Source organism: Miscanthus floridulus, chromosome 1 (genome assembly GCF_019320115.1).
Source record: "Miscanthus floridulus cultivar M001 chromosome 1, ASM1932011v1, whole genome shotgun sequence".
NCBI lineage: Eukaryota > Viridiplantae > Streptophyta > Magnoliopsida > Poales > Poaceae > Miscanthus > Miscanthus floridulus.
Genome location: NC_089580.1, coordinates 34,079,627 through 34,151,715, shown reverse-complemented (window position 1 = coordinate 34,151,715; position 72,089 = coordinate 34,079,627). Strand labels below are relative to the sequence as shown.

The window sequence follows — 72,089 nt, the reverse complement described above, 5'->3', positions numbered from 1 at the left end:
GGCCTGCTCTTAGTAATCTTTCAGGACAGTCAAACAAGGGATACAATGCACACGCACTGTTTTCATGACATGGAAGGTACATTTTTGAAAAAGTGTTGAAAGGTCGTGTACTTGGGCCATCATCGATTTCTTTCATTAAATCACGCCCTAAGAAAGAGATGCAAGCATTTTAAAGGTAAGGCAGAGCGCCAAACAAAGCCTAACAACCATAGTGGTGAGGATGTATTCACTGACTCGCTACATTTGCTTATGCATGACTAGTGTATGGTTTTCATTTATATATAGTTGTGGTACTTAAGATGGACAAGCTGCAAGATGACTATGACTAGAATGAGGTCATGATGAACATTATCAATGCCAGCACTCAATATCGCCCCAACCAGAACGAGGCCGACCCAGAGTTCGATGACGACTCTCAATACTTACTGAATTTTGAAGATGAGCAAGAACTTCTTGTGCAAGAAAATCTTGTGCAAGAAAATGATGGTGAGGTATATTTGTTAATAATCTTGCATCTCTTATATATATATGAAATTAAATATAGTTCCAATAATTCATGTATATATATATATATGTATTATTGAATCTTTGTGTTTCTATGTATGTAGCCCTCTGGATCGACAACGTCGATGAAAAGTAGTAAAAGTGTACGAGGCCCAACAAAACCGTTGGAGGGCCACTACATAATCATAGAAGTCGATACTTATACCGGCGAACCGCTCCAGCCAAAAAACAATGCAAAGAAGTTTGTAAACCACTGTGGGGTTCTTGTTAGGGATGGGGTCCCGATCAGTGTCCGTGAATGGAAATAGAAGAAGGATGATCCACTGATCAGTTTTGTCTCTATGTGAGAGAAGGACCTTGACAATAAAAGATGCTCGGCAGTCCACTAAAGGGTATCCCACGATGGTAGATTTGTCGTCGAGGTGAGCGAGATCAGGAGCAAGATGGTAATACAAGCACCAAGACACAAGATTTAGACAGGTTCGGCCGTTAGTATGACGTAATATCTACATCCTATGTTCTGATGTATTGCATTGAGATGTATGGATCATTATAGATGTATGTATCTTGTCTGCTAGGGGACCCCTGTCTCTCCTTATATACTCTGGAGGGGCAAGGTTACAAGGAAAGTAGCCTATTTGGTACTATATAATATCTTGCGGTGCACGCCGAGCAGCGCCGTGCATATCTTGATCTTGTGGGCTGGGCCACCCCTAATGGTACGGCCCATGTCTTGTCTTGTGGATACCGGGGCCATACCCCCATAGCTAGTCCCCGAGCCTGACAGTAGGTGACATAGTCACGTGGTGCCAGGGTCAGAAAGTAGAAGACTAGCTGAGCAAGCAGCCAGTCCCTGGGCATAGCCTCGAGATGAGAACAAGCACATTCACTGTAAGGTGAAGTGTGCCCACTTAGTCCCCGAGCCCGGCGTCGCTGGTGATGTTCGAGCACTAAGGAGCGAGGAGTCCCTGGTGTCACTGGCGATGTCCGAGCACCGAGGAGCGAGGAGTCTCCAGTATTGCTGGCGATGACCGAGCACCGAGGAGGAGTCCCCGGCGTCGCTGGCGATGACCGAGCACCGAGGAGCGAGGAGTCCCCGGTGTTGCTGGCGATTTCCGAGCATCGAGGAGCGAGGAGTCCCCGGTGTCGCTGGCGATGTCCGAGCACCGAGGAGTCTCCGACGTCACTGGCGATGACCGAGCACCGATGAGTGAGGAGTCCCCGGCGTCGCTGGCGATGTTTGAGCACCGATGAGCAAGGACTCCCCGGCATCACTGGCGATGATAGAGCACCGAGGAGCGAGGAGTTCCTAACGTCGTGGGCGATGACTAAGCATCGAGGAGCGAGGAGTCCCCGGTGTTGCTGGCGAGGTCCGAGCACCAAGGAGTCTTCGGCGTAGTGTCCAAGCAGCGAGGAGTTCCTGGCGTAGCTGGCGACGTCTGACCACCGACAAAAGATGGTCAGCAGTCCACCGAGGGGTATCCCACGATGGTAGATTTGGCATAGAGGTGAGCGAGATCAGGAGCGAGATGATAATACAAGCACCAAGACATAAGATTTAGACAGGTTCGGCCGTCAGTATGACGTAATATCTACATCATGTGTTCTGATGTATTGCATTAAGATGTATGGATCGTTATATATGTATGTATCTTGTCCACTAGGGGACCCCTGCCTCTCCTTATATACTCTAGAGGGGCAGGGTTACAAGGAAAGTAGCCTATTTGGTACTATACAATATCTTGCGGTGCACGCCGAGCAGCGTTGTGCATGTCTTGATCTTATGGGCTAGGCCACCTCTGATGGTGCGGCCCATGTCTTATCTTGTGGATACCAGGGGCCATACCCCCATAGACCTTCTTTGGGATTCAGTCACTACACATTTCAATCTACCAGCAGGTGAAGATTTAAGAAAACTAGTTAAAAGTTGGGCTCTTAAGAAGATGACCACACAATTCTAGAACTAGAAGAAGAAGTTGTACAATGAATTTGTCAAGAAGAATCTAACTTTAGATTTTAGTCAAAATAGCCCGTACAAAAAGTTGAGGGACGACTAGCCTAAATTTGTGAGGTACAAGACATCGGAAGAGGGTGAGGAACATGTGAGAAGGAACCAATAGAATGCATGGCAGAAGGTATACCATCATAAAATAGGATCATGTGGCTACAGGAGTGCCATTCTAAAGTCACAAAGAATAGAAGAAGACCTGCTTGTCAAAGGTATCCATCCATTTTCACTCGAATGGCCCAAACGCTCTAAGAATTGGTTTTTCGTGCATGGGGGATCACTGGACCCACAGACCGAAGAGCCGGTTATTGGTAGGGAAATCAGAATAGCAACACAAAGACTTATCAATATTGTAGATGCTTCTGCCAGTGGTGCCTTTATGCCCAACTGAGAGAAGGATGAGCTGATGTACGCCCTCCAAACTCCTAAACACCCTAGGAAAATGCGAGGTAAAGGGTTGATTTCATGGTGGCATGGCTTCCCTAAGGACATCGCTACCTACAGAAGTAGCCAGCAAAGGAAGAATGTGGAGGCAGAGTGAATCCGTAGGTTAGGCGGTGCTTCAATCGTGGGAGCGAGAACTAAACATGGATGTGAGAATGCAAAAAGAAATCAAATGGCAAGTGGCACTACAGTTGAGTAGCCAGAGGCAGTCATCAACATCAGAGCATGCAGTCAACATTAGCCCCCTCAGCTAAGAAGCAGCTGCGCTTCCACTGAGCTCCCAAATCAAGATGTCGCATTGCAGCACTTCCCCGTGGATGACATCACCGTGCCTTTCACACCATGTGAGCTGCACATTCCCTTGGGAAATACCAGTGCCACAGCCTTGATGGCACATGGTATTATTTCTCATGTGGTCCCTGAGAAGACACCAATAAGCCATGGGAATCCAATTCCACCTGGCTATTATAGCGTCTGGGTGGATAGAGTTATCAAAGACTATAGGGAAGTGCCTCTTGACTTTCCTAGAGGTGATGGAGAGAAGACCCTAGGACAAGCAGAGCATTCATTCATTTTATGGTGCAAGCGCTACATCATTATTCCTAGTACGACAGCTAGGGTACCGTCGCCTCCTCCTCAACTACCTCATGATAGGTGCGGATGAAAGTGAACAAAACAGTTTTTCAATAATCATTCTCTATTATTGGCTTCTCGCGTAATAATCATTTTTGTATTCACATGTCTCCCAACCCGAGTCTAGTTCTTCCATCCCATGATGATCATCAGAGTGCTATGGATGATGATGATGCGTTCCATGGTATGGCTGCATCTTCATCTCCTCCAAGGCAGCCTCCCCCTCCTCTGCCTCTTGTGTCGTAGAGCCAGAAGAGGCCCCCACCCCCGGTGAAGAAGAAAACCAGCCATCGTAAAACAAAGCTCCCTATGGAGAAGCTGCCTTACGAGAAGTCTGAAGAGAAATCAAAAGCGGTGACACAAAAAGATTTGGATAACTGGAAGCAAAGTTTAGCAAAATCAAGAGCAAGGAGGTTGGAACTTTAGAAAAAACCCGCCAAAGCCGCACTACATAGCTCAATAAGAACTAAGGAAAAAAATCAATGAGCATGAGAAAAAGCAGTGTGATGCATGTAAGCCCTCACCATTATCGGACTATGAACGCTCTCTTGACAAGTCATATAAGGTGTCGCTGAAAGCGAAGAGAGCAGGGAAAGATGTTGCACAGCTCGGGCAGCAATCTAAGCAATCTATCGACCTGCTAGCTGTTGAGGATGATTAATTGTACAAACACACAAGGCGGTTCAATCGATAGGGAGGCACTCCAAGACTTCATGGCCACAACTCACACCTCAACAACTCATTAGGGGAGGATCCATACCAACAACCAACTATGATATTTATCGGACCTATCAGTATGGTAGGAGTCTTGTCAACCCTAAGTCCTTGTCATCACCAGGTACGCAAATGTTTTTGTTAAACAAGTGGTACTTAAGAGCGTGTGACAATGAAGAGGCATGGCTTGTCAGAATTAGACCAGATCATTACTCCATTGGCTATGACGTTTTACATATTGAGTTCAATGAATTACACCAACTATTAAACCGGGACACTCTCGACAAATCTCTCCTCAGCTGCTGGTGTATGTAAGTGATTCTTTCTACAATTAAAGTAACTTGCATGTTAGTTTGTTGTCTATATATAGTTATCCTCACACTATATATATTCTTAAAATGTCCTAATATGGCTAGAGGGGGTGAATAGCCTATTTAAAAATCTATAAACCAACTAGAGCAATTTGATTAGTATGACAAATGGCAAACTGCAAACTTGTTCTAGCTCTACAAGGGTTGCAAGCCACCTATCCAATAATTCTAGTTGTTATGATCACTAGGCACACAAACAGCTATGTCGCTACTCACTAAGAGCTCTCAAACTTACTACACTAAAGAGCTCCACAAGATGAACTTAAGCTAAAATGCAAGCTCTTAAATCTAGCTACACTAAAGAGCTTGCTACAAGTAGTTTGCGGGAAAGTAAATGAGTGAGCAAGGCGATTATACCGCCATGTAGAGGAGTGAACCAATCACAAGATGAATACCAATTCAATCACTAGGAGAATACCAAAGGGCAAGAGACAAACAATTTTTCTCCCGAGGTTCATATGCTTGTCGGCACGCTAGTCCCCGTTGTGTCGACCAACACTTGGTGGTTCGATGGCTAAGAGGTGTTGCACGAACCTCATCCACACAATTGGATACCGTAAGAATCTACCCACAAGTGAGGTAACTCAATGACACGAGCAATCCACTAGAGTTACCTTTTGGCTCTCCGTTGGGGAAGGTATAAGACCCCTCACAATCACCAACACGTGCCGAAGCTCCTCCACTGCTCCAAGCCATCTAGGTGGCGGCAACCACCAAGAGAAACAAGAAATCCGTAGCCACAATGATCCCCAAGTGCCACTAGATGCAATCACTCAAGCAAGTGCACTTGGAATCACTCCCAATCTCACTATGATGATGAATCAATAATGGAGATGAGTGGAAGGTGTTTGCTTAGGCTCACAAGGATGTTAAGAATGTCAAAGTGCCAAAAGAGTGAGCCCGAAACCGGCCAAGACACTTAAATAGGGAGCCAACCACGAAAGAGCCGTTGGCCCCCTGCTCTCTATTTTCATGGCCAGATTGAACGAGCAGGTGGTTCATGATCGGACGCATGCACCAGCGTTCGGTCAACCACAACCGTCCACGTGTCAGCTCCCTTCAAACCTTAGCTATAGATCTTCAACAGTCAAGTCACGGTGCTCGCTCAATTAAGTGACGACTAGACTTGCTGCTCGAACGACCTGACGCCACGCGACTAGAGTCCGATTGGTTCCAGTAAGCTCCTAGAGCAATGAAAAAGTGACCAGACACATCAGGTCAACACCAACCTGACGCGCCCCAGCGTCCGATCAATACTTCGCTACTTCGCACGCCACAACCAAGCTAACATCACCATACGTCAGCGCGACCTGACTCAGACCCTCCATGTCCGATCACGCTCGATCACCAGCTCTACAAAAGATGGCTGGACACACAGGTGCCTGAAGCCCTACATCCGATCACTCTCTGCCCCTCTCGGCCAGCTTTGCGCTAAAGTTTAAAATTGACTGGACTCGTCGGGCAGCGTCCGGATAGGACAATTGTTGATGGTAGTTATCATACATATTTAACCATCATAAAAAGTTTGTGTTTGTGTTTGTGTAATAAAGTGCCTTATATATTAATAAAGTCTTCTTAATATATGCTCGCTATTTCTTTTGGATATGTGTTTGTCTCCACATGTTGTGCATAAAGGTATATAGGAAAACAAGTGTGGGGGAGACACTCTGCGACAACAAGACGAGATTCAGTCATGAAAGTCACAAAAATCAGAAAGCAATGGACCAAGAACCACGCTTGCCAAAGTTGGACCGAGATGGGCCGCCCGGCCTCCTATATGTGCCGCCTGGCCCACCACAATGCCACCTCGCCTTACGCTTCGTCCACGGTCAGGTATGAGCCCAATACACTCTATTTTTATATGTTTTGTTTTGAACCGAATTAAAAATCCATTAATAAACAACTTTAAAACATGAGGGAAGATTATTTCAGTCATGACATAAGGATAGACTCACATAATACTTTTTCTAGAAGGCATGCTACTATTGGGAACTTATTATTAGGAACCCCATGTTACTTAAGTTGTTGTGGAATGAGATATAGTAGAATAATGAGAACTTGATTCTTGATGTCTCGTTATTGGAGAATTTTATTTTAAAAAGTAAAAAAGAATAGCTACACCTCTCCTTTGGGGTAAGCAATATCCCACCAGAGCCATATATAGACTAGAGAAATCTTCTACATATACTACTTGTCATTGTGCTGAGTTTGGTCAAACCTTGTGACCCCTGTTGAGAAACTTATCATGCTCCCAAGATCAAGATCACATACACTCCACATATATCTGCAGCTCCTACACTGGGAGTACGCAAAAACATGTTTTCCATCCTCCCAAAAATATTCTACTCCTACACTGGGAATAGACACAAAATTAAGTTTGATAGGATAAATGCTCCAAGTTCTTGTAAATGTCTCTTTTGAACAGTTTCAATTATAGAAAAAGGGGCATGGGCTATGCAAAAGTTATTCATGAAAAGAGAAAGAATTGGAAAAAATGGATAAGTGTTTGAGATATTGAAAACAATGGGTACTTAGATGCCCGCCTGAGAAAAAAGAGATGAATAAGATAGCCCATGTTTTCTTGTAAAGGTATTTTCAAGTTTCAAATAAGAGAGATATGTTTCAAGGAGCATAGTAGAATTAGGTTAGCCACCATATATATATATACACACACATGCACATCTTGATCTAAGGGTATGACATCTTTCTCCTTGGATCCTCATTTTGACTTTATAATATATGCAATGCAAGTATGTTTTCACATTTATCCCTGCCTGAGCTCCACATAAGCTTTTAGAAGTAGGTAAAAAGAAGGCAAAGACATCTATGCCTTGGTGAGGATCCAAAAATGCCATATATACAGAGTGATTTGAGAGTACCACAAAAAGGAGAAGGTAGGCTATGTTTTGTTTCAAAAATCTTAAATGTTTCTCCAATTGACTTGACTGAAGGAAGATGGTGATCTATTTCAAGCTGCTCCATCCTTCAAACACCAAAAGTTTCATGGTAGACACTTTGAATCCCACAGTACATGTATGACTGGGAATGGTTTTATGTTGATGCCATGTCCTAAGGTTATATCTTGAGTAATCCACCCTTTTATCGAGGACGAGTAAAAGCCTAAGTGTGGGTGAGTTGTTGATGGTAGTTATCATACATATTTAACTATCAATTAAACATGTATAGGGCATAAATAAATCACCAATGTAGACTTTGGGGTTTAAACTGACAAATTCCATGAGTTTTAGTGAATCTATGTTTCTAGCAGGATTTAATCAGAACACTGCCAAGGAGGACCTAATCGTCAAAGGAAAACATAGAATCCCACCGCGGTACCTACGTGGGAAGACTCTAGGAGGATCTAGGAGCCACATCACCAAAGCAGAGGACTAGAGAATGACATGTGGGGCCACCTGGCTCCATTGTCAGGCCGCCCGCCCCCCTGTGGGCTCACCTGTCAGCCTTATCGCTATGTTGGTTTCCCACCGCCTCCTAGGATGCATCTCTGATGTTGCTAAAGTCAGTTTGATCCAAGGGCTCATGTTGGATCCTTAGGGCTATATAATCTAGCCCCTGCCTCTCTCCCTAGGCATAAAGCCTCATTTGATCCTGAGAGCTGAGAAGCTAGAAACCCTATTTCATATGTCCATCAGGATCAGGGCTAGCAATCAAGAGAAGATTAGTCCTCAATAGGATCTAGTCTTGTTCTAGAGATATAGAGACAGAGTGTGAGGGAAGAGTTTGGAGGAGTCCTGGTTTATTGGTGCTCTCTCTACGGCTTGTACCCTGGTAGAATCAAGTTCTTCTTGAGCTTGCTTCTGAGATTTCTCTAGTAATCGACTTCTAATTCAAGTAAGCATCTTGTTTATATTATTCTTTAGTTTTATGACTCTCTTTTGAGTACTTTAATCCTTGCAGCTTCTAGGTTAAAGTAGTATTCATAGTGTAGCTCGCAAGGGTGACTCTTATAGCCTCATTGAATCCTTTGTATTCCACCTCCCATTAGTAGGCCTAGCAGAACTTTGTTACTATAAGAAACATACTCTGCCTATGTTTTCTCTAGTAATATCCCTAGAATTGAACAACTGAAGACAAAGCTTACCAAAGTTAGAACTAGAAGACCTTAGCAGTCTCCTCTACGCTCCTATTATCTAGCCTTGATTGTGAAGTTGGGTTAAGTTAGAATTGGTTATTCTCACCTCCGTTCCTTTGGGTTCTAAATAAAACTGGGTTACTCTCGGTGAAGTGCTACGACAGTATAATATCTGTGCGCTTACGAATTATTTTATATGCATTAATTTATACCAATAAGCATTTCTGGTGCCATTGTCGGGGAACGGTTGTTGAGTTAACTTTGAGTCTAGCTTAACCTTATACTATACTTTTATCCTTTTATCTTTTCTTTCCTTTTTACCATGGATCTAGAATCCACCCCTATCTACACCCACGAGCACAAGCCTACAACCACAAGAATCTTCAAAGCCTATCCTAACACCTGGCTATGAGCTGTGCTCGTGGTTAATTAACATGGTTCAGGATCAACCCTTTTTAGGCGAAGGTGATGAAACCCCTATTCTCACTGAAATGAGTTTGAGCAAACCTATGCATGCTTACGTATTGAGGGCATGTTAGATGAAACCTTACGATGGAAGCTCTTTCCCTTCTCTTTGATGGGAAAAGCTAAACATTGGTACAATCTCACCATTGAGAGTAGACAAGGAGATTAGGAAGCCCTGTGCTCTAGTTTTTTCTTGCAATTCTTTCCCATCTCCAGAGTAGTCAGACTTCGTTTAGAGGTTCTATCTTTTAGACAAAAGAAAAAAAATCTCTAGGCATGGTATGGGAACGTTTTAATACTCTCATTAAAACTGGCCCTAACCTTGCCATTCAAGACCCTATTCTTCTTCAACACTTTTATATGGGTCTTAATAGGAAAACCTCAAAGCATCTTAATACAGCCTCAGGAGGCTCGTTCTTGCATGTCTCCGCCAATACGGGGAGAAGCATTCTTACCAAAATTTTAGAGGATGCCCCTAAAGAAATAAAAGAGAAGCCATTAGAGGAGGAATCCCAAATAGCTGAATCTGAATCCATAGAAAACCCTTCATCAACTTCAGCTATCTTAGCTCCTGAACCACCGAAAAAGGAGGAAACTCCAATTTTGGATTTTATGCTTGAATTCGAGGATGAACTTTTTGATGAATATAGAAATACGTTGAATTATCATACCATGAGGAGACCCTAGAAGTCTAGGAAATCATCTAATGAAGAACCTTTAGATCCTTTTGAGGAAGCTTTTCTTAAAAAGACTACGAAAGAGCTAGTGTTTATTATAAGTAATGAATGGTTGGAAGAATCAGAGCTTTCCTCTTATGTGATTTGCTTATATTCACCTTCAATATCCATTCATTGCCGAATAAATAAAGCTCCTTTCGATGCTCTTTACAATTCAGTTGTGGGTGTTAACATCATGTCTGCATCTTTTGCTCTTGATTTATTGGAACACATGCCATTAACCCATACAACAAAGTTATTAAAAGGTCTTTCAGGACACATTCTCCTAAGTTTGGGAATACTTTATGTCCTTCCTATCTAGGTAAAACAAACTAAGGTTTATCTGAGCTTCTATATCTTTGATATAATGGAGTTCGACCTGTTGATAGGACAACCAATTGAAAGACTTATCCAAGAAGGACAAATGGGGAAGTTGTATATAAGACTTGGGAAAAACTTTAAGCTTTCTATACCTATTACTCATTCTCTAAATGTTGAGACAGAGCCAATTCCCAAGGAAGACCCAATGGAAGATCGAACCTAACCTTAAAGATGATGCCTAGTTCTTCATCGAAGAAGATGAAAATCCTATAGACCCTGAACCTCTAGATGAATTGCTGGAACCACCTAAGCCTTTCATTGAGCTTAAACCCTTGCCTTCTGGTCTTAGATATGCTTTTCTCAATAATGATTAGGATTCTCCTGTGATCATAAGTGACAAACTCTCTCAGGAAGAATCCCTACGCTTGCTAACTGTCTTAGAAAAGCATCGTTCTGCCTTTGGCTACTCGCTCCAAGACCTTAAGGGTATCAGCCTTGCTCTTTGCACCCATCGCATCCCTACATATCCTAATTCTATACCTTCTAGGAAACCCCAACGTAGGCTTAATAATGCGATGAGAGAGGTTGTTAAGAAAGATGTTTTAAAACTCTTACATGTCGGGATTATCTATCCTGTGCCACATAGTGAGTGGGTAAGCCCTGTTCAAGTTGTTCCTAAAAAGGAAGGCATGACTGTAGTTAAAAATTAAAAGAATGAATTAATCCCCTAAAGAACCATCACTAGATGGCAGATGTGCACAGATTACCGAAAACTTAACAAGGCAACAAAGAAGGATCACTTTCCGTTTCCCTTCATTGATGAAATGTTAGAGCGACTAGCGAACCACTCTTTTTTCTATTTCCTTGATGGGCATTTAGGTTATCACCAGATTCTAATTCATCCAGATGACCAAAGCAAAACTAGCTTTACATGTCCATATGGAACTTATGCTTACCGTAGAATATCTTTTGGACTATGTAATTCTCCAACTTCTTTTCAAAGATGCATGATGTTTATATTTTCTGATATGATTGAAGAAATCATGGAAGTTTTCATGGATGACTTATCTGTTTACAAAAAAAATGTTTGATAATTGTCTTGAAAATTTAGACAAGGTTTTGCAAAGATGTGAAGAAAAACACTATCCTTAATTGGAAAAAATGTCATTTCAAGGTTAGAGAAGGCATAGTCCTTGGACACTTGGTGTTCGAACGAGGGATTGAGGTAGACAGAGCTAAAATTGAAGTAACTGAACTATGGCAGAATCTCCTAAATTATAGGGCCCATATACACCTGTCACTGTCCAATGACCTCTGACGACTATACATATGTTTCCGGTAACTTAAGAAGACTGTCAGGTGTCCTTAAAGAACCCCAAATCATCCACGATTTTCCGAGCAGGATCCCATTATAGAGTCATTGCAGTATTACAACATTTATTCAAATATCTACATCAGAGTAAAATAGCAGAAGTCTTACAATAACTTAGTTTACAAACCAGTTGCTTCAAACCTTACAAACTAAGTTCGATAAATATTACAAACCATAGTAGTGGAGTGGTATTAGTAACATAATACAAACACACAATATAAGTACCCTGCCCAAGGGTCACACAGTTACTTATCATCATCGATTTGAACAACAGTCATGCAACACGGTCTAAGACAGAACTGCTCATGAGGCTCACCTGCAACAAGGGTCAACGAACCCTGAGTATAAAAGTACTTAACAAGACTTAACCGAAATAAAACTAATAAGACTTAGGAATGCAGGTTCAGGGATTCAAGGTAAGGCTTTAGCAATAAACAAGGTTCTTTTGCGTAAAAAGCTTTCTAACCAGATTCTTTCTTTCAACAATTGTATCTCCATATCAATCATATATAAAACTAACATGATCTGTACTGAGATCATGAAACCTCATATTAAACTCTTTCTCAAAATTGTATATGAATCTGCCATGATCCGTAATGAGATCATGAACTTCATATCAAACTCTTTCTCAATTCCAGCTCAAGTTTCATTTGTTAACTACGATGATGAATAGTGAGTTGAGTCTCCATAACCGAGGAGCAACGATGATTCAAACCGATTATAACCCAGCTGGGGATTCCCAACCACACGACATATGCAGGTCCCCGACCTACATATACCAACCTACCCTCAGATCCTCTAAAACAAGAACGGGTCCATGCCACCTGAGAATACAGTACTCCACCAATACAGCCCATTGCCACATGGGTACACGCTACTCTCGCCATCTCTCCACTCCCAGTGCGTGAGTAGCCATTCTCGTAATAGAATAGCTAAGTTAAGGCTTACCGGAGTATGTGATCAGTACTACAAAGTCTCACCTCATGCAATTCAACAACGGTCATGTCTTAATCGACATAGGCGGAAAGAACCCGCTCACAAGACCTCCATGTCTTGTGGCTCCCATACACCGAGTCCGCCCGGTCTAGATTTATTACTCCACATGCTCATATCTCATGATCACATAAATAACCAATCATATCTAAGAAACCATTTATGTCTCACGAGTGACCGGTAATCACCCGACTTTTATCGTTCTAAGCATGGCTAAGCATAAATAAGCATTCTCGGATTGAAATGGGTAACAAGGTTGATATTGAAAAACAAGGTTGGTAATGCACCAATTAGGTTTTCACTCAACTCCTAATCACTTAATGATGTATAGAAAAGCAAAAGTGATATAAATTTGTAAAACACAAGGTAGGTTTAAATGCATCCGGGGCTTGCCTTGGTTGACGGAAAAGTCAGGTTCCGGAGACGTTCCACAATTATCAAACTCGACCTCAACAGACGGATTAACTTCCTCCTCAACTTGATTCACTACCATGTTCTCGCTTCCATTCACTACACATAGTAACAATGCCATGTTTAATATGATGCACGATATAAAACATGATGCTTGACGATGGATGCAAAAATTATTAACTTAAATACAACTTTCCTTCGCGGTACAGTTACAAGCCAACAACTACTTAAACCCTTTTTGTAAATTCAAACACTTACTTTAAGTACCAAGGATCACTTTATACTAATGACCCAAGATCATCACTTAATCAAAAATTCAAACAAAAACCTAAATCATTAAGGTTTACTATTTGCTTTTATGAATTAATTATTTAATTAAAAGCTATGAAATAAATCAACTTTCTCCAAATGAGCTCAAAATTTTTATGAGGACTTATCACACGATAACTAAGTGGTAAAACAATTTTCATAATTTTTGGATAATTAATAAAGCCTAGAAAAATCATGGAAGCTCATTTATTAATTAATTAGAGCAATTTTTATCACATTCAAAATGTACCAAAAATCAACATTTAATATTTTTCCTAAATATTTTACATCACAGAGAGCTCACAAAAAAATTTCATAATTTTTGGAGCTCTAAATAATTCTATAAAAAAATAACAAATCACAGCACTATTCATTCAATTTTACAAAATAGAAAAAAAAATCTATTTTCAAATAACGGTCACTGACAGGGTGACCCCACTTGTCAGCATCGTCCTCCCGCGCTCAACAGCGACGACCGTGCTTTGACCGATGATTTCTCCCCGCCGGTGAGATCAACGGCGACGGCGAGGGTACCAACATGATCACCACTACGAGGCGCACCTATTAGTGGCACTAATTGCACCAATTACAGCTCAAGCCGAGCTCGACGTCGGCCATGGCGGACATGGCTGTGCGGCTGCGCGATGCCGGCGAAGGGAGGCCGATAGCGGTTACATAAAAGGCTCAAGAAGCACCAGGAGCTCACCCCAAACATGCTCGAGCAGAAGGATGGACTGGAGGAGAAACGGAGAAGCTCGTCGTCGGTCACAGCAAACACGGCGGCGAAGCAGACATCGACGGCGGTGTTCCGGTGACTGCGGTGGACGAAATGATTAAGCAACAAGGCATAAAGCATCACGGCAACATGGAGAAGATGGAGCAACGCTTCACAAGGACAGAGGCTAACCGTAGAGCTCTGGCCACGGTGAAGCAGGATCACCGGTGACGCTGCCGGCCGCGAGGAAGAAAAGCGACGGATGGCGTACCTCATCGAAATCAAGAGCCTAGGACTATACGGTTGGTTTCGCAAGGAGTAGGTGGAGCTGTGGTATGCTTTGCCAAGACAAGGAAGGCGCTACGGCGATGTCATAGCTCAACGGAGCAGCGGCGGCGGCGACGGGAAAAACAGGGGAAGGAAAACGGAGATGAACGACGACGGTGTAGGCCTTAAAATGCAGCCAGGAAGGACGAAGAAGCCACGCAGCAACCTTCTCCTCTCCAGCGCGAAGCCGAAGATGGCCACGAGCGCGCCTGGAACGCCGAAGAAGGTCGTCGACGGTGAGGTGTCGCCCGCGGGTACTGTTCACAATATTTATAGAATTGCCACTCGCCTAATTTCCCAAATTACTCCCAAATTTATATGGTAACTCAAAAATCTCTAAAAATAAAAGTTGTTCCAAATTCAAAGTTCTACAACTTTGCTTTAATAACCATACTCTAATTCGGTCAACATTTTGAAATGCAAGTTTAAAATCAAAAGGGGACACTTTAAGTACATTTCGCCTTTTTCAAATTACTTCAAATTTTATATAACAACTTTGAAAACTCCAAGAACCAACTTTGTACACCTTGACAAGCTCTACACTTTTGCTTTTAGGCTCATCCCCAAAATATGCTTAGATTTTGAATTAGGTTTTCAGGGTAAAATTAAATGCTGAAATTAGGGTTTTCGGAAATCCAATCCAATACAAAAGTTTTTAACTTGATTCAATCCACACAAGTCAACACATATAACATAAAAAGTAAACTTGTTTTAGTGGATACATATCAAAATTTCCATTAACACCAAAATGATGTGCAATGCATATGATGACATGGCAGGTTTTAGTATTTAAAACATCCGGGGTGTTACATGAACAGTTACCTCCTCCCATAAATATCAAAGGGATCCATAGTTTTCTTGGTCATGCTGGTTTTTACCGCCGCTTTATAAAAGATTTTTCATATATTTCTAGACCACTTACTAATCTTTTGACCAAGGATGTTCCCTTTGAATTTGATGATGCATGTTTGAAATCTTTTAACATTCTTAAGAAAGCACTCATCTCTGCACCAATCATTCAACCCTCTGATTGATCGTTACCTTTTGAAATCATGTGTGATGCTAGTGATTATGCTGTGGGGGCAGTTTTGGGACAAACTAAAGATAAGAAGCATCATGCAATTGCTTATGCTAGCAAAACTCTGACATGACCTCAACTTAATTATGCAACAACTAGAAAAGGGCTCCTGACTGTTGTTTTTGCTATAGATAAGTTTAGATCTTACTTAGTAGGAGCTAAGGTGATTGTTTATACTGATCATGCTGCTTTAAAATACTTGCTCACTAAGAAAGATGCTAAACCCAGATTAATAAGATGCATTTTGCTACCCTAAGAATTTGACTTAGAAATAAAAGATAAAAAGGGAGTAGAAAATTCTGTTGCCGGTCACTTGTCTAGAATGCGGTTTGAGAATTCACAGGGACTGCCCATCAATGATTCGATGCGAGACGACATGCTCTTCAAGGTCATAAAATCTGACCCCTAGTATGCAAATATTGTTAATTTTATGGTTGCAGGTTATGTACCACCAGGGGAGAACAAAAGAAAGCTTATCTACGAAAGTCGTCTCCACATATGGGATGAGCCGTACCTCTTTAGAGTATGTTAAGATGTGTAACGGCAGAGGAAGGCATCAAGATTATCGAACGATGCCACTCATCACCATATGGAGGACATTATGGGGTATTCCGCACTCATTCGAAGATTTAGCAAAGTGGATTCTTTTGGCCAACCATGTATGAAGACACGAAGGACTTCATCAGGAGATGTTGAGCATGTCAGAGGCATGGGAATATCAATTCAAGAGATGACATGTCACTCACTAACAACCTCCAGATCGAGCTCTTCAATGTCTAGGGAATTGACTACATGTGACCGTTTCCAAAGTCTAAAAGCTATGAGTATATCTTAGTGGCAGTTGACTATGTCTCCAAATGGGTTGAAGCTATGCCATGTAGAGCTACTGATGCAAAGAACTCCAAGAAGACTTTTGAAGAAATAATATTTCCAAGATTCAAAGTTCCAAGGATGGTAGTCACAATGGCATGTACAATTTTTCACTTTGCTTGTCGTACGTTTTTTTTTTTGTGTGCGCGCGCGCGGGGCTCAGTTTCCTTTATAAACTTCGCTGATTTTCCAGAACCTTTTCCGCCGACCTTTCTTTTTGAAAAAGGAAAACTACTCTAACTGCGCCGAGGTCAAGACTTTGGGAGCGTGGAGATCCCATTGGCCGCGGACGTGCAGCGTCATCATTTCGCTCTCGCTCTCGCAGGCACCGTACCTGCCGGCGGCGTCAGCGCGTGCATCACCGGCGGCGCCTCTCGGAAACTCTCAGTCCCGTGCTAATGTAAGGCATACACTGCCACGACCCACGAGAGCAGAGGCAGAGCACAGCAGCTCCGTCGTGCACTAGGACTGGGTGCAGTGGAGGACGTGGCCGCGGAGATGGGGAAGGCGGCGGCGACGGTGGTGCTGGCCGTGAACGGGCAGCGGTACGAGGCGGCCGGCGTGGACCCGTCGACGACGCTGCTGGAGTTCCAAGCTCGGCTGCGGCGAAGGTACGAGTACGGTGTACGAGCGGGCAAATGACCACCAGGTTGATACATTTACATAGATATGAAAAACCTGAGACGACGTATAATCTAGAGCGGAGTAGCATCTTTTTTTTTTTTACTTTCTATTCTTTTGAAGCATGTCAAAGTCTGAAGCAAGGTAATGATAACGTAGTTGATTGGCATCGAGTTAGCGAATCGTGGATCCAAAGATCATGTTTGGCAGGGCATCTTTTGGCTATGGCTCCTCCGGATACACTAGTAGAGAACAGACCTTTGATCCTCGGCCAAAATGGGCTCTAGTCCCGGAATTTTTTGCCCCCGGGACTAGAAATACCTTTAGTCCCGGTTGGTGGCTCCAACCGGGACTAAAGGTCCCTGCCCAACGGCTACTGCGCCAGACAGAGGTGGCAGGGACCTTTAGTCCCGGTTGGAGCCACCAACCGGGACTAAAGGTATACTTTTACTCCCGGTTTGTGGCTCCAACCGGGAGTAAAGGTCTACTCCCGGGTCGTGGCTACGCCCGGGGTTGGAAAGTTACCTTTAGTCCCGATTGGATCTATCAACCGGGACTAAATGTTCTCCCTTTATAAATCGGCCGTCTCCTCCTTCCTCCCCGAGCCCGAGCTCAGCACATTTTGAAGCTCACTGCAGTAGTGTTCTTGCTTCCTCCCTCCCTCCATTGTTCCTCCATCCATTCTTCGATTCCTCCGTCGATTCTTCAGTTGTAAAGGTTACCAATCTCATACTCTCATTTTTTACCATTTTCTTATGCCATTTTATTCACTATATATATTTATGGTTCTTTATTGTGGTTTTTTTTTCATTTGTAAGCAATTTGAGCTCAAAATCACTTTAAGCTTGCATATTTACATGAAAGAAGGTTAAAGTATATATAAATATAAAGTTAAAAAATAGTTAGAAAATTATAGCAAATCCTTACTAGTTGAACTTGCGGACCATGTTCAGGTCGGCGAGGATGTTCTCTGCCGAGCGGTAACGGACGTCAAGGAGGAGCTTTGATTCTACGAGGGAGAGCGATAACGGTCGTGGAAGACCGTGTTCCCTTCCTCGTAGAATCGGAGCTCTTCCTTGACCAAGTACGGTGCCGTCCGGTGGAGAAATCCTCGCCGAGCTGATCACGTAAGCAAGGTCAACTAGTACGGATGGTTATTTATTCACATGTCCCGATATCGTCGTAGTAGTCTGTCAATCACCGTACCTAAACGTAGTATATATAAATAAAAACTTAGAAAATAGTTAGAAAATTATAGAAAATCCGTACTAGTTGAACTTGCGGACCGTGTTCAGCTCGGCAAGCATGTTCTCTGTCGAGCGGTAACGGACATCAAGGAGGAGCTTTGATTCTACGAGGGAGAGCGACAACGGTCGTGGGAGACCGTGTTCCCTTCCTCATAGAATCAGAGCTCTTCCTTGACCAAGTACGGTGCTGTCCGGTGGAGAAATGCTCGCCGAGATGATCACGTAAGCAAGGTCAACTAGTACGGATGGTTATTTATTCACACGTCCCGATATCGTCGTAGTAGTCTGTTATGTGTGTACATTCCCATTCTTCTGTTAATTTGCGGAAATATCATATGAATTACTTACCTGCCGCAGTAAAAGACGAGAACACAATGACCATTAAAAATATCATTGTTTAGAGATCTAGATAATTTTATAGTTTGTTAATTTTATTTGTTTATAAAAGAAGAAATTTATAGTGTATTAAAAAATGAGTATAGAGAGTAGATGTCAACTGCTTCCGGGTCCTCGGCCTCTCATGGGTTTCCAAACGACTTAGGCCGGGCCTTCCTCTCATTCCATGCGGCAAGTGTCGTGATGAGATGAAGATTGTGATGGAGTACCGAGTGAAGAAGGAGGGTCCCAACAAGGATCGTATCTTCTACAAGTGTCCGGATCGCAATGTGAGTTATTTTATCGTATTTAATGATTATGGTTAGTTTATACCTATTTTCATGATGGTTGTGATTAAAGTTCTAGTTTTTTGTTTTAATTTCAGTGGGATGGCAGTGGACGATGTTCAGGCTTCTACTGGGAGGAAGAGTATGTTGAACTCGTGCAAAAATATCTTGCACAACAGGCAGATACGGCGGCTAATGAGGCAGTGATCCAGCCGAAGAAGCCCAAAGATGTTGCACAATCGGGGGATCTGTCTGATTTAGTTGAGATTGGTCGCGAAATCCTTGTGCTCCTGAAATGTATTTTAGCTTTAGTTCTTTTAGTGGTAGTTGGGATTGTCTACATTGTAGCGATGCTTTCATAAATTTGTATCTTTTGTGGTGGCACGCATGTTGTATAAATAATTAATTATGATCTAGGTTTTAATATGATATTTATGTCATGTAATGCAGATGAGCCGTCATTGGATGTATAATGCTGATCGCCGCTCACAAGAGTTCATTGACGGCGTGCATTCTTTATTACGTGCGGCCGAGACAAACAAACGCGACGGTTTCATGTGCTGCCCATGTGCCATATGTAAGAATACGGTGGAATATCCTTGCTCAAGGACTCTTCATTCACACTTGTTCAAGTCGGGTTTCATGCCAAACTATATTTGTTGGACAAAGCACGGAGAAACCGGTGTTGTAATGGAAGAAGATGAAGAAGAACAATGGGACGACAATGATATTATTCCTGATGGTGCGTGCTTCAATGATACTGCAATGGGAGAAGCTGAAGAAGAGGTAGCCGCAGAAGATGAGCCGGCTGATGATCTTTGTCAGGTCATTTGTGATGCACAAAGAGAATATGAAAGTGAAAAGGAGAAGATCAAGTTCGAGCGGATGCTAGAAGATCACAAGAAATTGTTGTACCCAACTTGTGATGCAGGGCAGAAAAAGTTGGGAACCACACTAGAATTGCTGCAATGGAAGGCAAAGAATGGTGTATCTGACAAGGGATTTGGAGAGTTACTAAAAATCCAAAAGAAGATGCTTCCGAAGTACAATGAATTGCCCGCCACTACCTACGAAGCAAAACAAGTTGTCTGTCCTATGGGGCTAGAAATAGAGAAGATACATGCATGTCCTAATGACTGCATCCTATACCGTGGCAAAGAGTACGAGAAATTGGATGCATGCCCGGTATGCCATGCGTCGCGGTATAAGATCAGGCGAGATGACCCTGGTGATGTTGAGGGCGAACGTCCACGTAAGAAAATCCCTGCCAAGGTTATGTGGTATGCTCCTATAATACCACGCTTGAAACGTCTGTTCAGAAACAAAGAATATGCAAAATTGTTACGATGGCACAAAGAAGACCGTAAGGTAGACAATATGTTGAGACACCCTGCTGATGGGTCCCAGTGGAGAGCAATCGATAGAGAATTCCTGGAGTTTGCAAATGACGCAAGAAACTTAAGGTTTGCTTTAAGTACAGATGGTATCAATCCTTTTGGAGAGCAGAACAGTAGTCATAGCACTTGGCCTGTTACTCTAAGTATCTACAACATTCCTCCTTGGTTATGCATGAAGCGGAAGTTCATTATGATGCCTGTGCTCATCCAAGGCCCGAAGCAACCTGGCAATGACATCGATGTGTACCTGAGACCACTTATTGATGAACTTCTCATTTTGTGGAATAAAGAAGGTGTACGTGTGTGGGATGAGTACAAACAGGAACACTTTGATCTGCGAGCATTGTTGTTCGTAACAATCAATGATTGGCCTGCTCTAAGTAATCTTTCAGGACAGTCAAACAAGGGATATAATGCATGCACACACTGCTTCGGTGATATTAGAGGTGTATTCTTGAAAAAATGTCGAAAGGTCGTGTACCTTGGCCATCGTCGATTTCTTCCTGCAAATCACCCCGTAAGAAAGAAAGGTAAGCATTTTAAAGGGAAAGCAGACCACCTGACCAAGCCTCGCAACCGAACCGGTGAGGATGTACTCGATATGGTCAATGATGTGAAAGTCGTCTTTGGAAAAGGACATGGAAGCCAACCTATTCCGAAAGACGCTAACGGTCACGCACCCATGTGGAAGAAAAAGTCCATATTTTGGGACCTACCCTATTGGCAAGTCCTGGAGGTCCGTAGCTCGATCGACGTGATGCACCTGACGAAGAATCTTTGTGTGAACCTGCTAGGCTTTATGGGTGTGTATGGAAAGCCTAAGGACACATTTGAAGCACGACAGGACCTGCGTTGTTTGAGAGAAAGAGACAACCTGCATCCAGAGAAGACAGATGATGGACGCCATTACTTACGTCCTGCTAGCTACACTCTAAGCAGAGAGGAGAAGGAAATCATGTTTGAATGCTTAAACAACATCAAGGTACCATCTGGATTCTCCTCGAATATAAAGGGTATTATAAATGTGACAGAGAAGAAATTCTGTAACTTAAAGTCCCATGACTGTCACGTTCTCATGACGCAATTACTTCCAGTTGCATTAAGAGGAATTCTACCTCCAAATGTACGTCTAGCCACCGTAAAGCTATGTGCATTCCTCAATGCAATTTCTCAGAAGGCAATTGATCCAACTGATCTAGCTAAACTACAGAATGATGTGGTTCAATGTCTCGTCAGCTTTGAGTTAGTGTTCCCTCCTTCCTTCTTTGATATTATGACACACCTCCTAGTTCACCTAGTCAAGGAGATTTTCACTCTCGGTCCTGTGTTCCTACACAACATGTTCCCCTTAGAGAGATTCATGGGAGTCCTAAAGAAATATGTTCACAACCGTGCTCGCCCAGAAGGAAGCATCGCCAAGGGCTATGGAACAGAAGAGGTCATTGAGTTCTATGTTGACTTTATTCCCGACCTTGACTCGATTGGTGTTCCTGAATCGAGACATGAGGGGAGACTAAGCGGAAAGGGGACACTAGGGAGGAAAACATATATTGGTACGGATGATGATTATTTCAATAAAGCGCACTACACAGTTCTACAGAACTCCTCTTTGGTAGATCCGTATATTGAGACACACAAGGATCTCTTACGATCCGAGTTTCCAGGGAAGACTGAAGCTTGGATTACGCATAAGCACATGGAAACTTTCGGCGGTTGGTTGCGAAAAAAATGTCAAGGTGATGAGAGCATCCATGAGCAACTGTATTTATTGGCTATGCAACCATCATGGCATATCGTCACATACAAAGGGTACGAGATAAATGGGAACATATTCTACACAGTAGCCCAAGATAAAAGGAGTACCAACCAAAACAGTGGTGTCCGCATAGATGCCACAGACCCGAATGGGAATAAGCAGACATATTATGGACGCATAGATGAAATATGGGAACTAGAATATGCACCTACTTTGAAGATCCCATTGTTCAAGTGCCAATGGGTCAAGGTGACCGGAGGCGGAGTAACAGTAGACAACGAGTATGGAATGACAACAGTAGACCTTAGTAATATTGGGTACAAAGACGAACCATTCGTCCTTGCCAAGGATGTGAATCAGGTGTTCTATGTCAATGATATGTCTACCAAACCAAAAAGAGGGAAAAACGATAATGACTCAACCAAAGAGCCAAAGCGCCACATAGTTCTTTCAGGGAAAAGAGTCATCGTGGGAATTGAGGACAAGTCGGACATGTCAGAAGAATATGAAAAGGATGACCGAATTCCGCCCTTCAAAGTGAACAAAGACCCTAGCATCTTGGTAAATGATGAGGACACTCCATGGTTACGAAGCGATCATAACCAAGGGACATACGTAAAGAAGAAGTTCACTGCTGTGCCCACTTGATGATATAGTGATTTAATATAGTGTGTGTTTGAGATATTATGTAATAATTGTGAATTCAGATGTTTATTATGTCATATTTCAAATTAAATCAATGTTTGATTTGGTGGGATTTCTCTCTCAAAAAGGTAAATTAGGATACTGAGTGATGAAAAATTAAAATATTAACGTTAAAATGATGTGAAAACAAATTTCCTGTCCAAAACCAATAATTTTAATAATTTTAATTAAACACTACATTTTTGCATTAACGAAATAATAAATATTAGTTACATTATGTTTTATAATTCTAACAAAAAATAAAAAAAGTTAGGTTATCGATTTTTCCTATGTGCAATAAACAAAAATAAAATTCATATTTTTAACAAAATAATTTTATGCCTTTTATTTAATTTACTATGTATTTAATAAAAACTATTGCGTTTCTATTGTATTTAACAAGACTATTGCTTAAAACAGGCGGGAAACGAAACTGCAGGCCACCTTTACTCCCGGGTGGGAAGCCCACCCGGGAGTAAAGGTGGGCTGCAGTTTCGTGGCCCGCCAAAAAAAGCCTTTACTCCCGATGCGTGTTACCAACCGGGAGTAAAGGTATACCTTTACTCCCGGTTGGTAACACGCACCGGGAGTAAAGGCACCTTTACTCCCGGTTGGTAATACGCACCGGGAGTAAAGGGTTTTTACTCCCGGTTGGTGGCTGGCACCGGGAGTAATTCTCCTCTGCTATATAACCTCCAGCGCCTGGCAGATCGATCTGCTCGTCTTCTTCCTCGTCGAACACCGCCGCCCTCTTCTTCGACCTCGCGCCGCGTCCGTTCGCCTTCCGTGACACCAGCGCCGCCGTCTTCTTCCTCGTGCGGCCTCCACCGCGCGCGCCCGTGCCCCTCCTCCGCGCTTGCCCGTGGCCCTCCACCGCGCCCTCCTCCGCGCCCGAGGCCCTCCACCGCGCGTTGCCCCACCGCGCCGGCCCGAGGCCCTCCAGTACGTACACTGCCGAGCTTCGAGGTGATATATTCGTCGATCTCTTTGTACATTCGTCCGAGCCCTCCACTGCCGAGTTATAGATCACGTCGAAAACTACAACTTTGGTGTAAGCCATGTGTCAACGGTCGAGGTCGATTGAAAATTCCAAATTTTGAATCACAAAATCTATAGAAACTAAAAATGAATATTTGGAACTCTAAATGATTTTAAATAAAAACATATCTTAAGGCAAGTTTTGAATATTTGGAACTCTAAATGACAAGTATAATTAAGGATCACCAATGAAATTACTTTAGAAATTAATTAGATCGATGTAAATCCATGGCTTGTATAATAAACACGCTATATATTATTTGGAAACAACGCTACGAACCATCCGCTAATGATCCAGCCCATCAACCGCCATATATTCATCACTATATGATATGCCATTATTTCAAGATGCAGTTTCAATAGAAGAATTTTTTCTATCTTCATAGATCAATGTTTGTTAACGAAATTTTATCATAGCATCAGAGATCGCCTGTAGAAGAAGAAAATAAATTCTTATCATTTCGGAAATAGTAATGGTTATATGAGCAATAAGACACATATACTTACATTTCATAATGGCTTATACTTATATTATTAACATAGAATTTTCTCATATGATGAATGACTACATGGTTGATCACATGGTACATAGGATCACAACATCACGCACCGACACCGCCCCGGCCCGCCTCACGTCGTCGTCGTCGTCAGCACGCCGGCCCGCCTCACGTCATCGTCGTCAGCACACCGGCCACCGCGCCGACACGTATATATACGTCATTTGTATTCATATGCATTTCGTCCATGCGTTTCTATGTATACGGCGGAGCACCGCCGCCCTCGTTCACCCATGTGTACAGACATATATACGGCGGAGTGGAGCACCGCCACTCTTGTCACACCGCCCTTTCTCGTGCCCTAATTCGCCCTAGTAATAAGCAAAGATTTGACGTACTATATATTGGTTTTGTTTTTTGAAGCTAGATGGCCGACCCGAGAAATATGGATGAGGAGGAGTTGATGATGAATTTGATCAACACTGGCACTCAAGTTGCCGGCGATGATGGTGCTAAAAATAACGTGCAAGAGGATGTAGATGACGGGAGTCAGTACTTAGCTCTTGAACAAAATGAGCAACAACATATTGGCCAAGTATATATTTTTTATTATTAGCTATATATATATATTATCATATGTCTTATGTGTGCTCATGACATTAAAAATAATGTTTATGTTTTGTAGCCCTCTGGATCGACATCAACAACTACAACGAAGAGTAAAAATGTTCGAGGTCCCAAAAAGCTATTGGAGGGTCGCTTCATCATCTCGGAGTTCAATGTGGATACAGGAGAACCGGGGGGGCCGAATAAAATGAAATTTGTGCACCACTGTGGTTACCTTGTACGGGACCGGCTCCCGATTAGTACCCGTGAATGGAAGAAGAAGACCAATGCTCCTCATATCAGTTTTGTCTCCGATCGTGACAAGGCGTTAATTTGGAATGATGTCTTGGTACATTTCACGCTCCAAACAGATGATTATGATGATATAATAGATGGTGATGAATTGAAGGAGCGAGTTAGGGATTGGGCAATGAAGAAGATGGCCACCCAGTTTCAGACTTGGAAGAAACACCTATACACGACGTATGTCAAGAAGAACATAGCACCAGATTTTACTGTCCCAGGCCCGATCTCAAAGCAGAGGCCCTATTGGGATGAGTTTGTACAGTACAAGACTTCAGAAGAGGGTGTGAGTCGGGTGATAAAGAACCAACGTAATGCCCAACAGAAGACATACCACCATACCTTGGGATCAGGTGGCTACCCGACTGCCATTAAGAAGTGGAACAAAATGGAAGCAGACCTTCTTGCCAAGGGTATCAGACCAGAATCACTCGAGTGGGGAGAACGTGCAAAGAATTGGTTTTTCGCTCATGGGGGAACACTAGACCAGGAGATAGGGAAGTGCGTTTATGGCGCAAGACTGCAAGAAGCAGCAGAAAGATTGTTTTATGCTCAGAGAGCTGCTGCTAGTGGTGCGTTCAGGCCCAACAGAGAGAAGGATGAGCTGACATACGCCATCGGGACTATTGAACATGGTGGCCGAACTAGAGGCAAAGGAAGTGTCTCATGGGAGCATGGATTCCCTCAGGACAGACCTTCCTACAGAAGTCGCCAGAGAAAGAAGGAAGAAGAGGCACACCGGCTCCAGAGGTTGGAGGAAGCGGTGCGTGAAGCACAGGAGCGGGAAAAAAAACCTTGAAGCGAGAATGCAGGAGGAAATCAAAAGGCAAGTGCAAATAGCAGTGAGTGCAAGCAAGCAGGCATCAGAGCCAGGAATCAACATTAGCCAATCTGTTCAGTTGAAAAGCAGCTGCGCTTCCACGGAGATACCAAATCAAGGGGACACAGGACTGCGCTTCCCTGTGGATGACGTCACTGAACCTTGTACAACGTGTGAGCTACACATTCCGAAGGAGAATTCCACAATCAAGGTGGCTATCGGTCTTGTTAATCCTATCGACCGAACCAAGACACCAAGGATTCATGGGAATATAATCCAAGAAGGATATGCCACCATCTTCGGTAGATAAAGCTGAAAAAGGTTTTAGTGATTTGCCTCTTGACATTCCTGGAGGTGATGGCGAGAAGACTCTAGGAGAAGCGGAGAAGACATTCATTCTATGGCGCAAGCGCTACATCATCATTCCAGGGATGTCGGCTCCACCTCCTTCTGAACTACCTCACCATAGGTACGTGCGGATGAAAACACTACATCATTAATTTGTATTGGCTTAAATAATTAACAATCTGCTCATAATAATATGTCATTCCTTTTTTTGTAGCAGATCCTCCCCCAACCTAAATCCAATTGTTCAATCGCCAGATCATCATAGTGCTCTGTACGATGACATTGTGTTGGAAGACGAGGCTGCATCCACACCCTCTCCAAGGAGGTCTCCAACGCCACAGCCGCCACCTCCAAGGAGGTCTCCAACGCCGCTGCCAACACCTCCAAGGAGGTCTCCAACGCCTCCCCCGCCCCCGCCTACCAAGAAGCCTAGCAAGAGGCCAGCCCCTCAAACGAAGAATCAGTCCCCGCCTGCAAAGAAAGCCACCGTGAAACCAAGGGCTATTCCCAAAATAATATCTGAAGAGAAGGAAGAAGGAACTGATGCATATAAAAAAGACATGTCTAGATTCTATGACAAACTTAAAATGAATCAAGAAGCAAGGAGAAACCCAGAGAAACCGTACTTCTTCGTAGCTCCGGATATTTTAAGAAAAAAGGTGACTTCTTACCAGCATCAACAGCGGGAATCTCGTAAGCCGTCCAAATCAACGTTATCAGACTATGACCGCACTCTCACCAAGTCAATTGAGGCGGCACAGAAAAAGAAGCGGGCAGGGAAAGGAGTTGCCCAACTCGGACAACAAGCGCACCAATCAATCCCCCCGCTAGTTGTTGGTAATAAATATGGTTCGAATTTAGGATTAATGCATCAGGCAAACATACCTCCGGATGTCGATTTGGATCACCTTGGTGAATTTCTTGATGAGACTGGTCTCGACCTTTACCAGATGTTTGGTGATGGAAACATTGAGAGTGCGGCGGAGGTTGATATTTGGAAGAAAAAATTTGTACTAGGCCAGAGTCTATACAACCCTCAAGCCTTATCTGATCTGGGGACGCAAATGTACCTGCTAAACAAGTGGTACATGCAGGCGTCTACCAGTGGAGACATCTGCGTTGGTGTCAGAATTAGAGACGAACATTGGTTCCGTGGCGATGATGTTATGTATGTTGACTTTGCAGAATTTCATCAACTATGCCACCTTACCTCTCTGGACAAAGTTATCATTAGCTGCTATTGCCTGTAAGTAATAATTCTTTCGATCTATTATTAAACTCATCATATGTGTGTATATGCATATAAATTATCCTAACAAGTACTATATATATGCAGATTTACAATGACAGAGCTCAGAAAGGAAGGCTGCAATGAAATTGGTTTTGTTGATCCCCATATAGTATTCAAAGACCCAATTACTCCAATGACTAATTGGAAGTCTGAGTCAGAGAGTAACCTCATAAACTTCTTAGTGAACCAACGCCACAAGAAGGATATACTCTTTCCCTATAACTTCAAGTGAGTGTTAATCATGTCGATCATAGCCTTAATGGCTCATATGTTGATTCTAGTTAATTAATGAGTGTTATGCGTTATATCCTATAAACACATGCAGCAATCACTGGATATTGATGGACATCGATCTGGTGAAAAGTCACTTGATAATCTATGACTCGATGAGAAAACCACAACAAGACTACCAAGATATGATAGATATTATCCAGAGGTAATTTCGGGATCTCTAGCAACTATATATACACACAAACATGATGATTAACTATATCTGATGACGTGGCAAATTTTTTATTGGGCAGTGTTTGGAAAACCTTTATTGAGAAGCAACACATGGAAAAATGCAAAGCGCCACTGAATGTAATCCCATTGAAAGTAAGTCCCCTGAATCGCATCATCTTTATTAATTAAACATATAGCTTTCACCGGATCACCAGATTGGATGACAAATCTTTTTCTCGTAAAGTGGTGTCTGAGGCAGGAACAGGGGAACAACTACTGTGGTTACTATGTTTGCAAGTTTATCAAGGTGCTCTCCCAAAGAACTCCTACAGAGAGACTCAAAGTACGTTAAAAATACACTATATATTCATTTAATTATTATTATTGATTGTGTTACTATGTCTTTATATATATATATGTACATATATTAATTTATTTTCCTTTAATTCAAACCTGTAGACTCGATGGTTGGAGGAAAAGGTCATACGGCAAGACCAAATCAAAGCAATTCAAGAGTCTATAGCCGGATTTTTTAATGAGCAGGTCATCGATTTCAAGGGCGAGTTCTACTTCGACCCAACACTGCCATTGAAGCCAAGCTAGAGGATGAGAAGAAACTTGTTATGTCACAACAACTATAATGCAATCTTTTGTAATATATGCACATGAAATAATATAATGTAAAATACACATATGCATGCATGCATGTAAATATATATATGATGCATGCATATATATATATATATATATATATATATATATATATATATTTCTATGCTTGAATTGTGTGATTTAATACGTTCATTGTGCTTGAACCGAAACATACTATACGCGCGTATAAATATATAATTAGCAGCGTACAATACGACTTCGAAAACCTATTTTGAAAAGAAAACAAAAAAATGAAAAGAAAAGAAAAAAGAAAAAAACCTTTAGTCCCGGTTCGTATTACCAACCGGGACTAAAGGTGCCGGCCATCGTGGCATGTCAGGAGGCACCTTTAGTCCCGGTTGGTGTTACCCACCGGGACTAAAGGTCCTCCTTTAGTCCCGGTTCCTGACCCGGGACTAAAGGACCCCCCCTTTAGTCCCGGATGCTTGCTCCCGGGTGGGGAACCGGGACTAGAGGGGGTTCCCCACCGGGAGTAAAGCTCGGTTCTCTACCAGTGATAAGTCCAAACCAGAACCATAGTTTTAGAGCTAAAGCTAAATATACCAACTTCACCCGCTCCTAGTTCATCTCTTAAAGAGAGAGAAAATGACTCCTTAGTTATAGTGCTGAATATTCCCTAGAACCTAGAGCCGTTTTGCGAGGAGAAGCCTTCCCAATGCAAATGAGGTTCTAAGTTCCAATGTATCTAATAATCACACATAAATTTATGTCTATATATCATAAATAATGAATATATAAATAGGCTTTTAATTGTACTTAAAGAACTGATGTCTCACATACTTTAATTAAGAAAAGAAATATGGCGTTTCACACGCAAATTACATATAATTAGAGAGGCATAAAATAGTTATAGAACCATGATTCGTTATCATTAGTAGAAGCAGTAACCTCATCAGTCTCATGGTAGTTAAAATAGGTTAGCTATCCTTGAAATTAAATGCATTCTAATAATTACAATTTAGGCATAGATTAATTAAGCTAATATAGTTATATATGAAATATATTTGTATATTTATTGTTAGACATACAAGGGACATACTTATATATTACATTTCTATTGTAGGGAAGTGAGTTGAAGAGTGTGTCATAAGTTGAAAAATAGGATTATAGCATAGTGATCTATAGAATCCATTTCCATCTCCCACCCTATGAATTTGGTATAGGCTTATTTGTGAGCTTGAAAATGTTATGGAATATCAAATTCCAAGCCAAATAGCCTAATCCATTATATAGATTTCAATTTCTCCAAAATGAAGGGATCCAAATAGCCCCTTAGGGTTAATTGATGCATACCGTAGCACGCTGTTATGACTGCTACGAAGATTTGTGGACCGTTATTTGATGCATACCATAGCACGTTCTAACATGCTAAATCTAGTCCACTGGACCGTGGATGTGGATTTTATGTCATTTTTATTTTTCTGGAAGGCGGTAAAGGTTTTGCCACAAATTAAATATATATTGAAAAAAGAAAAAAAATAAGTGTTTATTTTGTTTTTTAGGAACTGGACCTAAAACCTAAAAGCCTACATCTTGGGGGTGAACATATCACCCCAAGCAACTTCAGTAAACAAGGCTAGCAACGCCCCTGGCCCCCTGTCACGGACCATGCATGTAGATTAGTGTAACCTAAATCATCATCAGCACGCTCCGTTTTGCCCCCTTCCTTCATTGTAAGGGATGGCGCTGTCTCGTTCGTTTCAATCAAGTTTCCATGGGTTTCATCAGTTACAGCTCCGGTGTCCAGTTTCCTTGCTCCTCTCACCATTTTGGCACGTCACCCATCTCGCCGACATGTCAACAACCTAACGGAAGCAGTATACTATATAGGGACTGAAAGGCGAAAGAGATATTTAATTTCGACGGGAAAAAATGGCACAAGTGCTACCTTTTTTTGATCAAGCGTGCTAGATGTTTTTTCCTTGCACAAAACGCTTTCCTGGTTTATTCGACGAACAAAGGACTTGTTCAAGGTCTGGTGTGTACAAGTCAGCCACCGCCCGGCGGCTCACATTCAGCCACGTCATTAGGCCATTTGTAAAGCTTATGAAAAGGGCGTATCCTACACTCGCCTATGCAATGCGAGGAGACCGCGACTCAAACCCGGGACCTTTCAATCACAGACGGTAAGACTCTATCGCTTGCACCAGACCCGCCCTTCATTTGTAAAACTTATAAAATGAAAACAAAATAGTACGAAAAACAGCTGCAGACTAAACGAGGCAATCAACCTACATGGTATATTGACTTTTTTTGGCGAGGAAAAGAGAGGTATTTTTATTACTCAGTAACTCTTCTTGTGTGGAACACCTTCCACTCAGTTAGCATACTACTTGCCTGGATTGCTTCATCATCGACAATAAAGTGTAGCTTAGATCGTTCTCCCCCTTGGCGTTGAAGCATCTGGCATGCAGCCACCTTCGATCACCACTGGCAGCCCCTCACCCCAAATTCAGCAGCAAGGCGAACACCTTCTCTAGCCGCCATAGCTTCCACTTCTTCGGCGTCCCTACCATTCCTCACAAAGCACCGAGAAGTAAGCAAGGCCTTTCCGGCAGCATCCCGGATCACAACACCAAGGCCCCTTTCATTCGTTTTGTCGTTAAAGGCTCATCAACATTCACCTTGATCCATCCCTCGTCTGGGTTTCTCTAGTGGCATGGCATCCGCACCTTTCGTTTCTTGGCCCCTGCAAACAAAGAATCAGTTACCGGTTGTTTACCATGGAGTTCTGCCACATCTCTGTTATGTCTGATCGTACGCAGCTCCTTCCAGTAGCGTGAGAGGAAGTGTATCGATCCTTCAAACGAGAGTTTCTCTGAGTCATGTGTGACATGATATACTGACTGGGACGCCCGTATCCACAAACCCGTCTACTTGCTATAGCTGCACTTGGAAAAAAATCGTCAGCTAGTCTCTTTTCAAAACAAAAAATAAGTAGGAAACATTATCTGTTGACACCTACCATAAATTCACGACACATACGAAAATATCCAAGGTAAAGGGCAAGAGACTCTGTCAATTCATCCAATGAGTAAGCAGGACAGTGAAGTTAGAAATCCGTTAAGTCTCTCTTGAATTTAAGTAAACTCCGGCCCTCAAAAGTAAACAAGTTTTCAAGGGTAGGGGTAGCGTTTACTAGCCAGCAAGTAAGATAACAAAGCTCTTTTTTTCAATATAAGAAAAAGGTAGTAGTTTTCCACGGCGGTGGGGTCTCACTGGAGGAGAACTTTCCTGTTCATCCTACGCTACAGCATAGGCAATATCCAAGGTATAAAAGCAGTTGGAAAGAAAAGCTACAGCATATGACTAGGACACGTGAACATATATCACTAATCCACGATAGGTGCTCACGACTGCCCCCACAGGTGTTTAGATCTCATTTTATAGTAATTATTACCTTTGCATAGTAAAAATCTCCTAACAGTAGGTTTTGGTTAGATGGCCTCATTTTAATTCTTCTACCTTATTCTGATTTTTCTTAGAAGATTCAAACAGACCATGCTCACACCGTCCATTTATAGTAAGTCCTAGGAGTTATTGAAACGGGCCAACCTTTACTAGCTTCATTTTCATCTAACCTGTGTGCCTCGATGCCCCACCAATAAGGAGCCAGCATCAGAATTCAGAAAAGAATGAAGAAACCTCTCCAAATAGATAAAATATAAGAAAGCAAATTGTGCTTCATGTTGAAAAATTAACAGGCGCATGAAGCAAAGATTTTCATACACAGATAGATTAGTCTTGGAAACTCTTCTTATTTTTCTTTTCTTTTGAAAGAAGCAACGGTGTGCAATTTGCACGGCACGATTGTGCTAACCTCTTGCACTTTTTTAATGGAAAATAGCATCATTATTTTGCATTTTTATCTAAAATGAAATGATAAGATAGTCCTTCTGTAGTCCTACATATGTGTTCAGTGAAAAATAAAGAGCCTCCATCCCAAAATAATTGCACACCTCATTTTTCAAAGAGTCAAACTTTTGACTAAATATATAAAAACAATTATTAATATTTATGATGTGCAATAAGTATAATTAGATTAAGCACCACAAAATTCCTCATAATAAAACATATTTTTATAGTAAACATATAAGAGATACAAATGTTGATAACAGATGTGCAGTTATTTATGAGACAGAGAGTAACCTGTACCTGTTGTGTGTTCACAATTTCCTAATGCGGCAGGTGGCTGCGGTGCGTGCGTGGTCCTCGTCTCCCAGTACAACCCGGTCACTGACGAGGTGACCGAGTTCTCAGCGAGCTCCTGCCTGACACTGCTCCGTAGCATTGACCGCTGCTCGGTGACCACGAGCGAGGGCATTGGCAACACCAAGGATGGTTACCACGCAGTGCAGCAGCGTCTCTCGGGCTTCCACGCCTCCCAGTGCGGCTCTGCACGCCGGTCTATCTTCTCCGCGCTGGTCAAGGCCGACAAGGTGGCCAGCCGTCCTACCCCACCCACGGGCTTCTCAAAGCTCACCGCCTCGGAGGCTGAAAAGGCCGTGTCCGGCAACCTGTGCCGGTGCACCGGATACAGGCCCGTCGTCGACGCCTGCAAGAGCTTCGCGGCAGACATGGACCTTGAGGATCTGGGTCTCAACTGCTTCTGGAGGAAGGGTAATGAACCTGCTACTGTCAGCAAACTACCTGGCTACAATAGTGGCGCAGTCTGCACCTTCCCGGAGTTCCTCAAGTCTGAGATCAAGTCCTCCAGGGAGAATGCAAATGGTGCTGCCGTGGCAGTCTCCAGTGACGACTGGTACCACCCTGAAAGCATTGAAGAGCTCCACAGGTTGTTTGATTCCAACTGGTTTGATGAAAATTCTGTGAAGATTGTGGCTTCAAACACTGGGTCTGGAGTGTACAAGGATCAGGACCTCTATGACAAGTACATTGGCATTAAAGGAATCCCAGAGCTATCAGTCATCAGCAGCAGCAGCAAGGGAATTGAACTTGGATCAGTTGTGTCCATCTCTAAAGCCATTGAGGTGTTGTCAGATGGAAATCTGGTCTTCAGAAAAATTGCCGATCACCTAAGCAAAGTGGCTTCACCATTTGTTCGGAACACAGCAACCATAGGTGGCAACATAATCATGGCACAGGTTGTCATTTGAGTCAGACATAGCAACTGTACTACTAGCTGCAGGTACAACAGTCATAATCCAGGCGGCTTCCAAAAGGTTGTGCCTTACTTTGGAGGAGTTCTTGCAGCAGTCTCCATGTGATTCTAGGACCCTGCTGATGAGCATATTCATCCCAAATTGGGATTCAGATGGCGTCACCTTTGAGACATTCCGAGCAGCGCCTCGGCCATTTGGCAATGCCGTCTCATATGTCAATTCTGCTTTCTTGGCAAGGACTTCAGCCGATGCAGCTTCAGGGGAGAATCTCATGGAGGATATATGCTTGGCGTTTGGCGCTTATGGAATTGATCATGCCATCAGAGCTAGAAAGGTAGAGGATTTTCTGAAGGGTAAACCGGTGAGCTCTTCTGTTATACTTAAAGCAGTTCAGTTGCTTAAAGAGACTGTTTCATCATCAGAAGGCACAACACATCCTGAGTATAGGATCAGTTTGGCTGTCAGTTTCTTGTTCACCTTCTTATCTTCCTCAACCAAAAGCATGAATGAACCAGCAAAGGTTAACATTATCAACGGATCATATACTAATGGAACTAGAGATAGTACCAGTGGGTACTCACTGAAGGAGCATCTTAAGGTTGATAGAAATTATTTGCCAATACACTCAAGACAAGAAATGGTTTTCGGTGATGAATACAAGCCAGTCGGCAAGCCGATCAAGAAAGTCGGGGCAGAGCTCCAAGCTTCTGGTATATATTTTTTCTCCAATGTACAACGTTGCCATAAATTTGATTTCGATAGCTTGAGCTTCAGTTTAACTTTCAGCATATTCCGCAAAATATAGTGATCCTTCTTTCATTTTAGTCCAATAGTTTTGTCAGTATTGAACCATCTGATAAGCTACAACCATATACATATTTCTCTCACATTATTGGTTACTGTATGCACTGAACTATATTTATGTTTCTTACACAGGGGAGGCTGTGTACGTCGATGATATCCCTGTTCCCAAGGGTTGCTTGTATGGAGCATTTATCTACAGCACACGCCCTCATGCTCATGTGAAGGGCATCAACTTCAAATCATCTTTGGCTTCACAAAAGGTCATCACAGTCATCACTGCAAAGGATATTCCCAGAGGCGGACAAAATATTGGATCCAGTTACCCGATGTTGGGAGAAGAATCACTTTTTGCAGATCAAGTTGTCGAATTTGCTGGTCAAAATATTGGCGTCGTGGTAAAGGTCATCACAGTCATCACTGCAAAGGATATTCCCAGAGGCGGACAAAATATTGGATCCAGTTACCCGATGTTGGGAGAAGAATCACTTTTTGCAGATCAAGTTGTCGAATTTGCTGGTCAAAATATTGGCGCCGTGGTAAGGTTTCTTAAACTGACCTTTATAAGATTAAATGAACCAGTAATAAGTTAGTGTATACCCAGAATCTTCAAAATTCTAGCAAGCTTACTACGCCATGTTGCTTTTCAATCACTCAGATTGCTGAAACACAGAGGTATGCTTAGATGGCTGCAAAGCAAGCTGTTATTGAGTACAACAACAACAACATAGCCTTTCAGTCCCAAGCAAGCTGTTATTGAGTATAGCACAGAAAATTTCAAGCCACCAATTCTGACTATAGAAGATGCCATCCAACAGAGCAGCTACTTCCAGATTCCCACATTTTTATCTCCTAAGCCAGTTGGTGATTACAACCAAGGGGTTTCTGAGGCTGATCACACTTTGTCAGCAGAGGTACATAGTACTTCCTTTTATTCCAAAGGCCAAAAGGGGGCATACTCTGAGACCTAAAAGTGTCCAGCAAGGGCAACACTCACACCAAGTACTTTTTGTTTCCACAGGTAAAGCTTGAATCCCAGTACCATTTTTACATGGAGACACAAGTGGCACTATCTATTCCTGATGAAGACAACTGCATAACCATCTATTCCTCGGCGCAATTTGTTGAGATCACACAAGATTTAGTTGCAAGGTGCCTTGGCATTCCATTTCACAATGTCTGTGTGATCACCAGAAGAGTTGGCGGAGGCTTTGGTGGAAAGGCAATGAAAGCAATACACGTAAGTCCTGATTAACTAGAGCTTTGCTTTGCTAAACATCGTCTATGTACAATTAATAATGTATTATCTACTGAAGTGCATGATCTGAACAGAAGACCGTTTGAGATGCAAATGTGTTAAAAGATAACCAAGAGTTTCCTCCTTGTCAGATTGCATGTGCATGTGCCGTTGCCGCATTCAAGCTACAGCGTCCTGTTAAGATGTACCTTGATCGCAAGACGGACATGATAATAGTAGGTGGGCGACACCCTATGAAAGCAAAGTACTCTGTTGGGTTCAAATCAGATGGCAAGATCACAGCCCTACACCTAGACCTCGGTCTCAATGCTGGAATAGCACCGGATCTTAGTGCAATATTGCCAACTAATATCATAGGCAGTTTCAAAAAGTACAACTGGGGGGCTCTTGCATTTGACATCAAGCTCTGCAAGACGAATGTCTCATCAAAGACAACAATGCGAGCTCCTGGAGATGTGCAGGGATCATTTATTGCATAAGTCATCATTGAGCATGTTGCATCAGTGCTCTCAGTTGATACTAACACCATTAGGAGGAAGAACCTTCATGACTTCAAGAGCCTTGCAGTGTTCTACGGAGAAAGTGCGGGTGAAGCTTCCACATACACCCTGGCCACCATGTTTGATAAGCTGGCCTCGTCTCCAGACTATCAGCACAGAGCTACAATGGTTGAGCACTTCAATAACAGCAACAAGTGGAAGAAACGAGGCATTTCTTGTGTACCTATCACATTTGAGGTGCGGCTTCGGGCCGCTCCAGGCAAGGTGTCTATCATGAATGACGGTTCAATTGCTGTTGAGGTTGGAGGGGTTGAGATAGGCCAGGGCTTGTGGACGAAAGTGAAGCAGATGACAGCATTCGGGCTGGGACAGCTGTGTGCTGATGGCGGGGAATGCCTCCTTGGCAAGGTGCGGGTTATCCAGGTCGACACAGTGAGCATGATCCAGGGAGGGTTCACCGGTGGGAGCACCACTTCTGCAAATAGTTGCGAAGCAGTTCGGCAATCGTGCCTTATACTTGTTGAAAGGCTGAAGCCTGTAAAGGAGAGTTTGGAGGCTAAGGGTGGCACAGTGGAATGGAGTGCCTTGATTGCTGAGGTGAAAATACCCTTATGTTATGACTTTATCTATTGTCGCATACCAATTAACCTGATTGAAACAGATACCAAGAATCACATGTAGTTATTCCAATATTTTGCCTCCCTCATTTCCATCATCAATGTACTGCAATCAGTAGCGGTAGCAAATAAGTGTGAGGAACTCATGATTTGACAGTTCCTATTGTTCGTGCCATTTGTTTATCATTTGTCATTTGTTCCTATGCGAAACGGAGTGTAGCGTGGGGGCGCGGGTGCTAGCATTTTCGTATAGCAAATACTATAAATCTAGAAATACCAAAACGACTTCTAATTTAAGACAGAGGAAGTACATAGTATACAGCTAAGTGTGCATTCACTTAGTACGTGTTCTCATGTGCTTATTAAACATAGGAGAAATTACGAGGCATTTTATATTAAGAAAAAAATTGGCATCTAAATCTGCTTCGGCGGGAACTTAAATCTAGATGGTCTGCCAGATCTGGGATATACATCCACATTCTCGATCGGCTGAGCTAGCACAGCTCCCTAACACGGATTATTTAATATTTTTTTAAACCCAGTTACAGAGATAGACGCTGTGCTTAACTTGTGTTATGAAATGTGGGTGACGAGGAAAGCTGTAAATAAATACGTTCAAAGCCTTTTCACTACCGAAAGATGGTAATTAAAGTGCATCCAAAATTACACAACGGCACACAGTGCCACCGAGATAAAACACCAGTAATAATTTCTTTCTTGTTATTACTTGTATGAGGCTAAAATCAAGTGATTTTTTTTTGGCCAAGCACTAAATCACTTTCTTTCTAGATGGATATCGGATTATTTCAGGGGCACTTTTTGAACAGAGGAATAGGAAGAAAACATAGAAATGAGAAATGAATAGAGGTGTAAAACAAAGGATTGGAAAACACTGGAATTTTGTAGAAACGGGTGTTCGGAACACAGGAATACTAATAGCATCAAAGTCTGTTGGTTTGTGCTAAACACAGTTGTTTAGATTAAATAGGAACTAAATACTCCTTTACAAAGCGACATATAATAGTTATAAAAATTTTGACATGTCTTGGACGAGCCCGCATTGCTGTGCATGCATGTAGGGACTAGGGAGTAGCACATGCTGTGCATGCATGTAGGGAGGGAGCATGCAGATTAGTGCGTGCATGCGCATGAGCCATAGGAAATATTTCTATGAGGTTAGACCTTTTTTCCCTCCAAAACTACAGGTTCCATTACCTTTCCTCTAAAAGGGTTTGGGTCTCTTCCTTTATTCCAAACTCTAAACCTGCTACAGTGAAAATTCCCATAGGAACTTGATTATTTTTACTCGAAAAAAAAAAGAACTTGCCTACGTTTTTCCCGTGAACCAAACATGGCCTCAGTGGTGAAATTAGCCAGCAGACGGAGTCGTGTCACCATCAAAGCAAGCGAGTTAAAGCATCCCAGCGATAATCATCGATGAGCAGGGCATCCAATCCTTGGAACGGCTCCCGCGCATCGTCGTCGTCGTCTTGCTGCTGCAGAGGGGCCGCCGGCGCGTGCTCTGCCTCCGACAGCGCGTCCACCGCCGACGCCGGGTGCGGCGCGCGAGCTGCCGCGGCGTGCACGGCGATCTGGGCCTGCGTCCTGGTCAGCTCGCACTGCGCCGCTCTGATCTCTCCCTGGAGGCGGCCCACGATCCCGGCGCAGCCGTACACCGGGTCCTGCACCCGCCGGCGCGCCTCCATCGCCATCGTGTCCGCTGCTCTGGCTCGTTCGTGGACAGGGAGGTTCTACACACACGTACGACAGAAAAGAAATAGCACAGCAATTATTTACTTCCATGTACTACTAGCTTTTATATCTTTATTTATGACGTCACCATGCTCGATACCAATGGAAGATGATTCACAGTGAGTTTAGCTAAAAGAAGAACAATTGTGTTATTATGCTTAAATATGTACTTACTACGTACTAATGCTGGACGCTAAAGTATCCTGGTTAGCCATTGGCAAGGAATTAAAAAAAAGGAAGAAAAAAAAAGTCTACGCATGGCATGCATTACGGTGTAAGTACGTAAGATGAAGTGATGGTGCATGATGATCCATTTATCTACCTGGAGCATTCTTGCGACATTGCTGGCGCCGAAGACCCTCTGCACGCAGGCGTATCTCTGGGGATCCGTTGCCGGGAAGTAGGGAGCGAGGACGCAGTCTTGGCCGCACTTCCTGCGCTGGTTCTTGCACGCGGCGCACCGCTTGCTGCCCGGGCTTCTGGCGGCGGCGGCTTCCGTGTTTGTTGCGCTCGTCGACATGATCTAGCGCAGCAAGATTTTGCAGAGAGGGAGAGAAGATTTTTGCAAGATTTTGCAGAGAGAGGGAAAGAAGATTAGCTGGGAGATTTCGAGGATCTTGCAAAGATATGCTGGCTGAGAGTATGTATAGCATGGGGTGAGTGGTATATGAAAGTCTTCAACGGCTAAATTCCATGCCGGGAAAGAGAACAAATATGGGAAGTGGCAACGGCTCTCCATCTACCATGCATGGAAAGCAAGAAAGGAGAATTGCTGCTGCGGAAAAAAATTCGGTGCGTGGAGTCCGTCCGCACACCGCATCCGCCGTTCCGGCGCCAGCCGTCGGCCCCAGCATGATGCATCCTCCGCCGACATCACCACGGCGCAGCCCCTCTCTCCCTCATCCGAATCGGCCTCGATGCGACCTCCAGATCCGCTACCACCGCTGGCGCTGTCCCCTCTGCCACCGCCGCTGGCGCCAGTTCTTCAGTATGCAACCCTACTGGTGCGAAGCCCTCTTTGCCTATTTGGATTGCATGCAACTGACTGTGATCGATTCTGAAATTTCCTGGTCAGTTACGTATGGATTTGAACGCCTGGAACAAATAACCCTGAATGTATACATGGATACAAGTGACTTAATTTCTAGGTTCGCATTATGCATTGAATCACTTGAGTCCGCAAATTTATCACTGTTATTCTGACTTGTACATTTTCCAATCATGCAGTTTCTACTCCTAGCCAGTGTGCTAGCTTTCAGAAGTTGTTCCCAACTAGTAGGGATGAAAATATTCAAATGCACATCCATGGTCTTCCTGATGGTGCAAAGGCTTCTGAGGTATGTGCCAAGTTTTTGCTTTGTCATGATTGTCACTCTCAACTACTTCGATCTGATTGCTGCATGCCGTACTGCAGGGTATCTAGAAATGAATGAGACTGTCGACATGGGCAATGTGATGTACAAGAATGATGTCTTCCTGAGCCCAAACATATTCCAGAGCTCGAAATACTATTGTTGATTTTGGTACACAAATCCTCTACTAATGACCCATGGTGATGCTAGCTACACAAGGCAACAATTTGCTAAAGTCTGGACAAATGCTATTGTTCTGAAATTGCTTTATAAGAGTTGGTCGTACAGATGCTATAAGATGTAAAATGCACATTGTAAATTTTTATCTAGAGTACATATGGAATATTTGTTGTGTTTAGAACTTGTATACAAGGTTGTTTTTGCTCAAAATGATTACACCATTACGTGATTGTTTCTCTGATTGCTTTTACGAAGATCTGGATTGTAAAGAGAGTAAGCAGAAATTGACATCCAGAAACTGAAGACTGAAATAAACACAGAAACTCAAAACTGAAATTGACAATCAAAAACTGAAAACTGAAATAGACACAGTGAAAACTGAAATTGTCCAAAGAATGCTGCAGAAAATAGAGATGAAAGTGTTGATCCAAAGCAATTGTGGTTTCTCCTAATACCGTTGGAAAGAAATTAATAATCACCTGAGAAGGCCTGGAAAATAATCCAACAACCGTTGCGGAGCTCATTGGCCAAATTCTCCGCAGATGAAAGGCCACTCTGAAAGCTCTTCAGTTTTGTGTCTGACTTTCAAGCTCTAAATGCTTGGTACATATTAAATTCAGAGTTTCAGACAGCTTCAAAGTTAAATATGTGATGATTTGGGGATCAAATCAGACACCAGGTGAGCACCAATGTAAAAGATTGTTTCAGAGTTTGGGGTGCTCGGTTGCTGAGAAATGAAAATCTCTCTCTCACTCTCTGACATGCTGTGCTCAAACTGAAAGACACTTCAATGAGTATGTTGAGTTGATATGACTCCCTTGTGCGAGACATTACAGGTGGAAACTCATTACAGGTGTATCACTTTCCAATTCTTCCAAACATGCTCTTAGCTGTTTTGCCAATTTCACGGGGATTGCTCGAGAACCAGAACATTGGTGGATTTGGGAGGTCCAGGCGGAGGTGACGGCGAAGGCAGAGCCGGACGAGGGAGAGAGAGGCTGCGTCGTGGTGGTGTCGGCGGCGGCGGATGCGTTAGGTCGCTCGGGTGGATGGGGCGCTGGAACGCGTGACCGCTTGGAGCCCCTCTCACGGCCTCACGGGTCATGGCCTCACCCACAAGCGAGCCGAGATGAGGATGAGAAGCCATGGCACACGAAGATTGGACACGCGTCATACGTAGACGGCAGGTGCCCACGCTGCGGCGTGCGGACTCCCCGCACCCAATTTTTTTTCCAACAGATACTAAATACCTACTTATTTATTATTTATTTATTTACACAAACTAATCTCATGGAGCCACCAAAGAGCTAAATTTCGTCGGTTTTTGCTCACTGAATTCACCTCTAAGAACACTCGCGGCCCTTTGAATTGCCCGGCAGACTTTCCACACTTCATGCTGCATTGCCCCCTCTCGTTCCTTGTCACTCAGATTGGCCGACCGCGAGATGGCATCCGCGATCCCAGGGAAGAACGAAAACTTGCTTTCGTAATCCTCCGGAGGCGAGTACAACTAGGGAAAGAAACGCAAGTTTTAGTTTCGAAAGAAAAATAATGTACAAGTACGCTGAAATGCGTTTCTCACCAGATGCTTAAACCACCCTCTTCCTTGGAGCCCTTCAGGTTGCAGGAAGCTTCTTTCGGCGAGTAGGAGGCGATCGTTCAACAATCGCCTCCTCATCCTAGCGTGCTCATCGTATAAATCCAGCTGTTGTAGCTTCTGGATTTTGATGAATGCGAACCAACAAAGGAGCACATCATCAGCCAGTTTCAAACACCAGTTCCAAATTGGAAAAGAAACTATTCCATTGATGATCAGATTGTGAAAATATTGAACGACACTACCCAAATACATGAAAACAGAAGCACAGTATAAATCGATACCTTCATCTCCTTCAGAACTTCCATAGCTGCTGCAGAAAGATCATTGATGAATCCATTCATCAAATTTACTGCTTGGCTATTACTCGTCAGGGCAGAAAATGCTTTTATATGCTCCTGTGACATTATAAATTTCAATCATATATTGAATATATATTGTAAGATACACTATAATAATGATTGAAAGCAAATTGGTGGTGGTTATGCAATATGTGTGAGTTCCCGTAGAGATTTACTGAATGGATATCTCCATGTTAAAAAAAAAAATCACTGTGAAGTTACAGATTCAACCAATGGCACTCACATCACACGTATTAGGCGGTATTCTCCAATCCATACACCTTTGCAATGTAGAAATCAAGTGTGCGTATGAAAGTCAACGTACCTGTAACTGTGAACTGTAACCTTGATAATCAAAAGGTAACACGGGATCATTGGCCAATCGAAGAGCTAATAGTCCCCAAATTTCTGTGACTGATGAAGCAGGAAAACTACATAAGCACTCCTAGGATTACCACAAGAAATGCTAGCAATATATTATATTGCCGCACCAAAATTTCGAAAATTGTTGAGGATGTAGTAGCTAGCTTTAAAGGCAACAATTCATTCTTCTTGTTGACCCTTTCGTATCAGTGCATTCAGTTAATCATAATTTTGATCAATATCACAAGCGCTGCAACCTACTGCTTTTCAAAACAAGTTACTTCGCAAACTATGTTTTTACTTACTAGCCAAATGACGAAGAAACAATGGATCGCCATGCTTTTCCATCCAATTATAAGTGTCAAGAGCAGTATGGTAACCAGGAAATTCTGCATTAGCACTGCATTGGTTAGTAATGATGATCACAAACCATGTTAGAAGAATTTGTGATACATTATAGAACAAAATAGAGTTAGAGGAGAAATTGTAGGTGTTAACTTCGAGGTGATTCGATGAAAAATATTAAGAAATAACTATAGGCGCACATAGCCTCAAAATTGCACGTACAACTCAGACAAAAGACTTCAAAATGGTTAAGTTGTAATGATCCTCAAGTGAAGCTCCAGCAGAATAAATAGACATTAGAATACATTATTCTCTTAAGGAAAGAACCTATTCTGTTTTGACATACCTTCTCCATAGTACAAGTCTACAGAGGGAATTCCAGCATGATGTAGAAATGGAGCAAAATCGGAATCAGTTCTGGCAAGCCTTTCTATCTGCAGATTTGACATTCTTTAGAAATAGGACAAACAAATATAAGGCAAGCAATGATCAGTCATTCAAAATGATCTAGCTCTTTCTGTGAAGACATTAAGCCAAGCAGTAAGGAAGTGGCGAGAAAACTAGGAGAAAGTAAAAGGGAGTTATAGGCCAAGTCAGATTTAGAGAGCGTGCAGAACCAAATTGTTTTGCCCTATTTAGTCTAAAGCAGGTCATGAATTTGGGTAGTCACATGCAGGAACCAAGTATGTTCTTTCTTCTTTTTTGGTGGTGGTGGTGGGGTGGGAGCGGGACATGGCAAGATCAAAAGGAATGATGGGAGCATATGCCCTCCTCCAAGTGGGATTTACATGAGGCACCTCACATAAAACAGTACATTCCTGTTCTACTACCATCACAATACACAAGGTTGGACAAAGCAGTACAAAAACTGTAATTAACAAACTATGCTCGATGTGGCCCAGCTGCGGTGTAACTGAATAACCATTTCACAACTAGAACTACGTGAAAATGCTACATAATCGAGTGAACAATCTCTTCATATGCAGAACAAATTTTCAAACTTCTTAATTCTTACTTTGATGCCACCACTCATTTCATTCCATGTATCATGAATCATCTTTCCCGTGACATCAGGATCCTTCACCTGGGAAACAAAAGTTTCAATTATAATCCATGCCATGTATTCATTCTGGTAGTCTGGCTTAGCCATACAGCACTACAGCAGACAATGGTATTAACATTAAGCAAGAGGTTTGATGATGTTAAATTTGTCTAGTAATAAGCCCAAATAATTATGCTTCAACATGATTTCAATACTTAGCTAGCTTCTAGATAAAAAACAGAAAAATACAACCGCGCAAATAAAAAATGCTTTTACCTGTCTTGTAACATCAACCAAGAGTTTGTCCAACTGGGGAGTAGAGCCAGCAAAAAATCCCACACCTTGCACGGCACAATCAACATTCAAGTAAGCTACAGCTTTGGAATGCAGATCTTCGAGGTTCTCTTCAACCCATTCAGTTGATCCTATCTGGGGGGAAAAAGAGCCTTCAAATTATAGACAAAATAAAAGTAACAAGAAGTAAATGTGCTGACAATTTGACAGCACATACAAACTTGACCTGATCTAACAGCAAAAAAGGGCATTTCATAGTATAGAGGAACTGAATGCAGAAAATTATCCAAAAAACACCTTATGCTGACATATTGAATTGCAAGGACAATTAAACTGCGACACTGCTATTCAGCATCACCTGTGTATTGTCATGAGTCAAAAGTCGACCTATCCCAAAAATTTTTTGGTAGTTGTGTTATTTGTGATTTAAACAATAAAATGACAAAAATGTTATGAGCATCTCTTGGTCCGTTTGCAGTTATACCTCATGTTTATACAGTAGCATCTTATCATCTTTCTTCCATGTCTACTTACCATCCCAAATTCTTCAGCGTCCCAACTACAAAGAATGATGGACCTCTGTGGTTTCCATCCTGATTGCAGCATCATTCCAAGACGCCGGGCAATGTCTAGAAGTGCAGCTGTCCCACTGTTAGGATCAACTGCTCCATAGGTCCATGCATCTCTGTGGTTACCGAGTATCACGTAACGATCAGGTTCTTCATTCCCTTTTATGATACCAAAAATGTCTCGTATCTTACGAAACTTCCTGTCCTCCTTAAACAAAGAGATAATAGCAATCATGGTGTATCCATCTAGAAAGTACAGGTACAGAAGTATTTACACAGAACTTGCAGCAATATGAAAGTCTAAAGCACATATTCATGCACATGCCATACCATAAGTAATCATGATGAAAACTAGCATTCTACAGCCTGTTCGCTTGCTCGTATACGATCGTGGACTATAATCTGGAACAGTATTTTTCTCTCACACCAAACCAGCCAGCAGTAAATAATCCACGATCGTTTACGACGAAACGAACAGCTGCTAATTTCTAAAATACGGTTGGGATGAACAAATTATACTTCACAAGAGCAAAAACCGTACAAGACATGGACTTATGGTTATGGAGAGTCATGCATTTAAAAGGTCACCTGGTTCAAGCACATGGTGGACAAGGCATAGTACAGAGTAAGCACAACACAAATGCATAAATGTAGACAACAACATAACAAAGATATAAAAAACATACTACTTGCAAACCTATGTCACTTAAACGCTTGTTCATAGCTCTAAATTTGGTTAAGTAAAGGGCTTCATCCTAGTAAGCGGTTGGTCCAGTATTGGTAAATCCAACTCATTTAATAGCATGCACTATTCCTCATCTGCTACTAGCATTGTAATCATGTAGATCGGCATGCTGATTCAATAATTCATGCATTTTACAAACATGCCCCCCCCCCCCCCCCCCCCAAACACACACACACAAAAAAAAAAAAATCCAACACGCACTCACAAAGGTCCGCCACTGCCATGACAGCAAGCAAGCACCAGCATTCCTTTATGGCTTTATTGGCCTTTCATTGCTGCCTCGACTGTAAATAGTTTAATTGTTATGGTATCCTAATGATTTGCTAATTATATCAAACCAAGCTCACCACTCACTACGTACTTCACACCTTTTCTGTTTAGTTCGTGGAATGGAATTGGTTGATCCATCGCCACCTCATCCCCACAAGCTAATAATCCTTAGACCAAACACCCTTTTAAGTTCCATATACAAATGAAATGTTTTAAGTTGATAAGGAAATCAGTTAATGAATTTCACTTTAAGCAACAGGCATCCGTGGACATTCTATAGATGGAAGCACACAAATATAGACAGACAATCCAGCAAGATATAACAGAAGAAGCAAGCAATACCATATAAAGCTAGCGTCAATTCACTGCCTACATCCCATTCCCAATGGAGACACCACAAATAGTATGCCATATGACTTCACAACAGCAAAGCAAATCCACATAGGCTTTTGGATCTAGCTGTCCATCCAGTTTGTCCGTATAGATGTCGCGTTGTTGTCTCTTAATAATAATCATATATAGAAACAAGACAGCAAGGTATACCTGATAGGTGAAGTTGACCAGCGTGGGGCCAGGTCCAACGCCACCGACATCCACCCCGAGGCCGTTCTTCCATTCAGCCGGCATGGCCGGACCGCCCAGGCTTCGAATGATCGCTGCTGCCGTCTTGGCCGACACCGGCATGGAGGGGATAGTCGGAAACCGCCGCTTGACTGCCTTATCGTCGAACCCCAAACGCTCCGCACCACTGGTGGCGGCCCACCCGGGGGTGAGCGGATCGCCGGGGCCACCGAGAAGAACGACTCCTCTCTCGACGCCGCCGTCCGCGTTGCCGGCGATGAGCACGGCGACGGCTCCCTTCTCCGCTGCGCGCGCCACCACCCCGCCGCGGTACCCGCCCCCGCGGCGCGCCACCGCGACGCGGCCGCGCACGCCCACCCCAAGCCTCTCGAGCGCGACATAGTCCTCCTCCCGGCCGAGGTTGACGAACACCGCCTCCGCGACGGCCCCGCCGGACGGCGCGTACGCGTGGTACGGCGGAACGACGCGGTGCCCCTCGTCCGCGGGCTCCTCGAGCGACAGGCGCTTGAGCAGGGACCCGTCGGGCCGGAGCAGCGCGAGGGAGGCGTGCCCGGGGTACGAGAGCAGCGGCTCGTACTCGCGCGTTAGGGTTTGGAGCCCCGCGGCGCGGAGGCGGGCGAGCACGTGCGCGGCGGCCCCCGCCGACGCGGGCGTCCCCGCGAGGTGCGGCCCCGCGGTGAGCGCGCGGAGGTCGGCCGCGATGCTCGCGTTGGCCCCCGGGGATAGCGACAGGAACAGGGCGGAGGTATCGGGGAGGCCGCCGCCGGTGGCGGCGGCCGCCACATGGGGCCTCCCGGGGCGGTGGTGGAGGACGAGCAGCGAGACGAGGAGCAGCAGCCCGAAGACGACGACGAGCCGGATGGAGCCGTGGGGCAGGCGGGCGAGGACGGAGTGCGGCATTCCTCAGGCCTTACGCAGTACAGGAACTAGCTGCCCACACGCGCCAGTTCCGGCCGGCTTTGCGGCGGCGAGCGAACGAACGTGTGGAATGGTGAGGTGTGGGGTTGGTGGCGCCGCCAAATGCTTCCCTGCGTGCTTCGGTGCGTGCCACCGTGCCGCCGTACGCAGCTTTACGCCCGGACCCCGGTCACGGAGCTTTTCCGTTGCCACTGCACTTCATCAGTTGACTTGAAGTCTTGAAGCGACTGCGGTCCGGGTCCCGGTACTCCGGTCCGTTCAGGTGCCCGCACGGGGTTGGCTGGGTCCGGCCGGCAGCGGCAAGTGGCGTGGCGGCGCGGTGGAGGGCGTCAAGGTCGAGCGGTGCAGCACCGGCCAGGCGGCTACCGAGCTGAGAATGCGGGATTTTGTGGAGAGCATCGCGGACCTTTCCGTCGTCTCTGGCCCAGCTGGAGATGGACGTCGAGTGATGTGTGGTGCGGCGCCACGGTGCTGAATTATCAGCGTCTTTTACACCACCAGATGTGGGACTTGGGCTGGATCGGGCTGGCCCTCCATGCCTCGTGGCATCATTCGGCCTTTTCGCTCATAAACGATGGTAAATTTTCAGTTAAAATAGTATTTTTTTCTCACATTAAACCAGCTAGCAGTAATAATCTACGATCATATATGATCGTTTCAGCCTCAGCCGAACAAGCTGATTTACACTACTTTTGTCGTGCTGTACCATCCAGATAAAACTCCAGTTTGGTACCGGTGGTATTGTCATTTCATGACAGCCCAAGGGCAGACTGCCTCAGTGCGTCCTAATTCCTCCAAGAGATGGGTTTATCTTGTTTGCAAACAAAATAACTCACAATTTGTTGACAACCAAAATAACTCCAAAACGAGGGTTTGTCTTGTTTGCTACTGTTTGGGTGTTGTAATTTGGCCTCATCTCGGTGTTGTACCAGGTGCTTCTTTAGGTATTCGCTATATTCAGGAAAAATTAAGCCAAAATATCCAAAGACGATAAATATGACATGTAAAACTCCTTAGCATACTAAAGTTTTCACATAACCAGCATTAATATTGAGCCTACCATTTTTAAAACAAATTCTTAGTATCAAGGTGTTTTTTTTGGTTTAGCTGTGGGTACAGAAACGTAATGCAATCAATTGTCGATGCTAGCTATTATAGGGGAACTAAAAACACTTTGGTTGGTTCGCAGTGTGAGTGCTACATGTTCTTCTTCTTTGTCCTTGGAGGAAGAGGGTGGCTTCTCCTTCTTGTTAGCATAAGGGCGGGGACTTGGCTGGACTCAGTCCCTAGTGCCAGCACCATGGCAGACATCTCTAGCACAAACGCTGGGGCGCAGCCACTTGTGCCTCAACGGTGGGAACCATCGACGGGTCCTTGGCCTTATGCTTGGTCGGCACCGCTGCGGGAGCCGAGGTGGCAAGGGTGGTTGGCACGATGGTTGGTCTGGAGGAGATTACAGGCGTGACTAGGGATGGCAACGGGGGCGGATTCGGACCAGGTGGAGCCTTCGTGGACTCGAACCCGAAACCTGAACTCAAAACCCGAAACCACCCCGAACACCGGTTCGGGTGACAATCCAAACCCGAGACCAAACCCGGTGGATCCCCGAAACCCGATTGGTTAACCAAAACCCGAAGCACACCACTGTATGACAGTACAAAAAAATAATAAGAAATTTTTAGCAACATATGCATGATATATATTACATATTCACATATATAAACAAGAGGCAATAAACAACACACCATTTCGTCACTCCACTTAGAACAAATTTTATAGCTTACATAAACAATTTATTAATAAAGACACATGAGTTTTTTATTCAAAATGTTCTATTTTGGACCTCCATTGGACATCCACCGGTGAAAACCAAAACCCGAAACCGAACCTGATAAGTTTTGGGTCCCCGAACCCAAAAACCGTGGGGAAAACATCGAACCTGAACCCGCTGGACACAAAATCCGTGGATATCCGCCCCGAACCCGACCCACTGTCATCCTTGGGCGTGGGCGCGAGAAAGGCAGGGTGGAGCACACGGGCCCGCGTGAGGATAGGGGCGACGTTGATTTTCCCATCCCTACAAGTGGATCCCTTTGGAAGGGGAGGGATAGCAGAGTTATACTAGCTAGGGTGCATTTGTTCACAATGCAATCTATTACCACTGGGCCATCCAACCACAAAGCAATTTAACTCATTCATGTTGTCAATCGATGACGGACTGAAAACATGATACCGAACAACCTCTAAGTAATGGGTTTGTTTCTTCTTTTGCTTTCTAACAACTACTCCAGTATATGTTTTTTAGATTGAAGAATAAAATATTCTGGCCTCCAACATTCACCAGTGAATAAGTAAAATCGTTAAATACAAACTTGAAGCACTTAAACCACGCTTCGCCACAAGGCAATTAAAAAGGTTCGGTCTCAAAATAAGGACTCAAGACTCATGCTTCTATCCGCATCCTATTTCTCCATCAAACTTGCTGAAAAAATCCATCATCGAGGTTTGTAGCTTGCAACAACCATCCCTCAAGGAGTCAAGGTTATTCTCGCTTCCTCTTGAGATAGTTGTGACCATTGTCTGATCAACCAATTCCAATAAATTCCCCTGAAGATAACCTGCAAGAAAGAATGAGATACGGTTCTTTTGAATACAACATCATTTCTACTCAACCATAAAGCCCAACACATAGTTGCAGTACCAATTAAGATTTGCTTTCTAAGATTAGTCAAAAAATTTGCAAGCCAAACACCAAACAAGTTAGCTTTGCTTGAGGGTGGTTGAATCCTGAAGCAGAGAAAAAAAAACGCCTTCCAAATGGATCTAGCTAAGGTGCAATCAATTCAAAGAAGAGATGTTGAATGGTCTCCTCAGAGTTACAATACTACATTTTGTGCAAACATTTTCAATTTTTTTTGTCAAATTATCTTTTGTTAGAATCACTCCCTTTTTAATGTATCAAAGAAAAACCTTAATCTTTAAAGTAAACTTAACCTTTCAAAAAGGATTTCTATCCTGCATGACTCACTCCTTCGTGATGTCTTTATACAAAGACCATAGTGAAAAGAGTCATTTTTTTTTTGTAAGTTCCAAACAAAACTATCCTCTTCGTGTTTCAACACAATTGGCATAACGAGAGATACTAGGCTAGCACAAGTCATATAAAAACGAGCATGATAAATAAATGGAACAATGCTGCAAACAACCAGCGCTACCAGGAACGCCATGCTAGTTCTATGAGCGTGTGCGGGACTCCGTTTGCAGAAATTTCTTCCCCTCGAATAGAAGTGACATTCTGAGTCTCTGATAACAAAATAGTCCTATCTTCATTGGTCTCCTCATGGTCAATCTTGGAGGCATCATCGGTTGACTGATCCGTGCCTGGGAAACAAGCAAGCGAAAACACCCATTGATGAGAAGACGAAAGGCTGATTTGCATTTGCCGCTGATATTTGGGAACGCCTCGTCAGCATCTATATAAACACAATTGCTGCCCTGCTGGCCGTTGCTCACCGTTCTGTGCTTCTCGCACCAAGCTAGCTCTCACCAACACCCGCGATGTCATCCTCCTCGCCGCCACACGTCCCATGTCCTCCAGCTTCTCAGCGACGGCACGGTGGTCCGGTTCGCCGACTACGACACGCTCCCTCCCCAGTCCGTGCCTTCCGCGCTGCCCGTCCAGTGGAAGGACGTCGTGTACGACGCCACCCACGTCCTCAAGCTCCGCGTGTACAGACCGCTGCCTGCCTCCTCCTGCGGTAATAAGCTGCCAGTGCTCGTCTACTTCCACGGCGGCGAGTACGTCCTCGGCACCTTCGGGCTGCCCAACTTCCACGCCTGCTGCCTCCGCCTGGCCGGCGAGCTCCCGGCCGTCGTCCTCGCCGCCGACTACCGCCTCGCACCGGAGCACCGCCTCCCCGCGGCCCTCGACGACGCGGCGGCCGTCATGTGCTGGGTGCGCGCTCAGGCCGTCGCGGCGGGAGGAGACCCCTGGCTCGCCGAGTCGGCTGACCTCCGCCGGGTGTTCGTCGCCGGTGACTCGGCGGGCGGGAACATCGTCCACCACGTCGCCGTCCGCTTCGGCTCGACCTCCCCGGGCTCGACCTGGTGCGCGTCGCCGGGCACGTCATGCTCTGCCCGTTCTTCCGCGGGGCGGAGAGGACGGCGTCCGAGGCGGAGTTCCCGCCCGGCCCGTTCCTGACGCTGCCGTGGTACGGCCAGGCATGGCGGCTGGCGCTGCCCCCGGGCGCCACGAGGGACCACCCGTTCGCGAATCCGTTCGGTCCGGAGAGCCCCGCGCTGGGCCTGGGCCTGGGCGGCGTCGCGCTCCCGCCGACGCCCGTCGTGGCCGCGGAGCGGGGACCTGCTGCGCGACCGCCAGGCGCACTACGTCGCGCGGCTCAAGGCGATGGGACAGCCCGTGGAGCACGTCGAGTTCGAGGGGTCAGCACCACGGGTTCTTCGCCGTGGAGCCGGCCGGCGGCTCGTCGAGCGGTTCGTGTATGGCAACTCCAACTGACCGAACTGAATTTGGGACTCTGGGTGCTTGGACTTGAGCCTTGAGCCTTGAGCCTTGAGCCTGTCCCCATGTGACATCATGACCTTTGTTGTTAGCACGGGCACTCGTGTCATGGTTGTAGTGAACGTATTGTGTTCACTGGATAAAATGCTCATCAATAGATGCGTGGATGCATGGGGACAAAGGCCACGTGCCATGGGGGGCATGGCTTAGCAGCGAGTCGAAATGTGTGAAACGCACAGAGCTGAAAATTGGCCTAAACTAGAACGAGCACCAAGCTGGATTCGGCACTAGGAATTGGACCGGCAAAATCGGAAGCATCCTGCAGTAATAATCTGCAAGAAAATCCACCTGCTTTCGAACTTGATGAAGGATTCAGCACTATTCGATCAGCGACGAGCCATGTTAGGTACGGCTCTACCATCAGTTCATCACCAACACAATTGGATCCGTTGGCTTATCTTTCATCCAGGTTTTATCAGTTTAGAATTCAGACATGAACAGACGGGAAATTTTCATTTTATAGTGTCACCGCCGATCTCGCCGATTAATTAATCCATTAACGTGCAAGAAGCTGCTAAGACATGTTCGTGAAAGAAAAATCTAGCAGATTAATTAATCCATTAACGTGCACAACCGTCGTCAAGGCGACGCTTACCCTCGCCCGTCTTCGGCACCGTTCGTTCGGAGGAATTCTAGAGGAATCTGAATAAATCTGGAGGAATTTGTGAGAGAAAAATACTGTTCCAAATAAAAAAAAAGAAGCACGTCGAGCCAGGTTCGATGACACGCGAACGGATCCATTTCCGTCGCCGAACCGCGAAACCTAGCGCTGGTTTTCGTCTCCATTTCAAGTACTACGAACTACTACACGGCACGAGTACGAATGATACGAGACTCTGTGGCCAGCTACTGTTTCCTGCCGCCGGCCGGCGACGTGAAATTCGCACCGAATTCTTTCCCCCGCCACTTTCCATGGTTAGTGGCCGTCCACACTCCACATAGTGGGACCGTGACGCCGAATCATAACCCGCATCAGCTCGGCTTCCATGCCTTTCCTTTCCGTTTCGCCTTTTTGCTCTGCTCCCCTCCAGAGCTGGATGTCCTCCTCTGAGAATTTTATTATTATTTTTAACACTTTTTATAAACTAATTTTAAATTTAACATTGTTTTATTTCTTTTCAACACTAACACTTTTGGTCGTGCCTATTTTTCTGGCGCGGCGAAACAACTGTGCCGCGTCTGGCGCGGCGAGGGGATGACGTGGCGACGACCGGGACGCTGATCAGTGACGTGGCAGGTTCTGCCGCGCCATCGATCTTGGCGCGGCAGTGCCGCGCCATCCCTAACGGCGCGGCAGTCCCAGGTAAATATCGTCCGCGAGCCGCCCTCCCTCTGTCTGCCTGCCCGCCCGTCGAGCCGGCCGCTCCACGCACGCCGGCGCGCCACTCCCGCCGCGTCGGCCACGCCACGAACGCCGGCCACTCGCTGCGCTCGCCGCACCCGCACACCGGCGCACCACCCCCTCCGGCCGCTTGCCGCGCCCTCCGGCCACGCACATAGGTATTTGTAAAATTTAGCTAACTTTTGTAAAATTTATATAGGTATTTGTTAGGGATATCAACAGTCTCGTGTGCAATGAATTCTGCGTGTATATTTCGTTAAATTTCTTTTATAAAATATGTTCATCATCTTTCGTTTTAGAGTTGGCAAAGAAGCTTCTAGTATATATATTATTATCGTGGGGCTATGGTTATCTTTCTATATTATCTGTATCTATTTTTTATTTTAAAATTAGCAAAGAAGCTTTTAGCATACTCAGCGGCACAAAATCATGATTTTGTTTTCCTAAATTGTCCATAGATACGTTCACCCGTCCATAGATACATTCATCCGTTTTCGTATAGCAATTAGTAACGGAACCTCTAGCATACTCATTAGCGCGGTACCATGAATAGCTTTTTGTATTATCCGTATTCGTTTTCATTCTAAAGTTGGCAAAGAAGCTTTTAGCGTACTCGCTAGCGCGAAGCCATGGCTTTAATTTGTCTTTTTAAGTTGGGCGTAAATGCTTAAATGTGGGGAACGAGTGGGGAAAGGCCGTCGCTTCTGGTGGATGAAACGGGAAAGGAAAGCTATATAGCGAATGCAGTTATGGCATCTCCCAAATTATAGATTGTGTAAATTATATACCGTAAATCAACAGTGCAATGAAAAAGAAAGGAAAGCTATATAGCAAATGCAGTTATGGCATCTTCTAGTTGTCTTGTGTCTGAACAGCTATACATAGAAGTTGCTTATTTTCCTAGTGAAGTTGTTTAATATGTCTGTTAATGTTACTTTGAATATATACATATGCTTTCATATTGTGTTCGTATTGCATAACAAGTAGTTTAAATTTTGCAATGCTACATAATGTTAATTTAAATATTGTTAGTTTGAATATTCTAACCATTTGTTTATCAATTTATAACAGAATAGCCCCTCCCACGTAGCATCAGTTGTACCCTCTTCTTGAGGTGGAGTACGACGACCCACATCGAGCACACTTCTTGACTGACACCGACGAAGAGGTGCCCTTACCTCATTTGAGGCCCCGCATGCACACTAGGGCGCGCTAGTGGGACAAGCATTACGCACCGTACATATGGCGTGCCAGCTTCCTCGAGCTTGTCCGTGTTGTCAACTACGGACTTTCGCCACTTGACACAGCACTACTTACTACAACGGTAGATAGGTGCGAGTGCCTTCATTGTACGTAAATATTCTTATAGCAAATTTGAGGTAACTGACAGTCGTTCTATTTTTATAGCAGGTGGAGGCCAGAGACCCACACATTGCACCTACCCTGCGACGAGATGACCTTGGCCATGTAGGATATGAAGGCTATCTTTAGCCTTCGATTGGTGGGGACTTTCAGTGACATGTATAGTTGACAACAATCACTTGAGGGAGCTGGTGGCTCAGTTCACTGGCTTTCTTTCACCGGACGACGAGGTTTTATAAGAAAAATAAGTAAGCAATTCAAGCCTATTTAATACTTGCATTGCTTTCCTGTAGCCATCGGGTCTCATTTTCTTTGGTGAATTTTAGAAAAAGTTTCGGTGTTTCGTCATCGTGTATCATAGAGTGCTTTGATTACTTGGACCCACAGACTGGAGGCTCAGATCGACAGGTTCGCTAGAGTGTGGCTCTGGTACTTTCTTAGTGCTTTTCTATTTATAGACGCCTCGGGCAACACAATCAGCTGGATCTTTCTTGACGTACTACGCCAGCCATAGGATAACATGGCTCCGATACCACTTAAAAGGTCCTAATATAGCTAGAGGGGGGTGAATAGCCTATTTAAAAATCTAAAAATCAACTAGAGCAATTTGATTAGTATAATAAATAGCGAATGCAAACTTGCTCTAGCTCTACACGGGTTGCAAGCCACCTATTCAGCAATTCTAGTTTCTATGATCTCTAGATACACAATTTGTTATGTCACTACTCACTAAGAGATCTCATACTTGCTACACTAAAGAGCTCCACTAGACGAACTTAAAACAACAAAGCAAGATCTCAATTCTAATTACATTAAAGAGCTTGCTACAACTAGTTTGCAAGAATATAAATGAGTGAGTAGGGTAATTATACCGCCGTATAGAGGAGTAAACCAATCACAAGATGAATACTAAATCAATTACTGGGAGAATACCAAAGGACAAGAGACAACCAATTTTCTCCCAAGGTTTACGTGCTTGCCAGCACATTAGTCCCTGTTGTGTCGACCAACACTTGATGGTTTGGCGGCTAAGAGGTGTTGCAAAACCTCGTCCACACAATTGGACACCGCAAGAACCTACCCACAAGTGAGCTAACTCAATGATACGAGCAATTCACTAGAGTTACATTTCGGCGCTCCACCGGAAAAGACACAAGACCCCTCACAATCACCATGATCGAAGACAGAGACAATCACCAACCTCCGCTCAACGATCCTCACTGCTCCAAGCCATCTAGGTGATAGCAACCACCAAGAGAAACAAGTAAATCTCATAGCGAAACACGAATACCAAGTGCCATTAGATACAATCACTCTAGCAATGCACTTGGATTCTCTCCCATACTTATAATGATGATGGATCAATGATGGAGATGAGTGAGAGGGCTTTGACTAAGATCACAAGGTTACTATGTCAATGCAAATGGCCAAGAGCGTGAGCTTGAGCCGGTCATGGGGCTTAAATAGAAGCCCCTATGAAATAGAGCCGTTGGGCTACTCACTACACTAAACACAGGGCAATCGGATGCTCCGGTCATATCAACCGGACGTAGGACCCTAGCGTCCGGTCGTGCGAAGCACGCCACATGTCCCTTCTCTTCAAATACTGAGCATCCGATCCCAACGGTTAAGTGATGACCGGATGCGCTGCTGCGAAGTGACCGGACGCTAGACCTCAGCGTCCGGTCGTTTCTAGTAAGCATCTAGAAGCGGGAAATCACAACCGGACTCACCCAGCGTCCGATCACATGGCGTCTCCTCTGTGTGCTGCCACATCAGCAGGACTGGACGTACGCCGTCAACATCCGGGCACTAAGTGACCCAACGTCCGGTCGAAGACGGACGCCAGCGTCTTCAAACTTCTACTGACCGGATGCACCGGTCCTACCAAGACCAGCGTCTGGTCACTTATAGTGACCTCCGTCTTTTCTGTGAAGAGCGTCGATGGCACCGCCGGACTATCCGCACTCTATGGGCGGATACTCCATCGGTGAAGTTTGTAACCCTTGCTCAAATGTGCCAACCACCAAGTATATCACCTTGTGCACATGTGCTAGCATATTTTCACAAATATTTTCAAGGGTGTTAGCACTCCACTAGATCCTAAATGCATATGCAATGAGTTAGAGCATCCAGTGGCACTTTGATAACCATATTTTAATACGAGTTTCACCCCTCTTAATAGTTCGGCTATCGATCCTAAATATGATTGCACTCACTAAGTGTCTCGATCACTAAAACAAAATACCCCCTACTATTTATACATTTGCCTTGAATCTTTTGTTTTTCTCTTTCTTCTTTACTAAGTTCAAGCATTTGATCATCACCATGCCTTCATCGTCATCATGATCTTCACCATTGCTTCATTACTTGGAGTAGTGTTACTTATCTCATAATCACTTTAATAAACTAGGTTAGCACTTATGGTTTCATCAATTAAGTAAAACCAAACTAGAGCTTTCAAGCTGGGTCAGCGTAGTCCTGACATGGACATATCGACAGCTATGCGTTACCTGCCATCGCACCTCACGGTATGCGAACCTTGGGGGTTGCTCCTACCTACTCCAGGTTTTGTGTTGGGAACGATGATCCGTTGGGAGGCCCCTTGTTACTGGTTTCCCTGTAAGTACCTTGGTTCACTATATTATTCGAGGCAGTTACATATGATGAAATTATTAATGGCTAATTCATTATCGTGTTTAATGCAGCATTGGAACGGACATGATACACTCTCTACAGCTCTGTATATTTAGACGCAAGTAGAGTTAGTTAGAGGGAATACGAGACACAAGTACAGGGAGTACACGGACTGTCTCGACGTCTTAACATAGCACCAGGTTACGCTCTCTTTACTATCATACATGTGTCTTGTTCGATATACACTATATCACAACCTAACTCAATTACGAAATATTCAGATGCATTGGTGTTCTTGGGATGCTCTGGAGCTCCAGGACTATCTAAGTCCTATCACTAGAGATGAGTCAGACGAGTATCGCTACAATGTCCCTCTTATTTTCTTCCACGTGGTCGAGATTTACTTGCCCATCAGTGTTTACAGGCAGTTTGGAAGAATGACGGACTACCCACCACCGCTTTACTCTATCAACCAAGAATTACACGGGTGCGTTATCGATTAATAACAAAACTATAATTCAAAGGTGTGTATGGTACAACTAACAATCATTTTGTTGTAGGTATAACCGTAGAAAGAAGTACAAGACCAATGATTAACGCGTGACACACAATGCGTACATCCAGTTGTAGCAGACCAGGGACCGACAGCCGGTCGATGCGAGTCCCCACACGACTAGCACATCTTCGATGAGTACCTACGGTGGCTTCATAGGTCTACGAGAACACATATCAAGCCCCCATACACTGAGGAGACGATTAACGAGGACGAAGAAGAAGATGTGATCGAAAATGTGTACAACATTGCCACCAGGGACGACACACAACTACAGAGAGCCCCGCTTCAAAGATACGTAGTAAGATACTCGAATGGTATAATTTGTTATTCATTTGGTATTAAGTATATATACTAAAACTATCAAACCGTGTTTTTTTACCCAGGCGACACAATTGTCAAAGCTGTCTAACGAAGCAGCGTTTTGGCTTTACAAGTCTAGAGGACAGGGGTCAGCGTTCTCGAGACTTTTGTGGAGGTAAACATAAACTTGTTCGTTCGGAAAATATTTCGTTAGTGTATATGCGTTTAGGAAATACACTAACTTTAACGTCTATTTATGCAGAAGGTGAAGCGGAGCTGTAGGAAGCTAGCTCAAAAGTTGAGCTGCATGGACCCTCCTTAGGTGGAACCCAATTACCCGGCGCGGTCAGATGGCACATCTTCTGGCTCTTTGAGGACACTAGCCGGTTCTTCTCAGCCGGTGACAGGTGTCACTTTCGCTATGCGTACACCACCATATTATAGCGCTGGGAAAGACCCTGCAAACGAGGACGACGATGACGACCCCCCATACTTCCACATACATCATCATCAGTGGGGCCCTTGGCAACAGGACGAGATCGGTATGTCTTAGCTAGGTGGTGCCCCGCTTAATACCAAGGAGCCTCACAGATAGTAACAAATGTAGTTTATTTAAATACGTAGGCTCCATGAACTAACGATCATAAAGATTATAAGTAATCGTGCATATCCTATACTTGCAGGGTACGAGCCGTACGCACCGACAACGCGACCACACCAACATTGCCTATACTCCAATGTATTGCCTATAAATCTAAAGAGGCAGAGGCGTCCGAGGGATCCTTTCACTCCTAAGACTTAGTTGGTTATGTCGAATGAATATTGTCGTCCAAAATTTGCAGACTTAGTAGGTTATGTCGAACCAATGAAAATATTACGTGTCAACTTGTCAACTTGCGTACGGATTCCATTTATTTGCTTCATATTCGTTTCGGTGCGTCGCGCCACTTGTAGTTTTTCAGCTCCCGTTCAATTGTAATTGGGGCTGGTCGGCTTCTGTCTGCGTTCAGATCCTGCAGCGCCGTGGGCCTTGGCGCGTCAGTGTCGCGCCGTGGGCTATAGCGCGTCAGTGCCGCGACAAGATCGGTGGCGCGACAGACCCTGCCACGTCTCCGGTCAGCGCCCCAATCGTCGCCACGTCATCCCTCTCGCCGCGTCACCATGCATAACGTGACACAGATGTTTCGCCGCGTCAGAAAAATAGATGCGAACAAAAATGTTAGTTTAAAAAAAACAAAGTTTGATTTAAAATTACTTTACAAAAAAAGTGTTAAAAATAATAAAAAAAAATCTCCTCTAACCTCCCCTGCCCCGCCTCCGCCTCGCGCTCGCGCCCTCGCTTTGCTTCCACGGCGACGGAAAGGAAACTGTTTGTTTGGCGTACGGCGACGTGGAAAGCTCACCCGTACTATAATGCAACAATGGCCCCTCTATCCTCTCCCCAATCGCATCTCGACTGAGTTATTCAATTCAATGCTGCTCCTGCTTCCTCTTAATCCAGCTGCTCCAGCCTAGCTCACGTCGCTTCCAACAGACGCCACCGCCACCAGCCACCAGCCACCCCGGCCTCGCCTCAGTGTCACAGCAGGAAGCCGCGGCGCTCCGTCACCGCTCCGCCGTGCCGCGCGCCCGCCAACCAATAGCTCCCGACGGCGGCGGCGGCGGCGGCTGCTGGATCGGGGCTTGCGACTTGGGAGACGCGAGTACCCGTGTGCTTACTTCATGCCTCCATGGATCCGGTCGCGGACCCGTCGCCGTCGCGGCGGTCCCTGAAGCGGCGGCCGCCGGCGCGGTCGCCGGAGCTGTCGCCCAAGGCGGGTCCGGGTCCGGGGGCAGGGGAGGCGGCAGAGGAGGAGCTGATCCGGCGGGTGGAGGAGCTGGAGGCGGCGGCGGCGCGGCTGCGCGGGGAGAAGGAGGCCGCGGAGGAGGCCGCGCGGGGCCTGCGGCTGGAGCTCGACGCGGAGCGGGCCTCCGCGGAGACGGCGGCCAGCGAGGCCATGCTCATGATCGAGCGCCTGCAGCGGGAGAAGGCCGCCGCGCAGATGGAGGCCCGCCAGTTCAAGCGCTACGCCGAGGGCCGCGAGGACAGGGAGCGCGAGGTGCAGGAGGATCTCGCCTCGCTCTCCGACCTCGCTGCATCCTACCACTCCCGCCTCCAGTCCCACGGCATCGACCCGGACTCCTTCACCGACGAAGAGGAGGATGAGGAATCGTACGAGGAGGTGGGCGCCGAAGACGTGGAGCAGGTCGACATGACTGGGCATGAGGTGGAGCGGAACGCCCGCGACTCGAGCAGTGGCATGGAGGTGAAAGCCATGGTCGTCGGCAACGACCGCGATGGGGAGGAAGAGGAGGACGACGAGGAGGAGGAGCCGTCGTCCCCCGTGGAGAAGGAATTCGAGTACACGGTGGATGTTACCTGCGCGAGCACAACGAAACCAGCTACGTCTGTGGTCGCAGAGTATGTGGGCGACGGGAACTCGGGGGGATTGTATGCAAGGGTCGAGGCGCTGGAGGCAGACAGGGTGGCGCTGCGGAGGGAGATTGCCGCTCTGCAGGCGGAGAGGGCACAGCTGGTGATGGCCAGGGAGATGGCGCGGCGGCTCTGCTGGGAGATGGTTGCTGAGCAGAGAGCCATTGTGAAGAAAGCAGTAGTCCCTGCGAGCAGTTTCTCAGTGCTCAGGATTTGCAAGGTATACATTTGCTAACCATATTGGTCATTGTTATCGAGCTGTTTTCTGTCTAAGTAACATCAATTTTGTTAGTTAAAGGTGCTAAGTTGGGCACATTTGGAGTGATTCAGTCACATTGCAGGGATTGACTTGGTAGGAAGACTTTCCTGCTGTCTTTGATAAAATGGAATGTTGGCAAGTCTTTTCTGGACAGGAGAAGTAATTAGATCCTTGCCATTTTAGTGTTCAGAAGGAGCCATATATTCGGCGATCTCTTGCTGTGCCTTAGAGGAAACAGTCTTTTAGGGTCAGGAGAACTGAAGTGTTATACCTTAGAGTGGCCCGATTACACAAAACTAGGGTTTTAGCTTCTTTTTCTCTGGTTCAGTGATGAGGGAGTGGACAACATGGTCCACGTTTTGATTTCATATAAGTGCTTTGTCATTCTTGGTTAGGCTTCTAGGCTAAACTTGCACAATGAAGTGCTTCTGTAAAACTCAAAGTGCTTCAAAATTCAAAGTATTGAGAGGAAATTTAATATTTAAGTTTTATATGGTTTTGGTTCGTGGAAAAGTATAGAAGTAGTTCTCATGGCAGAAATATGTTGCTCTTTTGAATTCAAGTATGTGATATTAGCATCTTTGAAGAGTTGCCATTTTGATCATCATCTTCAGTTGTACTTTTTGGGTCAGATCTATTAAAGCATCAGCATTAAATTTACAAACTTTTGCTTTAGTTGTTTGGGGCATAAGGAAGTTATCAATTATCATATTATTGTACCCCATATGTGTGTTGTGCAATTAAGTTAAGATCCATCGCTGCAGTTGATTACTAGACAGTGTTGCTCGTGGGATATTTAATATTCTCCTTGAGTATCCATATCCATTGATGGTATATGAGTAACAGTTGGTTGTTTGCACATAATCGTAGTAGTATTTATTTATCTTTTAGTTAAATTTAATACACACCCACATTGATGTTTTCAAAATGATGCTTGAGTTGTGTGGATGTCATAAACAAGTATTTATATTGTTCTACTTCATATGCATAATGTGCAGCTCAGTAAATATCCATTAATGCAGGCCATAATGGAATTACTAGACAAAATTGTTCTTCCAAAACGTTATGGTCATTACACCTTCTGATAGAAACTTTGTGGACTGAGAGGAGCTCATTTACCACCGTTCCCAAATATTCTGAGTAAACTGTTGGACATTTGTGCTTATTTTCAGTCAACCATTTGGTCATGTTAGATTTTTCTTCAACGTGTCAAGGCATGTTGCGGAGCATTGAGTACTGAAAATTGATACAATCACAGTTCCAATTTGTCAGCACACGAAGTTGTATTTGATACTTGTAGTCTGAATTTCCATGCCCATTAAATTGCCATGGTTCGTCCTTGAGAAAACTAACAACTATTTTCGATATCTTTTCTGCAGTGGGTGCTCTCAATACTATTTTGGAGAAACAGAAGCTCTACAGTCAAGTAGGTTATCTGTGATGGCTTTATCGTGCATCGCCTATAATGGCCCTTTCCACTCTGAACCGAAACTGAACTGGTGCTGTGGATATTTCGTAGGTATACCTTTGGTTTGTCGACTACATTCCTTGGCCTCCTGCTGCTTCTCGACAGATCCGCATTGTTGAGTCCCTGGTTACGTCTGCCAAGGCCACAAAGATGACTATCAGCCTGTTCGGGAGGCCGTATCGTATCGTGGATTATTTACTGCTGGCTGGTTTGGTGTGAGAGAAAAACACTGTTCCCGGCTGGAAATTTACGATCGTTTACGAGCAAGCGAACAGGCCAATTAATGCTCGTAAATCCAGAGATTTGAACAAATGAGCTTTATTGTGCAATGTGTATTGGTTCTTTGACGTTTCTTTTCCTTTTGCCACGTACAGTATTGGAGCTGTACGTTTTGGTTCTGAAGCTTTGAGCTGCCGTATAGTGTGTTATTCAGATTACTAGGCTTGAATAGCTTGTAATCTGGAGCTAACTGGCATGCTCTGTATAGAGTGTACATCATAGTAAGTTGTGGAACTCGATGTTGTTTTGAGTGGCGGTGGTGGTTTGATGTCAGTGTATAGTTTATTATTCTCGCTCCAGAATTCTTCGGTTAGCACCTAGCACTATTTGAACCCTGCCGCGAAAATTAATGTCAGCGCTTAACAAGCTGTTTCCCGTCTCATTGCTTAAGAGTTAAGTGTCCTCTTTTTAGGGTAAAGTCCAATTTTCAACTCACATACATGTCAGTCGGATTTTCAACCATGAAATTGGGTATCAGATGTCCTTCAGTTGATTTTTATTTTCTAAAAATAATAAAATATGTTTTAGTCTCTAAAAATTTTCATCTAATTTATTTTGAATCATAAAAAATATATAAATAGTATCATTTCTTTTGTAAAGGTGTTATCCATTTGTGGGTGCTCTATTTAGAGTTATTTGTATCTTATTCGTTTTTAAATAGATAATGAGCACCACCACAAGCAATAAAACAATATGAACGAAAAAAAAGTTGTAAACAAATCTAAATTATCACAAACAGATAGGTAGATTTTTAAAAAAAAATAAATTGCTACTAGTTTCATATTTTTATAATTTAAAATAAATTTGTTATAAATTTTTAGAGATTAAATCATTTTTTAAAATTTTCACAAAATAGAAAATCGTCTTTGAAACAACTAAGAGGACCAAACTTATCAAGTTTTGATAGTTGTATGACTCCTGGTATTTAGTTTAGTAAATCAAAGTTGAAAATTAGACTGGCGTATAAGTTGAAGGTTGAAAAATGAATTTTACCCTTTTTTAATTGAACCTCATAGCCAAATTGGTTTTGATTTTTCATATGTGTTGGGATTCATTTCGTCCACTGGAATTTCTAAGTGTTACTGTGGAATGGTTCTTCAAAAGTCAGACATATATAAATGTAGAAGGGATGTGTGACCATTTGAAAATGACTGTCCCTTGTCTATTTGACATTGATGCAATGATGCCGATGCTTATACAATTATTCCAAAGACTTTTCGAGAAGGGTAAGTCACCATTTCTCGTGTCATATCAAACTGTTTGAAGCATGGGCATTTGGAAAAAATCAAACACAGATGAATTGAGGTTGAGGATCAGAACAACTTCTGTATTATAATAATACTCCGTATGTTCTCCTACATATGTAGTAGTCACCTGGCATGTGTTCGCTCGTTCGTAAACGATCGTAAATTTACAGTTAAGAACAGTGTTTTTCTCTCATATCAAACTAGCCAACAGTAAATAATCCACGATATGATATGACCTCCCGAAAAGGCTGTTACAAGTGCTGCTGCGTGACATCATGGCAGGCACAGCAGCTAGTAAACCGCGCTGTGCGTGTGAAATTTGCCCACCCTGTGTGCATGTGGAAATTTTGCACGAACAGCGCGAAGAAAAAAACTGAAAATTCTCGTACACTCACTCTATGTGATAAAAATACAGTAATAAATAGGTAATTAGAACAAGGGGCTCAGCTCCTGGATGGCCTGGTGTTGGGGGAGAAGATGAAGCCCGGGGACATCATCATCCCGGCGGCCAGGGGGGACGGCAGCAGCGTCGTTGTTGCTGTCGCCGGCGGTGGCGGCCTGGCGCTGCCCGAGCATGAGCAGGAGAGGGTCGCCGCCGCCCTCCTCGGCCATCGCGGTCGAGAAGCTGCCGCTCGGCACGTACGATGCCGTGGCGGGCGCGGCGGGGGGCTTGCCGGTGAGCCGCTGCACGACCGGTCATGAACTCCTGCGGCCTGGCGTGGATGACCATGGGCGTGTGCTCGTACACGATCACCGGTTGCTTCTTGGTGGTGGTGGACGGCGCCTTGTTGGACGTCGTGGTCGGCGGCGACGAGCCCCGGGACGACGACGACGACGACACCTTCAGCGGCAGCGGCCGCGGCCCTCGGAGGCCGCCAGGAGCTCGCTTGTTGGAAGGGGACGACGACGCCTCGGAGGAAAAGAATGGCGGCCGCGGCCATGGTCATGGCAGCTAGCTGCACCTGCTCAAAGCTTCTCGATCAACTGGCGTTGCGTGCTTTGCTCGATCAGCTGGCGACGTGTGCTCTACGGAGTACACGGAGCAGTGCAGTGCAGTGCAACGCGCGGGGGCTTGCTTTATAGAGAGAGAGCCAGAGAGGGAGATGAGCCGAGAGCGATCGAGTAAGGCCTGGTTCAAAAAAAAAAAAAAAATTCACCCTAAACTATCATATCGAATCTTGCGATAGATGTATGAAGTATTAAATATAGATAAAAAAAACTAATTGCACAGTTTAGTTGGAAATAGCGAGACGAATATTTTAAGACTAATTACTTTATGATTAGCCATAAGTGCTACAGTAACTAACACACGCTAATGATGGATTAATTAGGCTTAATAAATTCGTCTCGCAGTTTTCAGACGAGTTATGTAATTAGTTTTTTTTTATTAGTATCCGAAAACCCCTTTCGATATCTCTAAAACATCCAATATGACATCAAAAAAATTTCATTCCACGAACTAAACACTCCCTAAGTGGAGGTGCAATGTGTGAGCATACATGTCCAAAGTCGCCGGTCAAGTGCGGCAGGTGACCGTTGACATGTACCGCGCTTCAGCTTCAGCTCTCGTGAATGAATGAAAAAGTCAGAAGTTCCGTTCGGAAGGTGTCTCTGGTCAAGGAGGTAAGTTAGAAGTGGTTAATTAGCGGTGCATTGCATGCCTTGTTTTTTCCCTGTTCGGCAGGCAGGCGCGTAGTGGGCATGCGTGGCGCGTCCACAGCTGTGGAGTGTTTTAGCTCTGTACATATGGTAGTATTTCTTTTCATTCACGAAACACTCTGGCTTCTTGTTTTTACTCTCTCTGGTAATTACTCCCTTAGGTCTCTAAAAGAATACAATTCTGGAACAGTATCATGTTCTAGCATATCATCTGTAACCAATTATAGATAAAAATAAAAAAGTATAAATATTTATAATATAAAATAAATATCATTGGATTAATTCTGAAATGTATTTTTATAATAAATTAATTGAGAGTCATAAATATAAATATTATTTACTAAAAATTAGTTAAATGTGAAGCATTCAAAGTGACACGCAACCTAGAGTTGCATTCCTCGTAAGAAGTACTGTAGTATCTGGCGTCACGTCGTGGACTTTCGTGGATAGTTCTGGACGATCTTGGCGTCACGTCGTGGACTTTCGTGGAATAGTTCTAGACGATCTTGGCCATGCACTTGAACTTTGAAGTCCTAATAACTGTGACTGATTTGTTCGCGCTTATAATTAAAGTATCCGGTCTCGATTCTTGAAGTTGATACATACTACTATTCTCATGCATATGCATCTTCTCGAGGAAACGAAAGAAAAAGTAAAATATGGATCGGATCGGCCATTGGTTAGTTTTAGTACCGGTCCTTCCGCCTGACTTTTGCCAGGTTCATTCACATCACAATTCAACTCTGGGCGTCCGAGCTGAAACGGAAGCTGGATATAGGGTTGAAAACTCAGATGTCCCAATGTGCAAGTGACAAGTAGTCTTCCCTTTTGTGACCGGTAGAAGATGCTCGCCTGGTCGGAGTGGTCGGCGCCTCGATCCTGTTGTCTCCGTGGACGACTGCACCTCAGGAGTCAGGATTGCTGCTGTGCGTCAAATTACGGATTTGAGACGACAAGGGTTGTTTGAGGGGGTGTTTGTTTCTTAAGTAGTTCCTAAAATTCATGTTTATTTATATATTAACAAAGAATATTTAATATATATTAATTACAAAACCAATTACATAAATAGAGATTAATTTATGAGATGATTTTTTAAGTCTAATTAATCTGTCATCAGCACATGTTTACTGTAGCATCACATTGTCAAATCATGGACTAGTGAGGCTTAAAAGATTCGTCTCGCAAATTAGTCGCAAGTTATGTAATTAGTTTTGTAATTAGTCTATATTTAATACTCCATGTATATATCTAAATATTCAATGTGACAGAAATTTTAGAACTATCTGTACAAACCAATCAGGGCCTGAGCATCTCGATCACTAGCAGCAGCAATTTGAACAAGGAAGTCAACCGAGGTAGTGATTTTTTTTTTTTTTGCGTTCTATTTCAGCTAGCCGCCCAGCAGTATCTCTCAGGCGTCAACCCCCATTGCCCTGTTCAGAGTTGCCGCTACATTGCATTGATTAAGCGGCCAAGTCGGCGCCGGCTCACCCACGACATACTACCTGTACCTGGAATGCGATCGCATGTTCAAAGCCGTCGAATTTGATTTTTTTTAAATTTTAATACTTTTTAAACTAATTCTAAATCTAATCTGTTTTTTATTTTCAAAACTAACACTTTTGGCCGCGTTTATTGTCATGGCGCGGCCAACATGGCGGCGCGGCAGGGGGCTGACGTGGTGACGATCGAACCGACTGACCGTTGACGTGGCGATGCCTGCCGCGCCACCGATCTTGGCGTGGCAGTGCCGCGCCCTGATCCGTGGCGCGGCAGAGCCGTATAAAACCCCCGCGGCCAGTCCCGCCTGCTCGCTCGCCCACGCCTGGCCGCCGCGCCCGCGTCCCGCCCAGCCCTCCGTTGCCGCCTCCCTCCCTTCCCTTCCATTCCCCCGCCGTCTCCCTCCATCCTCATCCACGTTCAAGATAATGACGCACTTTTTATTTTCATTTGAATGGTGGATAGGAATATTATGAATGGGAATTAAGGTTAAAAGAAAAATTATGTTTGGAAACTATGAGCTACGGTTTGAAGGTTAATTATTTAGTTAGAAGTTTGTTTACCATGTATATTTTTGTTGATATAAGTGTTGGTTATATTATTTAAGTTGCAATGCAAATGATTATATTTTACACCAATTTGTGTTGTTTTGATTAATGTTTAATTTGAACCGTTTTATTAGATGAAAGGCATGTTTTGGGAGCAGTTGTGGCAAAAACAGGGTCAACCTAGAGAATTATACTCCGACGAGTCTAGCAAAGATGCCTCCGTCACTCCTAAACTCCCTGTCCCTAATTGTGACTGTGGTTGTCCGGTCAACGTGTTTCAATCGAGACATCCCGACAAAGCGGCTCGTTGCTTCTACACATGCAGTCGTTTTAATATAAGTAATTATTTTCGTATGTTTTTTTTCTTCATTTGTATTAGTAGGTTAATAAGATTTTGATGGAATTTTGTTGTGTAGGTCCATGAGAGGTGTTTTTTCTTTCAATGGATCGACGGTGCAGACAAGTTTGACTCTAGATACCTCCTTTTCGACGATTGGTGGAGAGAACGACATCCACGAGAGCAATTCGAGCGGTGGGTTCCACCTCCCCCTAACCCCCCTCCAATGACGGCTAAGGAGAATTACTTAGCCGCAGTTAGACGACTCGAGGAACCTTCTCTGTGTAATTGTGGAGAACCTTAAGAATACGTTGGAGTTTGTGTGTCCAAACAAGTATGAAGTAATATAGCAGAACCGTCTGAAATAGCACGCTTATGGAGGTACTCGTCTCCCACCAGACACTAAGCACCTAAAAAACAGGCTACAGCGAGCGGTATCCGTCGGGCACACCCCAAGGGAGAACCCGAAAGATCCACATTTTTTTCAATAATCCAATAATAAGAACGAGTTACAATACAGGTCCATTTCATACATCAGAAGTTCTTAAAAAATACATTATTACATTACCAAATGTCAGAGTGCGGAATGATAAACGACGGAATTTAATAAACATCTAGCGATAGGAACGAGTATTCCGTCTGAGCCCATCAGAAGAATCCTACACACAAAGGTACTTCTCATGCATCACCTGCAACAGGGGTAAATAAACCCTAAGTACATAATGTATTCGCAAGACTTATCTGACTAGTGGAAATAATTTTTCAACTCCAAGGAATATGATAAGCTTTATGGTTTGCTGGTTTCTTTTGGGCAGAAAACAATACTAATAGTGGGTCCTTACTTATGTTATTATTATTAGCCGCATTAAATTATTAGCTACCCAGTCTATATAAGCACATGTTCTACTTTTAAGCAAGAGTTGAGCAATCAGTTCTATTTCTTCTCCTTTTAACTTTTAGTTCTTACTACGGTGCTAAACCACAGACAAGCTGTACCGGAACGTCGATGATTCACGAATCAATGCCCCCAACTGGGTGCCCCAAAGACACATGCCTCGTTTGTACCCTAAGCATAAGCAGGACCAACCCATCACTCTCCTGTCCTAGGTGTCCAGGTCTCCGTCCAAACTTGGACTCCAAGCCTCCACTCCTGAGTTCCGAACTCAGTGCGGTGTAAGGACCTCCACCATCTTTGCCTCCAATCAGTCGGTCCAAAAAGAGCCGGATCCACGACAAGAGAGCAACAAGTCTTCCCTGCGTCCATATCCAAGTATGTGCTCGGGATAATAGATCTATGACTTGCCTAGAGCCATATGCAACGACCGGTCCTTAATTGACACAGATAGAGAAAAAGTGTAACCATGCTATGCCGTGTTGGCCGTAGAACACAACCCCTTACACCCATCAATACCCAAACAATATCCCTGCTCGGTCACCATTTACCTTTACCACATTTTATCAGGAGTGATCATATTTATCACCTACTTATGAGTAACGGCAGGTTACTCACGCTATCGATATCCTCAGCATAGCGGCTACTCGCCCTATACTAGTAGGACTCATAGGTAGATATATTTATGCATGTGGTTTTCATAAAATACATGTAACATAAATGCACATTATATATATATTCAGTGATCATTTAAAATAAAGTTATGCACTGGGGCTTGCTTTGGACAGGCGACAGGACAGTAAGCTCAGCACCAAAAGGCTTTGGGGCTTCCTCCTGCACGAGAATCTCCTCCTCGTACTCCTCAATCACTTCGTCGCACTCCTGTTCATCGACGGGTACGAAGTCTACCAGCTCGTGATCTATATGCATGAAATAATGGTGCAATGCTTAGTAATATAACAACAGCAACTCTTAAAATAAAAGTACACCTGTTTAACTACTAAGCTAGTGCTAGCGACCACGGTACTAAGCTATCTATGATAACAAGTTTGAAGTATGACATTCATTATTATTATAGCAACTACAGGTATTCTTACTTCTAATGCTAATTTACGCTATATATGATAAAACAAGGATAATAACTACTCTATTTATCATTCTACTCTAGGGCTACAAAATTTATAGCAAGTATATAATAATCTAGTGAGGTGACTGTAAAATTTTCATAGCTATAGTTATCATCAATTTTTCACAAATATTCCTACAATATTAATCTACATAATACTAAACTCTTTTGTTTGAATTTATGAGACTACCATCATTACAGCTAACTTAGTCTAACTGTACTAACAAGTAGATAGTAATTTTGCAAACCTAACAAAATTGGTTTCACTATTTTTGGACATCTACACGATTTACTGCAATTTATTAAAATTCAGCTCAAACTAATATTGAATAAATATGCATGAATTTACAGAAAACATAAAACTAATTTCTAACTCCGCAGCCCACGCGAGCGCTCCGGCCCAACCCACGACTCCCGCGCGTGCACTTGCGCAGCGCACCGACGCGGTCCAGCTTGGCACAGCCCACACAAGCCAGCGGCCCACAGGGGAAAAGACCCCCCACGCGCCACATCATGCAAAAGAGCCATCAGATTACCATCAAATAGCAACGCAATCCATTCTACTATTCCCTGCTCTCACTGACTCTAGCACTTAGCCCCTTGGTTTAATTCAAATTCACATCGCGACGCCCCTGGCCGGACTTAACAGAGCTGCAACCTCACTGGCCAAACGCCGGCGAGCATCGACCACTCCGGCACACACCAACATCCCCACGAGCTTCCTCATGCCACGCGCAACGGATTGAGGTAACACATGCCTAGAAGGGTGCACCACACAGGTGTGGTCACGTGCCGCGGCAGTGTCTGGCTGTGGTAGCCCGACGTCGGCGAAACCACCTATTCAAACGCCTCTACTACTACTCGGTGACCATCTACAGGCTATGTTAAACAATGTAGAAGTTCTAATTGGTCCACTACTACCTTCAAACGCGTCAGCCACGAAAACCGCATCTACCTATGTCTGCCGAGGACAGCTACGCGCTCCGATGAACCCTGGCCCTAATTGAGTCAACCAGCTACCTTAGGAGCAAGAGAACCTCACTAGTGGTGTGACAGACAGACTGGGCAAAGGCATGAGGCTCGGCAAGACGGTCGGCTAAAAGGTCCTAATGGCTAGAGGGAGAGGTGAATAGCCTAATAAAAATTTCTACAACAACACTTAACAAAATGGTTAGACAATTATAAGACGAAGCAAGTGTTGCGCTAGCCTACTCAAAATGCAAGCCACCTACCACAATTCTAGTTTAGATAGTGTATATTCACATAAAAGTTATGACACTACTCTATGTTAGTGTGCTCTCAAAGGCTAACTAAAGAGCCACACTAACTAAGCAAGCAAGCTCTCACAACTAGCTACACTAAAGAGCTTGATAACTAGTTTGCGGTAATGTAAAGAGAGTAAGCAAGATAGTTATACCGCTGAAAGATCCTTATTTGGTTTTGGTAATTGAGTGACAACCTAGGTGGACTAATTATGTTTATGTGAGATACACAGGTGATTAGTCCACAGGTACATGTGTGTGAGCAACATATGCCATGAAGGTGAAAATGGCTTAGAAATATTGCAAAGCTCACACATGTGATGATGAAGGAGCTTAAATGCACATGAGACATGACATTGAGTCATGTGATCAAGGTAGAGAAGATCAAGACAAGACTTGGCTTGATGGACCTGTTGCAAGCGTGAAGGGCAAGTCGAAGGCTTTAGAGTGATGGATCGCATGGCGGTGAAGCTTGAGCAAGACTTGGCGCCGATGGACGATGGCAACAGTGAAGAGCAAGTAAAGTCAAGATCGATGAACCAATATGATCACATGATGATATGAAGTAGATCATATCATTATTGATCATGTTGGTGCATGTGTTGCATCAACATTGGAGGAAATGGAATGGAATGCGCAAGGCAAAGGTATAACTTAGGGCATTTCATTTCACCAGTCATAGGTGTGTAGAGAAGTTTATGACTGGGTTTAGGATAGATGACCGTACTATCAAGAGGGGCAAACTTGTTTGCATATCGGTCATCTAGTGCCACTCGAGTGATCTAACTTTGCATTATCGCTAGGATCAAGTGGCGTGGCAAGTTGAGTGGCTAACATCCTTTGGGAAATGATTGTGAAAAGCTAACACACATACACATGGT

The 72,089-nt window shown here is 44.2% G+C and overlaps 3 protein-coding genes and 2 pseudogenes across 5 annotated transcripts; 3 read left to right on the top strand and 2 right to left on the bottom strand.

Moving 5' to 3' along the window:
• The first annotated feature begins 16,842 nt into the window (after positions 1-16,842).
• Positions 16,843-37,093, top strand: LOC136478181 (indole-3-acetaldehyde oxidase-like; annotated as a pseudogene).
• A 1,252-nt stretch (positions 37,094-38,345) lies between these two features.
• Positions 38,346-39,301, bottom strand: LOC136454339 (LOB domain-containing protein 24-like). Its single transcript, XM_066454793.1, has 2 exons — positions 39,104-39,301; positions 38,346-38,780 (listed from the first exon to the last, which is right to left on the bottom strand). Exons 1-2 carry the CDS (start codon positions 39,299-39,301, stop codon positions 38,427-38,429), a joined length of 552 nt encoding a protein of 183 aa, XP_066310890.1. The 3' UTR covers positions 38,346-38,426.
• Positions 39,302-40,651: 1,350 nt separating this feature from the next.
• On the bottom strand, positions 40,652-47,819 carry LOC136477223 (probable glutamate carboxypeptidase VP8). Of its 3 annotated transcripts, XM_066475361.1 has the most exons (10): positions 46,423-47,819; positions 44,830-45,072; positions 44,278-44,430; positions 43,975-44,043; positions 43,306-43,393; positions 42,920-43,003; positions 42,577-42,665; positions 42,195-42,308; positions 41,896-42,030; positions 40,652-41,823 (listed from the first exon to the last, which is right to left on the bottom strand). In XM_066475361.1, the coding sequence occupies exons 1-10, from the start codon at positions 47,359-47,361 to the stop codon at positions 41,602-41,604; spliced, it is 2,136 nt and encodes a 711-aa protein (XP_066331458.1). In that variant the 5' UTR covers positions 47,362-47,819; the 3' UTR covers positions 40,652-41,601. The 3 variants fall into 3 exon arrangements, 2 of the variants coding, with proteins under 2 accessions (XP_066331458.1, XP_066331518.1); XM_066475421.1 differs by lacking the exon at positions 44,830-45,072; XR_010763993.1 differs by lacking the exons at positions 40,652-41,823; positions 41,896-42,030 and having other exon boundaries at positions 42,920-43,014.
• Positions 47,820-50,937: 3,118 nt separating this feature from the next.
• LOC136477373 (carboxylesterase 15-like) lies at positions 50,938-52,041 on the top strand (annotated as a pseudogene).
• A 7,467-nt stretch (positions 52,042-59,508) lies between these two features.
• Positions 59,509-62,947, top strand: LOC136478171 (myosin-binding protein 7-like). The gene is made up of 3 exons (XM_066476522.1): positions 59,509-60,851; positions 62,270-62,316; positions 62,410-62,947. The coding sequence occupies exons 1-3, from the start codon at positions 59,889-59,891 to the stop codon at positions 62,510-62,512; spliced, it is 1,113 nt and encodes a 370-aa protein (XP_066332619.1). The 5' UTR covers positions 59,509-59,888; the 3' UTR covers positions 62,513-62,947.
• Positions 62,948-72,089: the final 9,142 nt, after the last annotated feature.

Excerpts from the sequence above, each read along its gene's own strand:
- LOC136454339 (XM_066454793.1), bottom strand. The coding sequence starts at position 39,301 with ATGTCGACGAGCGCAACAAACACGGAAGCCGCCGCCGCCAGAAGCCCG. Across the intron at positions 38,781-39,103 it reads ATGTCGCAAGAATGCTCCAG|AACCTCCCTGTCCACGAACG; the intron begins GTAGATAAATGG and ends ACGTGTGTGTAG.
- LOC136477223 (XM_066475361.1), bottom strand. The coding sequence starts at position 47,361 with ATGCCGCACTCCGTCCTCGCCCGCCTGCCCCACGGCTCCATCCGGCTC. Across the intron at positions 43,004-43,305 it reads AGACTTGTACTATGGAGAAG|AATTTCCTGGTTACCATACT; the intron begins GTATGTCAAAAC and ends GTGCTAATGCAG. Across the intron at positions 41,824-41,895 it reads GAGGGTGGTTTAAGCATCTG|TTGTACTCGCCTCCGGAGGA; the intron begins GTGAGAAACGCA and ends TTCTTTCCCTAG.
- LOC136478171 (XM_066476522.1), top strand. The coding sequence starts at position 59,889 with ATGGATCCGGTCGCGGACCCGTCGCCGTCGCGGCGGTCCCTGAAGCGG. Across the intron at positions 60,852-62,269 it reads CAGTGCTCAGGATTTGCAAG|TGGGTGCTCTCAATACTATT; the intron begins GTATACATTTGC and ends TCTTTTCTGCAG. Across the intron at positions 62,317-62,409 it reads AACAGAAGCTCTACAGTCAA|GTATACCTTTGGTTTGTCGA; the intron begins GTAGGTTATCTG and ends GATATTTCGTAG.